This window comes from Vulpes lagopus, chromosome 2 (genome assembly GCF_018345385.1).
Source record: "Vulpes lagopus strain Blue_001 chromosome 2, ASM1834538v1, whole genome shotgun sequence".
NCBI classification, from domain to species: Eukaryota; Metazoa; Chordata; class Mammalia; order Carnivora; family Canidae; genus Vulpes; species Vulpes lagopus.
In genome coordinates this window covers 168908996-168970375 of record NC_054825.1, presented here as the reverse complement: position 1 = coordinate 168970375, position 61380 = coordinate 168908996, and the positions used below count along the sequence as shown (strand labels likewise).

At 57.5% G+C, this 61380-nt stretch overlaps 2 protein-coding genes across 2 annotated transcripts; both read right to left on the bottom strand.

Moving 5' to 3' along the window:
- Positions 1 to 33009: 33009 nt before the first annotated feature.
- Positions 33010 to 35735, bottom strand: RABAC1 (Rab acceptor 1). The gene is made up of 5 exons (XM_041732610.1): positions 35575 to 35735; positions 35052 to 35264; positions 34614 to 34711; positions 33331 to 33432; positions 33010 to 33246 (listed from the first exon to the last, which is right to left on the bottom strand). Exons 1-5 carry the CDS (start codon positions 35628 to 35630, stop codon positions 33158 to 33160), a joined length of 558 nt encoding a protein of 185 aa, XP_041588544.1. The 5' UTR covers positions 35631 to 35735; the 3' UTR covers positions 33010 to 33157.
- Positions 35736 to 40941: 5206 nt separating this feature from the next.
- On the bottom strand, positions 40942 to 61174 carry ATP1A3 (ATPase Na+/K+ transporting subunit alpha 3). The gene is made up of 23 exons (XM_041746557.1): positions 61021 to 61174; positions 56824 to 56913; positions 56625 to 56684; positions 56134 to 56337; positions 54563 to 54676; positions 54316 to 54450; positions 53838 to 53955; positions 53429 to 53697; positions 51755 to 51953; positions 51554 to 51663; positions 51337 to 51471; positions 48127 to 48319; positions 47628 to 47803; positions 47405 to 47541; positions 46945 to 47095; positions 46660 to 46828; positions 44006 to 44160; positions 43805 to 43928; positions 42839 to 42984; positions 42465 to 42595; positions 42089 to 42190; positions 41549 to 41640; positions 40942 to 41328 (listed from the first exon to the last, which is right to left on the bottom strand). The coding sequence occupies exons 1-23, from the start codon at positions 61024 to 61026 to the stop codon at positions 41300 to 41302; spliced, it is 3045 nt and encodes a 1014-aa protein (XP_041602491.1). The 5' UTR covers positions 61027 to 61174; the 3' UTR covers positions 40942 to 41299.
- Between the last annotated feature and the right edge of the window lie 206 nt (positions 61175 to 61380).

Sequence of the window (61380 nt, the reverse complement as noted above, 5' to 3'; positions counted from 1 at the left end):
ACACAGGTCAACAAAGCAATACACAAATGTGTCATGCACAACACATCACACAGGCACAGGTCAAGTCCCACATACCACACTGTCACAGACATCACACACACTGTCAGCCGAGCGACACATACACCACTGTCATACACAACACATATCACACAACTGTGTGATGCACGCGTCAACAAAATCCTATGCAACAAGGCTATAACCAACATACGTCACACAGACTCATGCAGCGAGCAACCCCGCACACATACCACCAAGTCTACACAACACATGGGCATGCAGGTCAAAATAATCACACGCTCCATGACTGTCACACACACATCACAATGGTCACAGATACAGAGAAACAGATATGCAGTTATATAGATACGCATCTAAGACTCACCAATTCAATCCCACACAGAAACAAAGACACACAATCACAAATCACACACAGAAACACGCTAACACAGATACATAATGACATAATGACACACTGAGTCTCACCATCAAATGCAGACATACAGACATACAAGCATGCACTCACTCAATGCCACCCAGAAACGGAAACACTCCCAGGCACCCAGACACACACACCAGCACAGCCAAGCCAGTTACACACAAGTGACACCAAAACAGTGTCACACAGACAAGCACCAGAGACCCCGGGGGCACATGTGCTCCGACACACATGGAGGCGGAGATGCACACGTGGCAACAATACAGACAGATCACCAGGAGACCACAAACACACGTGCCCCCCACACACACACACACTCACACACGGACCAGTCCGCACAGGCTCACTCAGACCCAAAGGCCAACTGGGTGAGGGGCTATGGTGGGGTGCGGTGGGCACCCCAAAGCCCCCACTGCCCCTGCCACCATCTGTCCAGCTGTCTGATTGTCCCCCTCCCCACTCGCCATCTGTGTGCTTCTCGAGCATGTGTTGCACGCGTGAAATGGGCAGGGTCCCGGGCCTACTTCTGCTGCTGGCTCTCCGAGGACAGGGCTCCGGCCTCCTTCAGGCCCTCTGGGAGGCAGGGTCTCTCTCACTGAGGTCTTTGTTGTTGAGGCTCTGTCTGCCTCTAGCTCCAAATACCTCGGTTTCTGAGCGTCTGTGTTTCTTGTCTCTGTCTTAGGGCATCTCTGTCTCTCTCAGTCTCTGGGTATCTCTGGCTCTCTGTGTCTCTCCTGGCCTCTGTCTCCTCACCCCCCATCACCCCGGCCCCCCTGGACTGGGGTTTAACCAGTTGCTTTCATTTCTCTAAGCTGCTCGGGCCGCCTCGGGAGCTGCCTCGGGCCTCACCCCCCCCACCAGCCCCTTCATCCCTCACCCAGTACCCCCTCCCCTTAACACAATCTGCACAAGTGGAATGAAAATTGATTTTTTTTTTAAATTTCATATCTTCTCCGGGGCTCTGTCTAAAGAGGAGAGAGACGCGGCCCAAGACCCTTCTCCTGCCGCCACCCCCCGCACACAGGCGCACACCAACAGGCACACACATCACGCCTGGACACACACATGCACTCTGACACTCCGTCTGCACCCACCCTGGGGACACACCCCTCCCTATGTCACACACCCACATAGGACACATCTGTGCATACAGCACACAACAGACCCCTGCACACGCTCTCTAGACACCCCCCAGTAGGCACAATTCACACACCCTGTCCCATCTGGGTGCATGGAGCCCGGCTGCCTGCTGGCACACACTATAGTGCGCATGCTCACACACACACCTGTCCATACAGATTATGGCCACGGCCATGTGTACACGGGCTCAAGGGTGGCCCCACTAGAGGTACCAAGAGACCCCAGTGGCTGTCCTGGGGAGGACTGGGTTCAGGGAGGTGACACAGGCTTTCCTGCCTGGACTTGCCCCTCCAAACCCCCAAGGTCACCTCTACTCCCACCCCTGCCCGCATCAACCAGATGCTTCCACATGACCCTGGGTGGAAGTGTCTCTGTGCCAGGGGTGTATGAGTGCATGTGTATGTATGTATGTGTACACACACGTACACACACACGTCTTCTCTCGAGGGCACACGCTGTCATCCCAACAGGCTCGTTCATTTGAGAGCTAGCTTGTCCCCACACGGGCACCCATAACACACAGGCCCACAGAATACACACCACACACACAGCAGCACCGAACACATGTCCGTACTCACACATCACAGACACACAACCTCATGCGTCATTGGGCAACAGTTCACACAAGGAGGGCACACACGTACCACCCAACAGTCACCCATAAATACACAACCACAGGCACACAAAGCCTTCACCATTTTAGGGCACACAGAGCACCTTCCATGTCTGATCCCAGACACAGACACAAGCCCACAGGCTCTGAGACACCACAGCAACCCCTTAACACAGAATGCACTGCCTCACAGGCTCACACCGCCAGTTGTGATGCCCAGATTTGGGGGGATTTTTGTGACCATAGCCCACAGCTGCTCCCTCACTGTGTTTCTCACACCTGGACCCCCAGCCCAGCCCTTGGTGTCTAGCACCCACTTGCTCCTTCCACCATGCCCCCCTTGGCCTAAGCTTTGTCGTCTCCTTGCCTTCAGAGGTGTGCGCTGTCCTGGTCACTCAGACACGCCAGCCGCCTTGGAGAGTCCAGACACAGCACAACTCCAGAGTTTTGGGCAGTCACACAGGACGATCACGGCTGAGCATCACGCTCCAGTCACGCACATGCTCACAGACACGGCTTGGATGGATTTCCCAGCCCCGTGGGCTCATGCTCCTGCAGGTCGTCACCTGTGCTCAGGAATGCACGCACCGCCACAGGTCACACCTACACATCCTGCCACACAAACCCATCACATGAAAAGACAGCCGAGCCCCCCACCCCACCCCACATAGTGTCACACACACACACAGTTGCAGTAGCTTGCACACGTGCGCACACATGCACACATGCGGGCACACATCCTGGAACCTCTGCTGAGGCTGCGCTGTGCAAGAGAGACAGAAGGACAGACTGGCAGACAGACAAGGTACCAGCTTCCCTGCTTGGAGAAGGTGTGTCTGTGACCCCGGTTTGGGGTGCTGGGGAGGCTTCCAGCCAGGGCAGGGATGGAGACCTCACACCCACCCTCTCCCTGTCTCTCCCTCTGGCTGCTGTCTCTGTCTGTCATGTGTCTCTGGGTTGGTCTCTCCCTCCTGTGCTCTCTCGCTCTAGCTCTCTCTCTCTTTCTCTCTCTCTCCGCCCCCCTCCCTGAGTCCCAGTCTCTGCACGAACGTCCCTGGGGCTGTGGCCAGCACGCGGAACCGTGTCAGTTGGGGGGTGGGGGGGAGCATCCCCAGGGAGGTGGGAGCCGCAGTGCCACGCACCCCGCCTACCAAACAGCACTGGGGGAGGGGAGGGGAGGGGAGAGGGAGGCGCCACCGAGGACGTGGACCCAGAGCTCAGGCTGCCTCCCTATCCCGTGCCTGCATCCCCTTGCCCATCTCCCCTCAGAGACCCCTCAGAGATGGAGGAAGAGCAGGGGGTGGGAGGGGAACAGGGAGACGAAGACACGGAGAGATGGGGGGGCAGAGAGAGAAGCAGGAGGCAACACCTACCAGGACATAGATGGGGACAGAGACCGGAGGAGAGACACCGAGAAAAGATGGGAGATCAGAGAGTCCTGCCAAGATGAGAAAGAACTAGACCCTGAGGAAGGTGGGGGGAGGAGGAGCTGAGCTGGGGAGACCCGGAAAAGGGGAGCGAGTCAAAGCAGCTTGGACAAAGTGAATTAGGGAGCCGGAGGTCAGAAGACAGCTGCTCCAAGGAGAGACCCCAGTCTGGGAGGAAGGAGAGGAGGGGCAGAGATGCGGAAAATTGAGGGATTAGGGCAGAGGCGAAGGAGTGGACCGGAGGGCAGGGGCTGTGGGGCCGGGGCAGGCGAGAGAGGGAAGCGCAGGTGTGGGTTCAGGGCCAGCGCGATGCCCAGCTGCCCTCCTGGGGGTGGGGTCCGTGGTCGGGGCTGATCCAGCTCCTGGCTGCCACCCCAACTCCAAAACCTACCCCACCCCTCCTCCTCACCTCTACCTGCCTCATCCTGAGCCCCAACCTCTTCCCAAGGGTCCTCAGTCCCAGCTCCCTTCCCTGTCACATCCCTGCACCTGGACCCCACCCCACTGCTGGGTGGGACCTCTTGGCCCCAAAATCCTCGTCTCAGAGACTTCTGTGATTGGGGGTGGGGGGAGGGGCAGGAAGCTGAAGGGCTGCTGGCCAGCTTGTCCCAGGAGCCCAACAGACCCTCTCTGGACCGCAATGGCCAAGAGACAGGGGCATGTGTGTCCTGTTCTTGGGACCTGGCAGCAAGTATGTGCTCAGGAAATATTGTTTAAATGAAATTCAGATGAAAAGGAGCAAGGCAGAGAGATAGTGAGTCAGGGAACAGAGATGAAGGTAGAAGGGAAGGGCCTAGAGCTGGGGGAGGAAGGACCCAGGGATGGAGATGGGAAGAAGCCAAGGGACACAGAGATGAGAGGACTGAGACACAGGAATACAGGGGGGCAGAGACAGATGGGGAAATGGGGACCAACCTGAGGGAGAAGGGAGTGACTGACTGGTCAGAGAAAATGAGCAGATGAATGGGGTCAAGGACCCAGGAAGGCAAACAGGAGACACTGAGCATGGGGGGATGGGGGGGTTGGGGGCACAGGGAAACAGGAGACACAGGGCAGGGCCTGAGAGCCTGGGGCCAGGCGCGGGGCCAGGCAGGCCGCTGGAGCCGGGTGCCTTGGCTGCAGGGGATCGCACAAGGGCCAGAGAAGGGCCGGGGTCCGGCTGGGGTCCGGCGGGGCTGGGGGAGGCTCAGGGCTCCAGGGGCATCGCACGGTGCTAATTCAGCTCCATCGATCAGACGGGATGAGAGCAATAAATTATTGTGACAAGATGCAATCCTGGCCCGCGCACTGCCGCCGAGGCGGATCGATCCCTGTCCCCAGCCCCACACCGGGGCCCATGCCCAAGCCCTGGCCCGGACGCCTCTGCCATCTCTTTCTCCATTCCCTCACCACGCACACTCCCGCTGACAGCCAGGTGGGGCAGCAGCCCTAGGGAAGAGACAACAGGAATAGGAAGAGAGCCAGGGCAGGAAGACCAGCCCCTGCCTGTCCCGAGGCCTCTTGCTTCCCTCAGCACCCCATCCTCACCACTACCTGGGAGGAAGCAACTGCCAGGATGCCCATTTCACAGATGTGGAAACTGAGGCTCAGACAGGGAAAGTAACTTGGCCAAAGTGCCACAGGGGTAGGTGTGAGACCTGGACTCAGATGTGGGTCAGCATGACTTCAAGCCCCCCCAAAAAACTTGTCCTGTCAGAGGAGAGAACAAGGGACAGGGAAAGAGGAGGGAGGAGACCGAGAGAGCCTGAGAGGAAAGACAGAGACAGAACAGAGAGAGTCAGACGCTAGAAAGAAATAAAGACACAGAGACACTGAGAGAGACAGAGGTGGAGAAACAGCACAGAGACAGGGAGGGAGGGAAAGAGAGACAGAGAGACAGAGACTCAGGTTCAAGACAGGCAGGGGAGGTGGGCAGCCAGGGGCAGAAATGGAATAGAGGAAGCAAACAGGCAGGGTGGGCAGAGAGAGATGGAGCCGGGAAGCACCACCATAGGGCTGGCTAGTTCTGGAGAGCAAGGGGTGCCTGGGGGACAGGCGTGCCGTGGCAGGAGCTGGGCTGGCTCCAGGCAGCTGGGAGGGCAGGTGGGAGTGAGGACACGGATGGCCAGCTTGGTTAGGGGAGTTGGTGTCAGAGAGGCCAGGTGTACAGGGCCCTGGGGAGAGTCGAGGGCAGGAGTGGGGTGGGGGTTGGGGGGTGAACGTGAGGCTGGGGCGCAAGAGAGCTGGGGGGACGCAGAGAAAAGTGTTGCCAAAGCAACAAGGTAGACAGAGGTGTCCATGGAGGAAGGAGGTCACCTGATAGGCAGGTGTGGGAGCTAAGGACACTTGGACACCTGAGGACAGATGGCCTCCAAGATCTACCAGTTTCTGAGAACTCCAAGAAATTACTCCATTTCTCCGGGCTCAGTTTCTGTCTCTGCACAGTGGGGATGAGAGTAAGGACCTGCCTCATAAGGGCCTGGCGGGGGTGAAGTGAGAACCCAGAACACAGCCTGCCACAGAGACAGGCTTAATAGGCAGTGCCCGGATGGGGCGCCTGGCTGCTCAGCCGGTAGAGAGGGTGACTCTTGATCTCGAGGTTGTGAGTTCGAGCCCATGTTGGGTGTAGAGATTACTTAAAAATAAAATCTAGATTAAAAAAAATAACAATAGCTGGGAACATGTCATGAGTAGGCGGGTGCTACCAAGGAGCGATCCGGGACCAGCAGCCACTAGAGCTTGTGAGAAGTTCAGTCTCAGGCTCCACCCCAGACCTGCTGCCCCAGAATCCCTGGGGTGTTCCCATCCAGTGCGTGTCCAACATCCCCAGCTCCGTGTTCCAGTAAGGCCCTCCAGCTGTTTCTGATGCCCGCTGAAGTCTGAGAACCTCTGGCTTAAGGGAGTAAGATGCAGTGGCAGGTGTGGGGAAGGCTGGGAACAGGTGTTTTGTGTGTTTAACAAATGCTACAGGTGGCACTTATGCTCATCAAGAAAGGTGTTCCCTTGGGGATCCCTGGGTGGCTCAGCAGTTTAGCGCCTGCCTTCGGCCCAGGATGTGATCCTGGAGACCCAGGATGGAGTCCCGAGTCCCGTGCTGGGCTCCCTGCATGGAGCCTACTTCTCCCTCTGCCTGTGTCTCTGCCTCTCTCTCTCACTGTGTTCCTATCATAAATAAATAAAAATTAAAAAAAAAGAAGGTTGTTCCCTTAGATGGGTGGTGACATGCTCTATGAAAGGGGGACAGGTATTTCCAGAGGGCAGCAGGCTGGAGACGCATGTGAGGGATCTGAAGGGTCGGTTCTAAAGGTGTGGGGGTGGACAGGTAGCACAGGTGAGCACAGGGGAGACAAGGTGGCTGAGAGGTGTGGGGTACGGATACAACATCTGAGCAAGCTATGGAGGGGGGCGCCTGGAGGGCTCAGTTAGCAAAGCCTGTGACTCTTGGCCTCAGGGTCCTGAGTTCAAGCCTCACACTGGGAGTGGAGCTTACTTTAAAAAAATTCTTTTTTAAAGAAGAAGCTATAGGGGCAGTTGGGTGGCTCAGCCAGTTAAGCCTCTGCTCAGGGTCTTGGGATCAAGCCCTGAATAGGGCTCTCTGCTCAGTGGGGAGCCTGCTTCTGCCTCTGCCCCTCCCCCTGCTCATGCACACACACACACACACACACACACACACACACACACTCTCTCTCTCTCTCTCTCTCTGTCTCTCTGTCTCTCTAAGAAAGAAAAATTAAAAAGCTATGAAAGGACAAAAGTTACATGGATGCCGGTGGGTGTGGGAAGAGAAGGGGTCCCGATGTTGGTGCATGTCTGTGGGGAAGGAGGGTGGCCAGGAGGCAGCGTTCCCCTTGGGGATAGGCTGGGGACACCAGGCGTATGGCAGAGACCCACTTGAAGAGATGTAAAGCAGAGAGAGATTAAGGCAGGTGTGGAAGCCTCAGGACCTGTTTGCCAAAGAAATGAGTGGACCTGGTACTGGAGCAGGTGACGCCTGCGGGAGACAGGTGAGGAAGGGGAGAGGTGTAGAGATGTGTCACTTTGCATAGCAAGGGAGGAGGAAGGAAGAAACCTGGGGAATTAGTGATGTGGGTAAGGGAGAGAAGTAGATAGTGCCCGAGGGACAGGTGGGGGGAAACAGGGATGCACGTAAAGCAGGTACCTGTGGCCAAGGACAGGTGTGAAGTGTGTGAAGTACTGTTGTGTTGTGTGAGACAGAGAGAAGCAGAGACAGAGATAGCGAGGAGAGACAGGTGGCTTTCAGAGGACAAGGGCTTGGAGGACCCTCATGGCAGGGAGGGACATGAGAGGAGGAGGAGGAGACCCATGATGCCCAGGGACCACTGCATGTGTGAGCAATCAAGCCGTGTTGAGGTCAGGAGACAGGTGCGGTAGGTGCATGTGTCATCTGGGATGTTACCTGAGATGACAAGTGGGAAAGGCAGATGTGGGAAAGACAGGTGGGAGTAGATATCTGTGTAAAAGGATATACGTGGGCACGTGCATGGGAAGCTCCTCTGGAAGGACAGGCATGAGGGTGGACGAGGTGAGCACCGTATGGGGGAAGTACCGGACAGGAGAGGCGGGAGGGAGCAGGCTTCACCTGAGGACAGATTAAGAGAAGGCACGTGACAGGTGTTAGGGCTTCTGTGCAAAGAAAGGTGTGCAGTGTATGTGAAGATACGATGAACAGGTACTGCTGGAGGGGAGACAGAGGTGAAGAAGTATGAATGTGTGAGAAATAAATGTGTTTAGAGCCTTAGGGGACAGGTGGGGTGATGCAGGTGCAGGTAGGAAAGGGACAACAGGGCAGGAAATGAGACAGATGCAAGGATTCAAGTGGGAAGGGCAGATTTCAGAGAACAGGTGTTACCTGGGGGTGCAGGTAAAAGGGGACATGTGTTACCTGAGAGATCGCGGGCATCTCTGGGGCAGGTTTCAAGGGACAAGTGTTACCTGGAAAAGCAGGTGAGAGGAAACACTCGGTACCTACAGGGACAGACGAAGAGGACAGGTTACCTGCAGGGGACAGGTACAAGGAGACTAATGTCGCCTGGAGGTCCAGATGTGGGAACCTGAAGGGGAAACACTAATGTGACAGGTGTGCTGATAGGCAGGTGTGAGTGAAAGGTATTACCTGAGGCCACAGGTGTGTGCAGCGTGGCTCTTCAGGGTGAGGTGCTGCCTCGGTTTCCTTCACTTCCCTCCCCCCCTCCCCTCCCCTCCCCTCCCCAGGGGCCAGTTCTGGTGCTGGGATCCGTCCCCGGGCTCCTGCCCAGGGCAGGGCTCGCAGTTAGCTCGGCCGTCAGCTCTGGGCGCAGCGAGGCCGGCCAGGCCTGCCGGGCAGCCGGGCTCCTGAGGCTGCTTGGCGATGCGGAGCGCGTCTGGGCCTCGGCGGGCCGGCCGGGCAGGGGGAGCGGGCGGGGGGGCCGTTTAGCCGTGATAGATCCGCGCGCCGCTTGTCTCTTAATCTCCGGAGCGACCGATCGATTCGCTATTTCCCTTTGTTGCCAGAAAATTCGATCCTGGGCCTGGAATTAGGTCCCCGGCTTAATCTGAGCGGAAACCAGCGAGGGGGAGACAGAGACAGAGATGCTGGGAGACACAGAGACACCGAGACAGTAAGAGACAGAGAAAGGCAGAGACAGAGAGACAGAGAGAGATGCTGAGAAAGACGCGGAGAGAAGGAGGCACAGAGATTCTGAGACAGTCCAAGAGTTGGACCCGAAGGGGAAGGGAGAGATGCTGCGAGAGACAGAGTTGGAGAGAGACAGAGATTCTGGGAGTTGGACACAGCATCTCTGGACACAGAGATGCCCAGAGACAGAGACACAGTAAGGAGAGACCCAGCCAGGGAAGAGACAGCAGAGGTGGCCCAGCACGGCCCTGGGACGGTTGTGGAATGACAGAGAAGGTGTGCAGCAGACTGGGCCACCTGTCCCCAGAAGGACACAGCCCCTGGAAGGTCAGGGCTAGACCTGCGCTCCCAGCCCCGAAGTGTGTGCAGACCCATTTATTGGCCCAGTGTCCTTCCCACAGGCCCTGTGGACCCCCTTACCCCAATATCCAGACCCCAAATATGCAGACCCTCAGCCTTGAACTCCGGCTCCAAATCCAGACCTCCCAGCGCCCCCCAACCCGTCCAAACCTCCATACTGACCACAGCTCCAAATGTTCACACCCCTAGTCTGACCCCAGCCCCAGTCGGCTCTCAACCCCAAATATGCAGTCTCTTGGCTCTGAACCCTTAGGTCCCAAATTTCAAGCCCTCGGGTCCCGGCCCTCAAGTCCCCTCCTTCCCCACCCCCCACCCCAGGATTCTAGCCCCAGAGGTCCAGACTCACCCTCAGGTGTGCCGCCAGCCTCGGTTCCCAAACAGCCCGGGTCCCTCCCAGCCCCCGACCCCTGGCGCTCCCGGACACTCCTCGGCCCGAGTCCGAGTCCTGCCCCCCCACCCCCCACCCCCCACCCCGCCCCGAGCGCCACCCCCCCCTCCCTCCCAGCGCCTCCGCGGGGGGGTGACCCCGGCCGCCCTCCCCAGCCCCCGGCTCCGCGGCCCGGCTCCGCGGGTCCCTGGGGAGCACCTCCCGCCCCCGCCCCGCCCCCCTCCCTGCACCGGCCCGCGCGCTCACTCACTTTCCGGGGTTTGCGCCTCCGCTCGGGGCCGGCGAGAAGTGTTTAAAGTTGGGATCCCGCGGCCATGGCCCCCGCGGCTTCCTGGGGAGCGGGCACCGGGCGGGGGGGCGCGGCCGGGGCCCGGGGGACGGAGCGCGGGCGAGAGTCTCGGAGAGCGCTGGAGACGGAGGGACGGCCGGGACCGGGGGGGCGCGGGGCGGCGGGAGAGCGGGCGGCCGGCTGCGGGGCCTCGGCGCTTCCTCCCCCTCCCCCTCCCCCTCCCCCTCCGCCGCCGCCGCCGCCGCCTCCCTCCGCTCCTCCGCCGCGCGCGGCGCGCCTCCGCCCTCGCGGCCGCCCGGCCGGCTCGGCGCGCAGATATATGGAGGCGGCGGCGGGCGCTGCGGGGGAGGGGGCGGGCGCGCGATCGATGGAATATAATTTTCCTCAAACTCGGAAAATAAAGTTCAGAGCTGATCAAATTTGAAAACAGATGTCGAATCGCGACTCTAAATAAGGTTCGATCCCGGGACTGAGGGAGTGGGGTGGGGGCGGGGCGCGCGGGGAGGAGGGACCCCCCACCTCCCGGCGCCCGCACTCGCCGCCCCGGAGGACGCGCGGACACACCGACCTACCGGCGGGAGGCGGACGGAGCAGCTGCGCGCCGGGCCCCGGCTGGACCCGCGAACCTGGACCCGACACCCGGCCCGTAGAGCAGACACACGGACACACCGACGTCGGGACGCCCGGATACAGTGACACAGACAGTGCAAACACACACGCAGAGCACATAGCCCAGGGGGCCTGGGACACACAGCCACAGGCAGAGGCAGACACAGAGCAGCACAAACAGAAGGACCCTGATCCACTGACCCCCAAACTGGACACACACACACAACCCTGGTGACCTACAGCTACACTCCACCTCCTAACACACAAACCTTCAGTGACACACAAGCCCAGGGCATACGGACAGACACACTGACAATCACAGAACCCAGGGCAGGCACACGGACACTCCCCTTCACACGCACACGAGTGGCAGGAGCTCACCCACACCTGCGGCCACAGGGAGGGCCAGGTGGGCTCCGACTGAAATAAGAAGTGGCCACTGGCCTCAGGGCTCTGGGAGCAGCCCCAGGTTCAGTCCCCTCCTAGCCCGACCCTCGCCCTCACTCTCCACTCTCTTCTTTCCCTTGTACCTTCCCCTCACCTCTTCCCCCTCCCTGCTTCTGTCCCCCACTTTTCTCTCCCATTCTCAGATCAGGCTTTGCCCCCCCAAGCACCAGTGCCACTTTCTGGGGGGGAGGAGTGTGTGTGGGGGGAACAGCAGCCCCTGCAGCCACCTGCCTCCAGAGGGAAAGTGTCTGGGGTTGAAAAGACAGTCCCCAAAGGAGCTTGCCAGGCCAGGGCAGCTCTGCGAGATCGCACCAACCCCCCTGACCTCCGGCTGGGCCCCAGGTCCGCCAGCCACTGCCCACGATGCACTTGGGCAAGTTACTAAGCATCTAAGCATGAGTTGGTAAGCAGGAGCCTCAGTTTGCTCAGCTGCGAAACAGGGCAATAGTGACAGCTGCCTCCTAGGGAAGTGACCCCCAGGACACTCGGAGAGCGCTCTGCATTGGGTCAAGCACCAAATAAAGCACTTGCCACGAGCAACACTACTTCGGAATAATCACATTAAAAACACTGGATTCTGCTAGAAAATGAGAATCCCCTCACTGGTTTCTACGTGGAACAGCACTCTTCCAGGGAGCCACCAGGAAGCTCCTGCACTGGGTGTCTCGGTCCCTTCATTAGGCCACACTGAGACCCCCTCAGGACAGCCACCATCCTCTGCGTGTCTAGAACAACCCTAGACCGTATATAGCATCCTTGAAGATAGCTCACCAGCTAGACTTGTACCTCTTGGGTGTCTGTGACACCCACCCAGCACCTTCATGGTGTGCGGCTCTGGATGCCAAGTTGGAGGTTTTGGAACACCCGCTGGGAGGCAGGACTCCTCGTCAGCACGTGGTGCCATTCGGGAGAGAGACCCTCCGGGTGTTTCAAGAAGGCTAGAACCCGGTTAGGACACCAGGAAGATCAGCTGGAATGTATTTAATGACCGTTAAGTGCAGGAAAGAACACCTGGGAAGAGAGAAGCTGCACAGAGCAGAGGACTCGCTTGTATGCTACGCCCTCCAGTAAGAGTCCACCCTCTGGGAAGGCACCACTTATTACACTGCGTGCAACCCTCTTCTGGAAAATACAACATCCCTGGGATGCCAGTGACACCCCTAAGGCAGCAAAGAGCATCATCTTTATCTCTAAGCCCTGCGTCTAGGAGAGAAGAAGGCACCCCAGGGTGTCAGACCTTAGGTAACACCTGTCGGGGGCTTACATTGCCCATCAGAGGTCACAGAGGACCCCCAAAGGGAAGTCTGATGGCCTTGGTGGCCAGGGCCGGATGGGCTGAGCAACCATGCCCACGGGCATGTGAACACACCCCATCTAATGGCTCAGAATCCACGCCCCACCCAGGAGACACCTTCCTGATCCCTGTAACACCTTTTGGGCTGTGCATCTTTGGACCATCTGTTCCCTCTCTGAGCCCCAGGCGGTTGGGAGGCTTCGTGAGGAGGATGCCAGAGCGTGGCGGGTCCTGTAAGCGCGTAGGAACTCCATAGCAGGGAGAGTTCTTCCGTGGAGCGTCCCGGGGAGGGGGCTGCCCACCAAGCCCGCGTCTTCACTCGTTAGCAGTATTGCCAACACCTACCCGACTGAAGGAAGCATCTCACAGGAGGGGGACCATTAAGCTGTAGTTAACAACCCAGGGAGGCTGCACTAGCAGCCACTGTAGTTAACACCCTACTGAGACAGAACACCCTTAGGGCGTTAAATGCCCCCTGGAAAAGAGAGAGAGAGAGAGGGCACCCTCACCAGCCTGTGACACCCAGTGGGCTGAATTTATTACCCATGGAGGAGAGAACACCTCTGGGGACAGTAACATCCATTAAGACTCTTTTTAACCCCCCCCCCCCCAAGGAGTAAGGACCCCTCTGTTGGGGCGAAAGCCTCCCTTTAGATTGCTTATAACACCCTTGTAAGAGGTGTCCGGGTGCAGCAAATACCACTAATGGTGACAGAGGGTGAAGCCCGGCTGGGTATAAGGGGGCCACCTCCCCCATCAAGAAGCCACCCCCTAACCCTCGCCCTGCACGGCTCTCCTGGAGCTGCAGGAGCTCAGGAGTGGGGTGGACTGAACAGGGCCTGTCACCATTATAAGAGCCGTGACAATGAACTGGACTTTGCTTGGGGCCAGGCACTGGCCCAAACCCTTCATGGAGATGAACTCATTTAATTCTGTCAAGGACAACCCTACGAGGTAGGTGCTGCTTAGCATTATCTCCATGTCACCAATGAGGAAACCGAGGCACAGAAGTCACTTGCTCACTGTGGTGCAGCTAGTCAGTGTTGGAAGTGGAACCGGACCCTGGCCGGAGGGGGCGGGATCTGTTTTCCTAACTACCTGGTGGGGCTGACCAGACCACCTGCTGTGTACACTGGACATATTAGACTCTGGTCTCCAGCTTTGGCCCACACCGCCCCACCCCGGCTCCCAGCACTTCCCCTGCACCGTCTGACATCCCCTGGCTGGAGGCTCCCTGAGGGCAGGGCCTGCACTGGAGTTTTCCCCCGTTCCCCAATGAGGGCAGAGCCTGTCACTCAGGGACCTGGGGAGACTGAGGGACAGAGGGAGGGGGAGGAAAGGCAGTGGAGAGGGGTGCGGGGAGGAGGGCCCGGGAGGATGCTGAAACTGGGCCAGGCCTTAGGGAAGGTGTTGGGGAGTGGGAGGGAATCCAGAGCCTAGGGGAGGCAGGTCTGCTTGGGGTGGGGGGGCGGGGAGCAGCGGGATAGCATCTCCACCCCTCCCCCACTCCTCCCCACCCCCACCCCCTGGAAGGTGCTAGAGGGATGCAGGCAGGGAATGGAGCAGGACAGACAGACCACCACACAAGGCCGACAGGAGAGCAGAGGAGGCGGCCAGCCAGGGCGGGCCTGGGGGGGGGGTGGTCAGACAGACGGACAGAGCTGGGTGTTGAGAAGACTGATGGACAGATGGGGGAGGGGGGTCCCAGGGGAAGGGCTGGCCGACTTAGGGCGAGGGAGGAGAGGACAGCGGGACACACAGACAGCAGGAGGGAGCGGCCACGGGGGGGGGGGGGGGGCCCGGCGGACAAACGCAGGACGGCAGGGGAGCGGCCGGCGGCTGCGGGGCGGCAGGCGGGGCAGCCCGCGAGGCCAGGGCCAGGCCGAGGGCGCGCGGTGGCGGCCGGCGCGGGGAGGCGGAGGCCGGCGAGCGGCGGTGTTTGTGGAGCTGTCGGCTGCGGTGGAATTATGAAAAATAGCAGGCATCGGAGCCGGCCTTCAGCTTCGATTAGGGGAGATGGGACATGACAGGTGCGATCAATACGCAGCCGTTCTATAAAGTGTCAAGTAATGAATCAATTTCGACTAAATTTTCCATTTTTCAGAGGCCGTTCTCCGAGAGAAGAATATCCTCTTTTGTAAAGATATTATTATCGATTTCGGCGGCAATTTGACATCAGGGGTAGTTAATTCCACTCAGAATAAAATTGAAAACACTTGAGAGAGAAAAGAGAGAGGCGAAGAGTGAGACAGAGGGAGAGGGGGGAGGGCGGGAGGGGCCGGGAGGAGAGAGACGGATGGACAGAGAGACAGAGACAGAGACCTGGGGAGAGGACAGACCGCGCCCGCCCCGGAGCGGGGCACAGACGCGGAGACCCACTGACAGGCTGTGAAGCCCAGAGTTGGGGGGCGGCAGAGACGGTCGGGGAGAGCCTGGGGTGGGGGCAGCCCAAGACTACACGACAGAGAGACAGTGTCTCCCAGACAAGCCCAGATGCTAGGACTTGCCACAGAGGTGCAGAGACGTGGACAAAGACAAATTCAGAGCAAGGGAAAGATGGCAAAAAAAGGCAGGGGAAGCAGGGGAGAGACCCAGAAAGTGAGAGGCGGAGAAGGGGAAGTTAGGGAGCTGGGGGGAGGGCCGCTGAGTGAGCGGGGCGACAGTGACAGGGGTCGGGACCAGATGAGCAGGGGTGGGCAGAGGCCTGTGAGAGGTCCAGAGGCTGAGGGCACATGCAGGGGTGGGGGCCTGCCCTGTGTGTGCAAGTCACTCTGAATGAGGTGTGTGTGTGTGTGTGTGTGTGTGTGTGTCAGTCACAGTCCCGAACTGCGGGGATTGGTTGAGGCAGAGTGTGTGTGTCTGTGAGTGTGTGTCGTGTGTCCATGAGCTCCCCGGGGCGAGGGGTCTGATCCAGGCTCCTGGGGTCTGACTGGGGTTGTGGTTCTGGTGGGGGGGGGTGTGCTCTTGCGTGCTAGGACTGAATCTGATTACCCGCGTGTTTCCTGGAATCCTGTGTGTGTCCCTGTGCCTGCACACGTTGTCAGACCCTGGCCTCGCAGCCCCGTGGGTCTCCGCAGCAGGCAGTGGTGACACTTCTGGTTACTGCCTGCCAGACCCCCAGCTAAAATCTCCAGCACACCCCCACCCCCACCCCTCACCCCAGCTCACAGGCTGCCTGAAGAGAGGGAAGGGAGCTGGATGGTGGGACCCCTGCTACTGAGAGAGAAGATGGCTGGGGACCCCGACTTCTGAGTCTGAGGAGGAGGGGCTGGTTGGCATGGGTGCTCCTGAAGGGGCAGGTCCGCACCCAGGCACGGGGCTGGGCTGGGAAGCCCCTCAGCCATCCTGCCAGCCTCCCCACCTGAAAAGCCTGTGCCTGCTGCCCCCTAGTGGACGTGGAGATTGGGCAGCCGGGGACAGGTTGCTGACAAGGTCAAGGGAAGGCAGAGGGACAGACCCACAGGGGAGCGAGACAGACAGGTGAACACTGACTGGGACAGAGATGAACAGGGGACAGAGACGTAGGCGGACAGAGGGGCAAGGGTCGGGCAGGCAGAGGACTGAGCTCTGGTTGAGAGAGGAGCCTGGGCATTGGGACGGCCAGGTTAGGGATCAGGCGGAGTGGGGACAGACTGGTGTCAGACAGAGGGACGCTGTGCTGATGTAAAGGCTCGGGGACAGCCAGTTTGAGAGACAGACAGGGGCCGTGTGGACAGAAGGACAGTGTGACGGGGGGCGGGGGATGGCCGAAAGATCTAGAGAGGGGAGATGTAAGGAAGAGGGAGCCCTGAGGAGCAGGCAGTGGGAAGACAGGGAGACGGAGAGATAAGGAGGTGCAGGCACAGAGCAAAGGGCAGAGATAGAGATGGGCAGACACTCATGGGGAGACAGAGGGACACTAGACGTGGATGGAGAAAGACAGGCTGACACAACCCGGAGAGAGAGCCTGGCAGGTGGACAGAGGGGTACAGAAGAGCCAGGGCCCCAAAAGCCAAGTGGACACCCTGAGATGGAGCAGAAAGCGGTACGTGGGGGTGAGGCTGAGCCCAGGATTCGGGGAGACTGTGGCCTGGCGGGGTTCCAGGCTGAGGGGCCTCCCAAGGCACAGCTTAGGAGTGAAGCTGGGGACCCGGCTCCCCTGGTCAGGGTCTTTGCCCGCCACCCCCTCCTAATCCCCCCCCACCCGGCGGGCTGCCCGGCGGAGGCGACAGATTGAGCGATGAGACGCATTACGCACTTAATCCGCCTGATTGAATGTTTTGCTTTCGCCCAAATTGAAACATTAAACAACACGGGACGAGAAGAGGCGGCCGCAAATCACTCATGAAAGATTCATCTTCTCCCCGGCAGCCGCCACCGCCCGCCTCCACCGCAGCCCGCCCCAGCCGGGAAGCCTGGGGTGGGGGTGGGGGCGGGGGCGGGGCAGTGCCCCCGCCCACCTCTGGGGCCCCAGCCCTCGTGGCCCAGCCAAGTTCTTCCCACTGTCCAGCCTCCATCCCACAGGTGGTCTGAGCCGTGGCCTCAGATCCCTGGACCAGCTCCAGCAGGCAGCATGACCTTGGCCCTGTCCCTGTCCCTCTCTGGTGGGGAGCCCTTTCAGTCCTCTCCGGAGTCCACCTCTCTAGCTCCCTTCGGGGAGCAGCCCTGGACCCTGAGGCATGGAGGGGGCCGCCCAGTGTTGGTTTGGGGCAGGGGGAGTGAGGTCGGAGAGCCTCCTCTCTGTGCAGGTTCTAGAGCCAGAACTGGGGTGGCATCTGGGGTGGGTGAGTCAGAGGGAGGTGGCTGTTGTGTCAGGATGAATGGGAACAGGAGGATGGGGAGTGTGTGTGTGTGTTTTCTGCCACTTGGAGCTGTGTGTCTCTCTACCTTGTATGAACGGCTGTGCTTTCTGTTCTGCTCTGTGTTGTTGTAACTTGCTTTGTGACTGTGCCTGTCTCTCCATCTGTGTCACACCTTTGTGATCCTGGGTGTGTGGCTGTAACTCCATGGGCCTATGGAGGTCTGTGTGCCCGTCTGTGTCTGAGTGTAACTTTCTCTGTGTGCATCATGCGTGTAGTATTTGTGTGTGAGTGTCTGTTTGTGTGACTTCAAGGGTGTGACTGTGTGTGACTTCCTCTGTGCTTATCTGTGGGTGCCTGCGTGCTTGGGTCTGTCTGTCTGTCTGTCTGCTTGGATTTGTGTCTATGTGCTGCTTGCTCTGGGTCTGACTTGGGGCTCGTGTTTAACTGTTTCACATCCGGGTCTGTTTTGTGCATCCCTGTGTCTCTGACTATCTCTCTCTGTCTCTCGGTATTTCTCTCTCTGTCTCTGGCACCTGCTAGGGACAGAGACAAGTCACCAGAAGAAGTAGGGCTGGGGTGAGCAGCAGGGGAGAGAGGAGGCAAAAGAGAGGGAGAGAAAGACAGGACAGTGGTGCCGCTTGAGAGCAGGGGAGCAGGGAGCAAGCGCGGGGGAGTTGGGGGGGAGCCGTAGTGGGCGCCACGGCCGGAGCGGGTGATCAATATTCGATTTAGGTTTTAATTCCGGGGCTTTCGGAGCCTGTCAGCCCTGATGTATGAGCTCACACCGGGGCCGCCCAGCCAGCCACCCCACGGATGCCCATGGCCTGGTGGCCTGTCCTGGCCCCAGCTCCCTTGCCCTGCTGGCAGCTGGCTATGGAAGAGGGGGAAGGGGGGATGGGCCCAGAGGCAGAGGGAGGGGCTGCGCTTGCGAGTGAGCAGGAGTTCACAGCTGAGTTCACACCTGGCCACTCACTCACCTAGCATACCTGCTGACCTGCTCCTTCGTGCCTGTGTTGGAGGGAAACAGGAAGGAGACCCAGGCCCTGTCCCAAGGGACCTGCAGAGCTCCTCGCTGCCTCGGGGACTCCCTGTAGTGTCCCACAGCCTGCTTATGGGCATTAGTCACACACACGTCCAGGTACCACACAGCCCTGGGCTCCTGCATCCCCGTGCATGCACAAACATTACCATTCACATGTCCACACACACGTCTGCGGACTCAAACACACATGTGCACACACACACTCAGACATGCATATCCATACATGCATCCTCTGACATATGCAAGTTCACACGCATAACCCCAAGGCACACACGGACACGAAGATAAAGGTTACACATTAATGGGAAGTCCGATCAACGTGGGGGACAGTCGCCTGGCAAGAGAGCAAGAGACAGGGACAGAGAGACACAAAAGCTCAGAGACAGAGACTGACACAGGGACAGAGATGGAAGAGACACCCGCAGGTCGAGAGAGCAACAGAGCAAAACTCAGGGAGCAGAGGCAGAGCCGTTGGGGAGAAGCGGGGGAGGCCCCAGGACAGGTGGTGAGGACAGTGGGCGGCAGTCAGTGCCGGAGGGGGATGGGGAGCTCTCCCTGCCTCCCCAGATGCCCCCCCAAACCCTGTCTCTCTCTCAGGAAGATGGATCCACCGCCCTCCCCGATGACAATGCTGTCTGCGCAAACTTTAATTAACACTTTGAGTTAATTAGTTCGAGATCATTTAGGAGTAAAATGTTTTTATTAGGGAGGCTGCGAGCCTGTTGATGGATGGGGCGCGATTCGCTCTTCCGCCCGCGGGGACAGCCGGTAAACAGAAATCAATCAGGGGCCTCCCAACCCAGCCCCCCCCAGTGCCAAGCTCCCAGCCTGGGGCCCCCGGAGTCCGGGCTCGCAGCCCCCTCTCCTCCCGGGCGGGAGTCCTGGTCCCCAACCTTCCCCCGCTCAGGATCCAGAAGTTCCTGTGAGGAGCCCACTTGCCTCCGGGACCCAGGCTTCCGACCCCCAGCTCCATCCTCCCCCTCGGACCCCCTGAAGGCCTAGAGCTGGGGGCCGAGCCACTGCTGGGGGCGCTCCCTGGGCTGCTGTGGTCGGACCCTCCCGGCCCCGGTCGGCGCCTCTGGAACTTTCTCTCGGTGGCCTCGGGTCTCGCTGCCGCGGCCGGTGGGGCCCTGCCGTGGCCCCGGGGTGCGCTCCCGCAGCCCCTCCCGCAGCCCCCCCCGCAGCCCCTCCCGCAGCCCCCCCCGCAGCCCCTCCCGCAGCCCCCCCCGCAGCCCCCCCCGCAGCCCCTCCCGCAGCCCCTCCCGCAGCCCCCCCCGCAGCCCCTCCCGCAGCCCCTCCCGCAGCCCCCCCCGCAGCCCCTCCCGCAGCCCCTCCCGCAGCCCCCCCCGCAGCCCCTCCCGCAGCCCCTCCCGCAGCCCCCCCCGCAGCCCCCCCCGCAGCCCCTCCCGCAGCCCCCCCCGCAGCCCCCCCCGCAGCCCCTCCCGCAGCCCCTCCCGCAGCCCCTCCCGCAGCCCCCCCGCAGCCCTCCCGCAGCCCCCCCGCAGCCCCTCCCGCAGCCCCCCCCGCAGCCCCCCCGCAGCCCCCCCGCAGCCCCCCCGCAGCCCCCCCCGCAGCCCCCCCCGCAGCCCCTCCCGCCCCGCCGACCGCTTCATCAGGTGTCCGGGCCGCGGGCGGGGCCGGGCGGGGGAGGCCGGGGGCGGGGGGCGGGGGGGGGCGGAGGGGCGGGGGGCGGGGGCTCCGGGGCCGATAAATCTTCATCAGGCGGCGGCGGGGGGGCCATTAGGCGCTAATGGGAAGATGGAGGGGCCTGTCGGCCGCGCGGGCCGGGCCTCATTTGTCCTGCTTCCCGCTCCATTGGCCGCCGCCCCCGCCCCGCCCCTCCCCCTCCCCCTCCCCCGCCGCCGCCGCGCGCCCCATTTCCGCTTCAAACCTTCGGAAGGGCTGGGGCGCTGGGGGAGCCCCGAAGGAAAGGGAGCTGTGGGGCGGGAGCCAGCCGCGGGGGGGCGCAGGGCGCTGAGGGGAGGGCTGGGTCGCGGGGGCAGGGCCTAGACCGTGGGCGGCTCAGCCCGAAAGCAGGCGGAGGGGGAGAGGAGCGCCCGGCGGTGCGCGGGGTCCGCGCGCGGGGAAGTCCTGAGAACTCCCCGGGGGGGGGTCGGCGCCCCGGCCTCGGGGCAGGGAGGCCCCGGCGGGGAGCGGGGGAGGCGCGGGCGTCCCCCGAGGCAGAGGCGCGGCCCCCGCCCGCCGGCGCCCCCGCCCGCTCCCGGGCTCGCGCCCCCCGCGCGTCCACTCTGATTTCTCGGCCCATTTTTCTTCCTCTCCTGTCACTCCGGCGCTCGCCCTCCCGCCGCCGGCTGCCCCGCCGCGCTCTGCTTCCCGCGGGAACCCCCGCCGCAGCCAGCCCGGGGCGCGCCCGGCCCTGCGCCGCAGCACCCCCACTCCCGCCCGCCGGCCCGGTATTCCGGGCGGGTCGCCCCAGATTGGTGACCCCCGAAAACGGGCTGCCCCCCTGAACACCCACAGGAGAGGCCCAGCCTCGGGGGTGGCACTGGGGGTGGGGACCCCAGAGCCAGTGACCGTGCCTCTAGCACTCCTGGGCCCCAATTTCAGATTCCCCAAGAGGAGGCATCTGGGTACCCACAAATCAGGCATGGGAATCCCCACCTTCCTTCAGAAATCTCCACGCAGAGGGAAGACCCCCCCTCCCCTCAGATCAGACCTGGATCACACCAGGCCTTATGAATAGTAACCCAGACTCAGGAACGCCAAGGACTGTACCCCCAATCCAGTCCCAAACACCCCAAAATAAGGATTCTGGATCCCAGCCCCATGCATCCGAAACCTCCAGCCCCCGAAAATGATAGGATAAAGGAGATAGGCCTTTAGCTCAGTCACCCCAAAATAAGCATCAGTAAGATACCCTTAAAATCGGCATATTCTCCCAGACTCAGGACCCCCAAATTAGGCATCAGGAGGCCCCAAAGTTGGCACACCTAAACTAGGCCTTCCTCATTGAACCCTAAGCAAACATGAGGACCCCAAGATAAATCACCATCTAGACACCCCACTCAGCAAGTGATCCCCCCATTCTCAAACTAGGAAGACGGACTGAAACTCAGTAACCCCTAAACTGACCAACCCCAATCTTGATCCCCAGACTCCATCAATGCCAACTTGGGATCTGGGCTGCCAGCTTAAGACTCCCCCACACAAGGGACGCTTGGGTGGCTCAGTGGTTGAGCTTCTGCCTTTGGCTCAGGTCCTGATCCCAAGGTCCCGGGGATCGAGTCCCGTATCAGACTCCCTGCGGGGCACCTGCTTCTCCCTCTGCCTGTGTCTCTGCTTCTCTCTCTGTGTTTCTCATGAATAAATAAAATCTTAAAAAAAAAAAAAAAAAGACTCCACCACAGGGATCCCTGGGTGGCGCAGCGGTTTGGCGCCTGCCTTTGGCCCAGGGCGCGATCCTGGAGACCCGGGATCGAATCCCACATCAGGCTCCCGGTGCATGGAGCCTGCTTCTCCCTCTGCCTGTGTCTCTGCCTCTCTCTCTTTCTCTCTGTATGACTATCATAAAAAAAAAAAATTTAAAAAGACTCCACCACACTACACATCGGGCTCCTCAGACTCATTTCCACTACACCAGGATGAGGAACCCCCAGCAAATCACCTTGACGTTAGCCATCCAGGGCTCTATCATCATCCCAAATGTTGCATTAAACCCAGTCACTGGTGACCCTGACCTTGACCTAGGCATTTGAACAGCCAGCCATTTGAACAACTATCTGAGGTACCAGATGCTTCCCGGCTTGGCATCTAGAACCCCAGCTTTAGGTGCCCCTGAGCTCCCCCGCTCAGGGCTCACCCCCATTCATGAGGGTCAGGAGCTTTTCAGTAAGTTAACCCACCAACTAGGCAGCTAGCTTCCCAACCTCAGACCCTCCAACCATGGAACTCTGAGACACTGAAGCTTAGTGATCCCCAAACTACATCTTCAGTTACCCCCAGACTAACCATTAGAATCTCATAGGCTCTTACCCTTCAAAGTAAGCAAATCAAGTCAAGAAGCCCCAGATCAGTTATCTGGAGCCAACTCTCAAAGTTGACCACCCTAAACCAAACTCTGGGAGCACCAGAATCAGTGGAACTCAAACTCAGAATTTAGGGTGTCTGCCTCAAACACCCCTGTAGTGGGTTGACGGTAGTCCCCCCCAAAAGATATCTCCATGTTCCTTTTTTTAAAAAAAGATTTTTAAAATGTATTTATTCATGAAAGACACAGAGATTGAGGCAGAGACGTAGGCAGAGGGAGAAGCAGGCTCCCTGCAAGGAGCCCCATGCGAGACTCGATCCTGGGCCCCGGGATCGCACTCTGAGCCGAAGGTAGACGCTCAACTGCTGAGCCACCCAGGTGTCCCGATATGTCCATATTCTGCCCCCAGAACCTGCTAATGTGACCTTATTCAGGAAAGGGTCTTTTTTTCAGATGTGATTAAGTGAAGGATCTTGAGATGAGATCATCCTGGATTACCTGGGTGGGCCCTAAATCCAGTGATGAATGTCCTTTTCTTTTTTTAAAGATTTTCTTTTTTCAGATTTTATTTATTTATTTGAGAGAAAGCATGAGCAAGGAGAGGGGTGCAGAGGGAGAGGGAAGCAGACTCGCTGCCGAGCAGGGGAGCCCAAGTGGGGCTCGATCCCAGGACCCCGAGATCTTGACCCAAGCTGAAGTCAGACGCTTAACCAATGGAGCCACCCAGGCGCCCCTAAGGTTTTTTATTTTTAAGCAGTCTCCACACCCAAGGTGGGGCTCGAACTCACAACTCCAAGATCAAGAGTCACACGTTCCACTGACTGAGCCAGCCAGGTGCCCCTGAATGTCCTTATTAAGAAACAGAAGACACGGAGAGATGAGAAGGCCACGTGGAACAGAGGCCAGAGCGCAGCAGTCACCAGTCCAGGAACGCCCCCAGCTGCCAGAAGCTGGACGTGGCCTCCCCTGGAGCCCTCGAGGGTGCGTGGCCCTGCCGACACCTTGATTCTGGACTTCTGGCCTCTGGAGCTCTGAGAGAATCTGCTTTAAGCCACAGGACACTAATATAGCCCCCACCCCCACCCCAAACCAACTCTCTGTATCTCTAGACTCACTGGTCACCCCCAAATTAGGGGTGTGGACCCCCATCGCCAAGTGCCCCAAACTAGCCTCTGTTCCCCAGATCAGGCTTCTGGCTCTCAGACCAGTTACTCACCACTGTGGTATCAGGGACCCACAGTCACCCCCAAATTTGTTAACTAGATCCCAACGCTCCTTCGGCCACCATCACCATTAAGTGAACCTCGGGATCCCCTGTAGACAGTAACCTCCAACCTCCTCATCATCACCGCCTCGACAGACACCTAACACGGAGCTCCTCCCGAAGGGGCAGCTGGGATCCCAGAGTCAGCACCTCCAAAATGAAATAAGCATTAGGACCCTTCTAGTTGGTTAACCCCAAACTCATCATCTGGGCCTGAGGGTTAGTCCACCCCTGACCAAGGCATAAAGATCCCCACTTTAAGCCACTTCTAATCCAGGCACTTAGGCTCCCCAAGTTCTGAGGCTCCATGTCGGTCACCCTTAACTAGGTACCTGGGTCGATCAGCCTCAGACCCCCTCATACTAGGCAACAGCACCCCAAACTCTATCACTCCTAAACCAGGTCCAAGGAATATTAGGGAATCTTCCTTAGTAACCTCCGAACTGGGCAACTAGTACCCCCGTCTCAACTGCCCCTCCAAAGCCAGGCTTCTGATACACAAGAATGACCACCCACCCCCCGGGAGGCATCAGAGGACATAGCCAATGGCAGGTGACCTAGGGAGTGGCCACTAAACTTGGCATCCGGGTCCCAGCTCTCACATACAACATGGTCATCTCAGCCTCCACATCGGGGCAGCTATGGTAGGCACCCCTAAACCAGACATCTGAATGGCTTGTCTTTGCAACCCCCAAACCAGCCACTCTCTATTGGACCACTGAGTCTCCAGACTCACTCACCCCAATCTTGATGGGCAAAGCCCCCTGAAGTCTCCACGTGAGCCCCCTCTATCACAGATCCAGAGACTGATTTGAGGCTCCCCAAATCGGGAACATGGGCTCACAAAAACCCAGAATTGGCAGGAGGGACTCTGGTCACCCCAAATTCAGTATTGGAAACCCAGCATCCCACGTCCCCAAAGGAGGAATCTGAGTCCCCTGTTTTCTTTACCTGTAACAATTAATGCCAAGAGACTTGGCATCCGGGTCCCAGCTCTCACATACGACTTGGTCATCCCCTTGACCCTGGGGACCTTGTGGTATCCCATTAAGACAGCCAAGTCTCTCCCATCCCCCCAGCCAGAGACCCCTCTGGACAGCTCCTTGTGCCCCACCCTTAGAGACTCCTCAGCCTAGTGTTCGGGCCCCATCCTCAACGGTCCCCATGTTGGCGACTTCTACGCTGCTCATGCGCAGGTGCCCCCAGCCTTGAGAGCCACTGGCTCTTTGTGCCACAGACATCCCCAAACCCAACCGAGGACCCCTCCAGTGGATCCTGGGTCCTGTGGTCCTGGCTTCCTGGCTCCCCGCTTCCACATGCCCAGCCTCTCACCTCCAGTAACCCCCAAACACACCTCCAGGCTGGTGGCCACGCCCACTCTGAGGTCCACATTTATCCGGGGACCGCATGCCTGGGGTGCAGGGAAGCCCTGAGTCGGTCACCACGGGAGCACCCACGCATCAAGGGTTCTCAGACTCAGCTGCATTTGGAAGGTCCTGAGGCTCTGGGCTCTGCACCCCAAGCCAGGAGACCAGAACAACAGTTCCTGCCACCACAAGCCAAGAAGGGCAACCCCGAGTCTGCGCACCTCCCCGCCCTGGGCTAGTCAGCTGCCTCCCGTGCGGCCCACGTGCCACACTGCTGGGTTCCTGGCCCAATGCTCCACGCCAGGTCCTGGATCCTAATCTCTGTCATATGAAACGGCTCCCACACCCCAGTTACACCGCCCCAAACAGCACCAGACCCTTGTTGTGAAAACAGTGTCCATAACGTCGAGCATCATCTCAAATCGGGCCCTCGGACCCCCACTTCGTGCTTCCCCAGACTAGACAACTGGGCTCCTGGTCTGTCACCCCAAAGTAGATAGCACCCCCACAAGGCACCCCTCCTCTGTCCATGGGAGACAAGCTGACCCTGTTTGAATTCCTTAAACTATTCGGTGTGTCTTACCCATCCCATCATCCCCAGATAGACCATGGGAACTCCCAACTCTTCACCCCAAGATAGATGCATGGCTCAGTTTCTGAACCTAAACTGAACTGTTGTTCACACAAATTGGCCCCAGACCGAGGGACAGGCAGTCTCTGTCACCTGGAACCAAGAGACTGAATTCTCCATTGATGTCACCCCAAAGCAGGGCCCTTGTCACTTGATCCCATAACCCCAACCTAGATGGTGGACCCCAGTTCATCTCCCCCAACTGGAAAATTGCATCCCCATCACTGTCAATCTAAACTGGACAAAAGGACCCCAGTTGCTGTCACCCTAAACTAGGAAACAGGATCCACAGTTTGTCACCCTATCTGGACAACTAGACCTACAGTCTCTGTTACCTTGAATAGTGACAATGGGTAAATAAAGTCTGTCACTCTGTCTTCACAAGTTAGCAAGCTGAGCACCAGTCCCCCACCCAGACAATACAACCAAACCTCCAGTCTGGACCGGTTTGTTACCCCCAAAACATCCTGAGGACTTCAGCTTCTGTCTCCTAAAACTAGACAATCAGATCTCAATCTCTGCCATCCCAAACATACTCTGAGATCTCAGTCACTATCCTAGCAACCAGATCCCCATTCTCTGTCACCCCCAAAACACCTGGGACCCCAGTCTCTGTCCTATAAAACTAAACCCCAGTCTCTTTGCCCCAAATGCTCCTTAGTACCTCCAGTTTGTCACTCAACTCTAGATAAGCAGACCCCAGTCTGTCATCCCAAATATCCTCAGGGACCCTAATCTCTGTCCCACAAAACTAGGTGACCAGATTTCTAGAGTCTGTTAACCCAAATAGTCCCTGGGACTCCGGTTTCTTCCCCACAACAACCACGTCTTCCATCTCTGTCAAATATTCCTGGACCCTATTCTCTGCCCCACGGCACCAGGCAACTGACCCCCAGACCCTGCCACCCCGAACAAGGCAACAGCACCTCTGGGCTCTGTCCTTCCGCACTGAGCAACTATGGGCCTGAAGTATCACCTCAAACCAGAGACAGGCCCCACAGCCCCCTATCTTTCCTCTTGTCAGTCGGCCTCATCTATTGCCCGAAACTGGACAAACAGACCCCTCATCCCACTCCTGTCAAACAGGATGAGCAAAGTCCCATTCTACATCACCCTAAACTAGACCCTAGAACCCTTTCATCCCTAATCTCCGATCCCTAGTCTCTGTCATCCCAAACTAGACACTAGTCTCTGCCACTTCAAGTCCGGTCCTGAATCCCAGAACCCCAGTCTCTGGCACCCCAATCTAGACAATGAACCCCCACTTCTTTCTTACAAAGAATTATTTATTTATTTATTTATTTATTTATTATCTATAGCGTGTGAGCAAGGGGGAGGGGCTGAGGGAGAGGGAGAGAGAGAATCTCCCTCTCTCTCTCTTTTTTTTTTTTTACTCTTTTTGGAGAGAGAGAATCTCAAGCAGACTCCTCGCTGAGCGCAGAGCCGGATGAGGGCCTTGATCCTATGACCCTGAGATCATGGCCTGAGCTGAAATCAAGAGTCAGACAATTAACCTACTGAGCCACCCAGGTGCCCCTGAGTGTCCCCCACTTCTTATGTCTAAAACTAGACATCTGGATCTCCACTATCTGGCCTCCCCAGTAGACAAAGAAACCCCAGAGTCCTCTGAAATCCCAATCATGACAACCATGTCCCTAATCTCTTCCTTCCAAGCCAAACAATAGACCCTAGTCAGTCTGTCACCCCAACTAGGCAGCCAGACCTGTAGCGTCTGCTGCCTCAAACCAGTCAAGTGGCCCCCCACTGTCTCTTACCCAAAACCAAAGCTCCAAACCCACTGTCATCACCCCAAAACAGATGAGCAGTCCTTTGGTCTCTATAACCCCAAACTGGACAATTGGCCTGTGCATCTGATACCCCCCAATGGGATGACCACAGTCTCAGACACCTCTCAGACACCAGTAGAATCCACCAGATTCCCGATTTCTGTTGCTCCAAACTAGTCACCGAGCGCTCAACCTGGCATCCCAAACCTTAAAATGTTGGAGTCTCAGCCTAGCAACTAGATGCCATCTGTCTCCCCAAACTAGACCTTAGAGTCCCAGCTCCCATCACCCCAACCTTGACAAGGACCCCCATCTCTGACAGCTAGAACAATTCCAGCCCCGGTCACTCAACCAGACAAAAGAGTCCCTCATCTGTCACTTACAGTTTGAGAACTAGACCCATTGTGTTCCTAACCCCAAGCAGACATTCCCTAAACCAAAAAATGCAACTCCCCAGTCGTCCCTTCACACTAGGCAGTGAGACCCCTCACTCTCTGTTGTCCCGAGTTACACAGCAGGACCCCCAGGCTCTGCTGCTCCAGACTGGATGGTGTGGTCTGTCGCTCTTGCTTCAAGGAGACGACAGACTCCAATCAGGTCACCTCCAAAGGGACACCCTACCTTGTCATCCCAAACCAGAGTCCTAGACTCCCAGGGTCATGCCCCCAAAGTTGCCACCTAGCTACCCGCACCCGTTTTCTATCACCCGAAGCTGGATAAATGACCACCAGTCTCTTGTCACCTCAAAGCTGATAACAGATCCTCAATTTCTATTACCCCAAACTAGAAACCATCACCCCAATAAGACAAACATGCCACAGCTGACACCTAAAATGAGGCAGAGGCAACTCCCTGGCTTTGTCACTCTGTACTAGACAATCTTTTTTTTTTTAAATTTTTATTTATTTATGATAGTCACAGAGAGAGAGAAAGAGAGAAAGAGAGAGAGAGAGAGAGAGAGAGGCAGAGACACAGGCAGAGGGAGAAGCAGGCTCCATGCACTGGGAGCCCGATGTGGGACTCGATCCCGGGTCTCCAGGATCGTGCCCTGGGCTGAAGACAGGTGCTAAACCGCTGCACCACCCAGGGATCCCCAATCTTTTTTTTAAAGATTTGTTTATTTGAGGGGCGCCTGGGTGCCTCAGTTGGTTGGGTGTCTGCCTTCGGCTCAGATTATAATCCCAGGGTCCCGGAATCGAACCCAACGCGGGGCTCCCTGCTCAGCGGAGAGCCTGCTTCTCCCTCTTCCTCTGCTCCTCCCCCCTGCTCGTGCTTGCTTTCTCTCTCTCAAATAAATAAAATATTTTTTTAAAAAAAGATTTATTTATTTTGGGGGGGACAGCTGAGCGAGTGTGAGTGGGGGGAGAGGCAGAGGGAGAGAGAATCATAAGCAGAGCCCTCCCCACTGAGTGTGAGCCCAACAGGGGCCAATTTCATGACCCTGAGATCATGACCTGAGCTAAAACAAAGGGTTGGATATTTAACTGAGCCACTCAGGCGCCCCTGCACCAAACAGCTAGGTCCCTTGTCCCTGTCACACCAAACCTGGACCCACAGGCTCTTTAATAATGAAGTCGACAACTGGACCCCCAATTTGTCACTCCCAACAAGCCAGCTGGACTCCCAGGATCTGTCACCAAAAGAGATGACCAGACCTTTGTCCCCTTGATGACACACCAAGTCCTCATTTTTGTTGTCCCAATCCAAACCTCTCAACCTGAGGTCATTCAGGAGGGATGCACGGGGAGTGGGCCTCCAATCCTCACCACCCTCATGGAAACTTCTGGCCTGAGGCATCTCAATAACCCAACATCAGAATTAGGGACCTGTAGCCAGTCACTCCGAGATTAGGCCTCTGGATTGAGTCATCCTCCCATGTCCCCCAACCCCAGGCTGCTGACCACTTGCCTCAGTGACCCCAGTCCTGGTCCTTGGGCCCCTGGTCTCCTCACCTCCAGACAAGGAGCCTGACCACCTTCCCTCCAGGCTCGGCAGTGTCAACAGGCCATAGTGACCACCCACCCTGTGTGCATGAAGACGTGCCCCACCCCCAGCACCGGCATCTCGATCGGCGGACAGAACGCCCCCTACCACCCCACAGGTGGGCTTGGGAACCTGGCCTTGCTGCAGCCGGGCTGGCCTGGGCCTGGGCCTGGGCCTGGGGCGGGCAGGTTTCAGTTCCCAGAGGTCCATCTCTGGCGCCCTCCCTGGAGAAAGCACTTTCCCGCCCCCTGGTGGCAGCCACTGGAAGCGCGCCCCTGGTGACGAGACCCAACGTGGGCAGAGCCGCCCTGGCCCCTGGTCTCCCTGTGGGGCTGGAAACCCACGCCCGGGGCTCCTCTCAGATCCTACGCACATCCGTCCCTAAGCCCCTGGTTCCGAATTTGTCTTCCCTGTCCCTCCTCTCCACTCCATGTCCCTGCCTCCTCCTCCTTGGCCCAATTGTCCCTCTAGCCCATGCCCCTACACAAACCCGAAGGGATATTCCAAAAATTCACACCTGGCCCTGTCGCCACACAGTTCAAAATCCTCCCATAGTCCACATGACCTTAAGCTAAAATCCCAAGACCTTCTTAGTGGCTTGCAGGTCCTGTGTGATCTGGCTCTCACATCCTCCCCACCAATCATCTGTAGCTGTTCCCTTCACCCTTCACCCAGCCACAAGCGCTGTCTTGTCATTGAGCAGTTCCCACCCCAGGGCCTTTGCACTTGCTGTTCCCACTGGCTGGAATACTCTCCCCTCAGACCTCCAAGGAGCAATCTCTGCCTCATGCCCAGCAAGGCCCTGCCCCGCCACTCTAAGTGAGCCCTCTCCTTCCACAACTCTCCAGCCTTGCCCAGTCCATGTTATTGGCTTCACCAGCTTATCACTTTCTGAGTTTCGTGTTTGCTGGGGGTTTGGTTCATGTATCACGTGCCTCTCCCACTGAATGTGAGCCGGGAGAGGGCAGCGGCTCATCTGTTTGTGGTGCTGCTATTTCTCCAGCGTGCCAGCCAGTGTGTGCAGGAGACTCAGGATACAAGCCACAGAGGTAACTATATTTTCTACTTAATCACATTTTATTTTTTATTTTTTTAATATTTTTTTCTTTATTTATTTATGATAGTCACACAGAGAGAGAGAGAGAGGCAGAGACACAGGCGGAGGGAGAAGCAGGCTCCATGTACCGGGAGCCCAATGTGGGACTCAATCCCGGGTCTCCAAGATCGCGCCCTGGGCCAAAGGCAGGCGCCAAACCACTGCGCCACCCAGGGATCCCCTTTAATCACATTTTAAAAAGTAAAGAAAAAAGTGAAAATAATAAATTTACCTACAGGGCGCCTGGGTGGCTCCGTCGGTTAAGCCTCCAACTCTTGATTTCGGCTCAGGTCCTGATCTCAGGGTCCTGGGACTGAGCCCCACGTCAGGCTCTGTGCTCAGCAGGGAGTCTGCTGGAGATCCTCTCCCCCTCTCCCTCCTCTGCTCTCTCTCACTCTCCTCTCTCTAAAATAAACAAGTAGGGGATCCCTGGGTGGTGCAGCGGTTTGGCGCCTGCCTTTGGCCCAGGGCGTGATCCTGGAGACCCGGGATCGAATCCCACGTCGGGCTCCCGGTGCACGGAGCCTGCTTCTCCCTCTGCCTGTGTCTCTGCCTGTCTCTCTCTGTGTGACTATCATGAATAAATAAATAAAATCTTTTTAAAAAAAAGGTAAAATAAACAAGTAAATCTTTAAAAAAATAATAACAAACTCACCTAGTATTTTCCAACATATTACACTTCTAACATATAACCAGTATAGAAAATTATTTTTTTTAATTTTTTAAAATTTATTTATAATAAAAAATATACCATGTTTCAAGGGCTCAGTAGCCACATGTGGCCACCAACAATTCCAGAACAGCGCCGAGTCCTCAGCGGGCACTCAACAGGACACATGAATGGTGAGTTAATGGGTTTTGGTGACGCCACAGCAGGTTGGGGAGGCCAGGGGCCTGCACTGCCAGGCCTTGGTGCTGCGGCTCTGCTTAGGCCACCCATCCCTCTGCCTGTGGCTGCCTCCGTGTCCCTCTGGGCTCACTGAAATGTCACCTCCTCAGACAGCACCTCCAGGCGGGCCGCATCTGAAGAGGCTTCTCAGGGCCTGGCGCTCTGCTTTGTTATCACTTCGGCCTAGTGTTTTCCCTCAGGCCTGTTCCTCACCGCACACTCTTCACGTTATTAATGACGAGTGGGTTGTGTCCCTCCCGCCTCAGAGTAAAGCCAAAGTCTTCCACTTTGCCAGGGCTCACCTGCTCCAGCCACCTGGGCCTCCCTGCTGCTCCCTCCCGCCTCCAGGGCGCTGCCTGCCACCCCGCCTCCGGCCCTTTCACTGGCTACTACCTCTGCCCAGAATATTTTCCTCTTAGGGATCTACAGCTACTCCTTCACTCAGCTGCAGGGCCTCAGGGAGGCCTTTAATCTGTAACTCAGCTCCAGAACTTTCTTTATGCAGGAGAGCTAACATGGTAGGTTGTCCTTAGAGAGGGCTGCTCGCATCATGGGCCCTTGGCTGGTGTCTGGGAACTTGGGATCCAGAAGGCTTCTCCCTGGCCCCCGTAAGAATGACTCAGTGTGTCCACGCTGTCTGTGCAAGTGATACTCTAGGCTGAACCCCTGCTTTCCTTCTGGGAGTCTGGAATTTCAGTCCATGCTAGACAGAGGGTGCTCCTGTGGCCACCACCACCCCCCCCAGCAGAAAGCCTGGGCCCTGGGTCTCTAATGAGCCTCCCTGGCAGACATCCATACCTGCTGTCACACCCTGCTGCTGGAGGAAATGAGCACAGCAGCACAGGGAGTGGGAGTCCCCTGGGAGGAGTCTGCGAAGCTTGAGCGGGGCTTTCTCTTGACTCTGCCCCATGTGCCTTTTCCCTTCCCTGACTTTGCTTTGTAGCCTTTCATGATAATGAATTACAGCTGTGGGTCCGACCATGTACCGAACCCTCCTAGCAAATCACTGAACGTGGGGGGAGGTCTGGGGTACCCCTGGCTCCCTCTCCCCCCACCCCCCAGCACTTACCATCATTTGCCATCCTATTATATATTCTTTAATTAATTAATTAATTTAAAGTAGGCTCCACACCAGTATGGAGCCCGGCACGAGGCTTGAGCTCATGACCCTGAGAGCAAGACTAGAGCTGAGACCAAGAGTCAGATGCTTAACCCCCTGAGCTGCCCAGGCGCCCCTCCCATACTACTTTATTTATTTTTTTAAAAGATTTTATTTATTGGTTCATGAGAGACAGACAGAGACAGAGGCAGAGACACAGGCAGAGGGAGAAGCAGGCTCCATGCAGGGAGCCTGACGTGGGACTCGATCCCGGATCTCCAGGATCAGGCCCTGGGCCGAAGGCAGCGCTAAACCGCCGAGCCACCCTGGCTGCCCCCATCCTACTTCAGTGATTTATCTTGCTGATCGAACCCCCACCCACCCAGGGGACCCCTCTATCTTGGTCTCTGCAGTCGCCCCGGACCACCCGCACAGGCCCACAGAAGACCCCGGGAAAGCATCTGCTGAATGACAACTGTAACAGCTTTATTTCCACAGCTGGAATCCTGCCCTGGGCTCGCGATGGGAAGGAGGCCTTTGGCCAGGGCCTCGGGGCCAAGCGGGGCAGCGGGGAACAGGGATGAGGCAGCCGATTCCAGAGGCCCGCAGGTCCTCACACAGGCTCCATCTGCAGCTCTTCCCCATCCACAGCTTCCATCTGGTGGAAGGCGGCATGGGAGCCAATGACCACGAGGGTGGCTCCTGTAAGAAAATGGGCAGTTCAGGGCCTTGCTCCCTCACCTGCTCCCCCACCACCCACCCCAGCTTCCCAGACCCTGTACTCACCCAGGACCCAGAAGACAGCAGACCCTGCACCAGCCAGCCAGAAGAAGGGAAAGGAGACGGCCCCGGCCAGAGCATACTGATGGGCTGGGCTCACCTCTCGGCCTGGGGGTGGGGGGGCAGATGGCAATGGGGGCAGCTGTTCCAACACTCAAGTCCTCCCCCTGAGTCACCCCTGATGCCCCGCCCAGTCTGGTGACACAAGCTCCAGGAGCCCCAGGATCATCCCGACTCCTCATGCCAAGGCCCTCCAAGCCCTGGCCTCAGCCACTTCTCTGATGTTCCCACCGCGCACCGGAACAGGGCGCACCTTCCTTACCACAACAATCCCCACTCCCGCTCTAGCCCTGCTCAGGGCCCTTCAGCCCAACTTCTGTTAGGAAGCTCCCAGCCTCCTACTCCCCCAGACTACGGCTCTCCTGCCCCAGTCCGCACTCACATAGACCAGGAGTCTCAAAATGGTCGCCCAATGGCCAAGCCTGATCTGTGGATGTAGTTTTTGAATCTGCACAATGTTCCCCCCAAATTTTGATTTATAGTTGATGGGGAAACTGAGTGCTTTCACATAATCATGCAGACTTCTGGCTTCTCGGGCCGATTGGAAGATCGTGTCTACAGGCCCTGGCGGCAACAGGGGCCGAAGCCAAGTCGTGGCTGTGCTCCAGCCGCTGCCTCCATGCCACTCAGGTGCCTGCCTGGGCCCTGTCATGGGCAGAACGTGGAAGCCCCTGGACTCTGACTTGGGTCTTCCTGTTTGATCCCAGCTCTTCCATACCGCTACTCTGAATCTAGAGCTCCCCTTGGGTGAAGACTCAGTCCTCTTTTTTCCCAGTGGTGCTAAGGGCCAGTCTGGGACCAGAGGAGCCACAAACCTCAGCTTCTCTCTTGGAACAGTCCCAAGATCTTTCCGGCCCCACCCCAAGGAAGCGGGAAGGCCAGGGGCACAGATCTAGGCCAGTGTAAGGTCGCCACCTGGTGTCCAATGTGCGTACCTGCAGCTGATGCTTTCTGCAGGGAGATGACAGGATGGGGGCGGCAGGGAGTAGCTTTAAAGGACAGGAGCCAGGTGAAGAGTAGGTTCTGGGGTATCTCTAGCTTTGAGAAATACGAACTGAGGGGATCTGATACTTGGGTGTGCGTATTTGGTGTGTCTAGAGTTCAACGGCTCCAGTTAGAGGGATCTAGTGTAAATTTATGCTTGGGCAGACGCGTTTGGGGTTTTAGGCTTGTGTTCCAAGACCAGGATTTGAAGGATCAGAGAACCATCTGGACAGGGAATTTCTCACCAAACAGCACAAACTTGGACTGCAATGTGCGCAGATAGAGGATGTAACAGGCGCCAAAGAAGACAGCCAGAGCCACCAGCAGCATAGGGGACGTCACCCTGGAGAAGGGTAGGGAGGCATGGGTCAGGCGGCTGGGAATGAGCCAGCCAGGGGTGGACCGTGACCACCTACGCCCTTGAGGCCAGGCAAGGCCAGGTCACGTCTGGTCACGCTGGGTCCCGGCCAGATGGACGGGGCCGTGGTGGTGGCCCGGCCCTCGGGTGAAAAGGTCTGGCGCAGAGGTCCCTGTGGGGGCGGGGCCGAGCGGCGGGGGCGCGGCCGGGTCGGTGGGGGCGGGGCCGAGCGGCGGGGCGGGGCCGAGCGGCGGGGGCGGGGCTCTGCGGCGGGGGCGCGGCCGGGTCGGTGGGCTGGAGCGTGCGCGGCGGGCGAGGCACTCACACGCAGTACAGGATGAGGCCCAGGAACACGAACACATAGTTGCTCTGGTAGTACTCCACGTTGCGTACGAGGCGCTGGCACAGCTCGCCCAGGTTGCGGGGCCGCGAGAAGCGCCGCTGGTCCACGAAGGAGCTCCAGGGCCGGATGGTCGCGCGGCGCCGCTCCAGCCACTCACGGCCCGCGCCAGATGGGATCAGTTTCGGCAGCAGGGTCCTGGTGGGCGGCGCCGGGTCAGCGGGAGCCCGGGGTGGAGCCCGGAGCCCCCAGTCCCCACCCCCGAGCAAAAAGGGTGCCGAGGGGGGCTGGACTCCGGCGCCCTAGGGTGGGAGGAGGCCCAAGACCCCTGGATCCCAGAGGAGGAGGGGGCGGAGGGCCCAGACTCCAGAGTCCTTGAACTGGAGACCACGGGCCCAGACTCTAGTGTCTAGAGCCCGGATTCCTGGGACCCGAAGGAGAAGGGGGCGCGGGGCCAGGGCTCCCGGGTTTGGGTCGGGGAGGGGGTGGCTAGAGCCGGCTCGCTCACGTGGCGCTCAGCCCTTCCGGCTCAGCATCCTTCTGCTGGTCCTTCTCGGCCGCCATGTCTGCGTCGTGAGGGGTAGAACCGCTGTAACGAGCCCGGGGCCCTGCAGACCCCGGCGGCCCCGCCCGAGCCCGGCCCCACCCAGCGGAGCCGACGTGGCGCCGTTCCGGAGCCGCCGGGGGCGGTGGTTCTGCCGCCGAGCATTGTGGGAGTTGTAGTCCTCATGGTGTCAGGGAGGCTCTGGCTCGCGAAAGACCTTGGGAGTTGCCGCCGCGTGAAGCCGCGCTGAGCGCCTCTAGGCATTGTGGGAATTGTAGTTTCAAAAGCGAGGCGTGTGGTGTCCCGGGAGGTGGGTGGTCAGGAGTCGGGTGTTATCACGGGATATCTAAAGGCAGAAGCGGGCGTCATGACTCGCCCCCCCCCCCCCAGAGAGTACAACGGGGCTCGTGAGAACTGTCGTTCTGACTCTAGAGTGCATGAAAAACACCTTAAGGGCCTGCTAAAAGACTCAAGTGTCCTGACTTTGAAGATCCGGGGTGGGACCCATTAATCTGCATTCCTAACAAGTTCCTAGGTAATGTGGATGCTTCTGGTCCATGGGCCACATTTTGAATGGCTGTAGATAATTCCTGGGAATCTATTTGTTCCTGGAGGCAAAGGCAAATGGCGGAGGGAGTTTCTGAGGTGGAGAGCAAAGCTCCCCCCACAACCCTTGAGCTCCCAGGGATGCATGGGTTAGGACTAAGGACTTTGGGATACCCTCCTCCCCTCAGATAGCAAGACGAGAGACTTGGGAAAGGGTTGACTATTTATTTTTTGGGGAAGAGGGGCAGAGGGAGAGAATCTCTTCTTCTTTTTAAGATCTTTTTTTTAAATTTTTTTTTAAATTTACTTATGATAGTCACAGAGAGAGATAGAGAGGCAGAGACACAGGCAGAGGGAGAAGCAGGCTCCATGCACCGGGAGCCCGACGTGGGATTCGATCCCGGGTCTCCAGGATTGCGCCCTGGGCCAAAGGCAGGCGCTCAACCGCTGAGCCACCAAGGCATCCCGGAGAGAGAGAATCTCAAGCAGGCTCCATGCCTAGTGAGGAGCCCAATGTGGGGCTCCATCTCAGGACCCTGAGATCACGACCTGAGCCAAAATCAAGAGTCAGATGCTTAACCAGCTGGGCCACCCAAGCACCCCCAGGATTGAGAAGTTTTAGAAGAGGGAGTTGTTATAATTGAAAGAGCTGGGATTTTGGAGTCAGAGATGAAAATATAGGCTGTGGGGCACCTGGGTGGCTCAGTGGTTGAGTGTCTGCCTTTGGCTTAGGTCGTGATCCTAAGGGTCCTGGTATCAAGTCCCACATCAGGCTCTCCACAGGAAGCTTGCCTCTCCCTCTGCCTATGTCTCTGCCTCTCTCTGTGTGTCTCTCATGAATAAATAAATAAAATCTTGGAAAGGAAAGGGAAGGGAAGGGAAGGGAGGGAAAAAGGAAAGGAAAGGAAAGGAAAATCTAGGCTCTGATGACTTTCCTGATGTCATAATCGAGACAGTGGAGATCCTGATAGTACCACACTCACTTCTGGGGTTATAATGACTCAGTTAAATGGTCTGTGTACAGTGCTTGGAAGAGTCTTGATATTTTATACTCTTCAATAACATCAACTAAATGGTAGTCGATGTTATTGCCATTACATTATCATGAATGTTTTCATTATTTCTAGAGTTACACTTTCTGAAAATAAATTATTTGAAGTAATCTGCACACCCAATATGGGGCTCAAACTCATGACTCCAAGATCAAGAGTCCCATCTTCTGCCAGCTGAGCCAGTCAGGTGCCCCTTGCCTTCCTAAATTTAACAGTAATGTTAGGAGTTGTTGGTCCCTTTCTGTCAAGGTGTGGCTGGTGTCTGAGGCATGGGCCTTTCTTTTTCCTAGCTCCCACAGCCATGGTTCCCCCTCAGTCTTAGGCCCTGCCCCTGAATGAGTTGTGGGTAAATGGCCAGAGTGCTAAGGGGTGGGTACACCAGAAGAGCCTCAAAAAATGTGTGTGGAATGTTCAGCAAGCCCGGCTCCCTTACATGGAATGAAATTTCAGGGCTGGTGGGACTGAGAACACCCAGGTGGAATAGCCTGGTGACTCCTAACCCCAGCTGTCTCCTGAGACCCACATCCCTTTTGGTTTGGGCTTTGAGGCCTGCTGGAGGGCATTCTCATGAGGTGGGGGAGACAGCCCCTGCCAAAGGGGCTGGTAGAGAGGCCCCCTGTGTAGGGAAGCTCCCAAGCTGAAGCTCAATGAGCTGTACTTTGAAGATCAAGTCTGGCTAGTGACTGTTTATTTCCCTGTTGTCAGCCCCAGGCCTTTGTAGAATCTTTGTTCAGGCTTTTTAAAAAATATTTTATTTATTTATTCATGAGAGACACACACACACACACACACACACAGAGAGAGAGAGAGAGAGAGAGAGAGAGAGAGGCAGAGACACAGGCAAAGGGAGAAGCAGGCTCCATGCAAGGAGCCCAACGTGGGGCTCAATCCCGGGTCTCCAGGATCACGCCCTGGGCTGAAGGCAGCGCTAAATCGCTGAGCCACCCGGGCTGCCCTTGTTCAGGCTTCTTCCACTTGTGCCTAGCTAGTTTCAGGAAATCAAAGGGGATCTGGGAGTGCACAATGAGCCCAGAGTGGGACTGGGGAGGTTTCTTTATAGGAGGTGTCCAAGAGCATGGGCTGTGGACAGTGGTGTCCAGAGGATGTTGTGGGGGTGACAGCCCTCTGGGTGGGGTGTGGGAACTTTGAATCAGGAGATTTCAGGCAATAGGGCTTTGGCACAGGGCAATGTGGGAGAGGACCCCCTTGACACAGAGATTGTGGGCAAGGTCAGAGGGTCCTTGAGGGAAGGGGATGGTGGGAGATGGTGGGGAGAGGGGGCCCAAGGTAGGTGGGCCCTGAATTAGGGGGATGGTGGGAGATAAGGGGGCTCCTGAAAAGACCATGGGAGATGAGCCCTGACCCCATGCTCCCTCCAGTCTGAGGCCTCCTTCCTGCCTCTTGGGTCCCTGGAGGAAGTGGAGCTGGAGTGTAGGAGGACCTTAGCACAGACAATCAGAAACCTGGCTTATGTCCCTGCTGTGTGACTTCAAAGAAGTCCTTGCCCTCTCTGGGCCTCAGATTGCTCAGCTGTCTATGGGAGTACAGGTGCCCCTACTACCCAAAATGAGCATTCCTTTTTATTTTTTTCAAAATGAGCATTCCTATGAAACCTTTCGAAAGCCAAAATGATGTAAATCGAAGAGTATCCCTCACTTTCCAAAAGCTCATGTGATGCCACTTTTACAAAAGACCTACATTAGTACCTGTCTTCCCTAAGTGAAAGAAATCTAAAAAGGATTTTCACTTTTACAAAAAATACTATTATGGGGCACCTGGGGTCGAGTCCCACATCAGGTTCCCTGCTCAGGAGGTTGCCTGCTTCTTCCTTTCCCTCTGCTGCTCCCCCTGCTTCTGTGCACTCTCTCTCTCTCTCTCAAATAAATAAGTAAAAATCTTAAAAAAAAAAAAAGACCATTATGCATGAATGTAGTAGTAGGTAAATGTAATTGTCTGGGGCGGTGGGCATGTGCACACACCCACGCTCACATCTCTGGGCTGTATTAGAAAGTCTGTGGGCAGCCTGGGTGGCTCCGCTGTGGTGGTGGTTTAGCGCCGCCTTCAGCCCAGGGCATGATCCTGGAGACCTGGGATCGAGTCACAGGTCGGGCTCCCTGCCTGGAGCCTGCTTCTCCCTCTGCTTGTGTCTCTATCTCTCTCATGAATAAATAAATAAAATCTTAAAAAAAAAAGAGTTTGCCTCAAGTGAAGGGGGACTGTGGCCCAATCAGAACGGCTGAAATTCAAACTATTAACAATATGATTAAGGCTGGACGGGAATGCAGAATGACCTCAGAGCTTTGGAAAGAATGTGGCCATTTCTTTTAAAGCTAAACACAGTCTGTGCCGTGATTAGCAATGGGCCCAACAGAGATGGGAGCCCATGTGTCATCGGGAGACAGAAGGTTCCCACTTCAAGGAAGTGCCAAAACTACTGGTACATGGGACAATGTAGGTGACTCTCATAGGTGTGGTGAGGATAAGAAGCCAGACACACAAGACATCATGCTTGTAAGATCTCATTTATACGAAGTCCAAGAAAAGGTGCAACTATTGGATGACAGAAATCAGAGCAGCCTCTGATGGGGTGGCGGGGAGTGCTGACTGGAAAGGGGCATGAAGGAACTTTCTGAGTGAGTTGAAATGTTCCACACCTTGATCTGGGTGGTGGTGATGCAATGCAATTTTTTATTTTTTTAAAGTAGGCTCCACGCCCAGCAGGGGCTTGAACTCATGACCCCAAGATCAAGATCTGAGCTGAGATCAAGAGCTTGATGTTTAACTGCCTGAGCCACCCAGGTATCCCGCAATGTCAATTTTAAAAATCACTGAGCTATGCCCTTAAGATTTTTGCACGTCACTGAAAGTTTATCTCAATAAAAGAGTGAGAGAGGGCAGCCGCGCCACCTGCAGCTCAGGGCGTGGTCCTGGAGACCCTGGATCGAGTCCCACATCAGGCTCCCTGCATGGAGCCTGCTTCTCCCTCTGCCTGTGTCTCTGCCCCTCTCTCTGTGTCTCTATGAATAAATAAATAAAATCTTTAAAAAAAAAAAAAAGAGTGAGAGAAAAGCACAGTACTTAGAGGTTGGACAGCTGAGGTTCAGATCTCAGATTTGTCCCCTCTCAGCTGTGTGGCCTCAGCAGGTCACTCCCCTTCTCTGTGCCTCACACCCTGTGAGGACTGAATGAGCTGATGCACCAGAGGGCAGAGCACAGAGTGGCCAATCAGTGAATCACCATCATCATCACCATTGTCACCATCATTGTCCCCCCCTTCCCCATCCTCCTCCAATGTGAGAGGATTCTGAGTCTGACTCTCTTCCTCCGCTCTCCTGTTCTTCTTTTTTTTTTTTTTTTAAGATTTTATTTATTTATTCACGAGAGACACAGAGAGAGGCAAAGACACAGGCAGAGGGAGAAGCTGGCTCCCTGCAGGGAGCCCCATGCGGGACTCCATCCTAGGACCCTGGGATCACGACCTGAGCAGAAGGCAGATGCTCAACGGCTGAGCCATGCAAGTGCCCCATCTCCCCAGTTCTGATCCCATAATCCCACTGCCTGGTAAATTCAAGCTGAGTTCACTTAACCTTGGTCAGGTCTAAAACCCCAGGACTTGGTGACTTCGTGATTCCTGTGGCTCCTGGGGTTGTGTGGATCACCCGGCAGTGGGTGCCAGGCCCGGGGATAGCCCCCCACCCCCGGGGCCAGAAAGCAAGCACAACACACACGCTTCTCTCTCCCCACTGATATATTTGATAATTGTCCAGAACCAGAGATGGCATCAGCCAGGGGTGAGGGGGAGTAAAAAAGAGCCCAGGGAGGGGGTGGAGAGGGGGCAGGGAGGGAGGGGTGAAGAGAGGGAGAGGAACAGAGACACAGAAAAGAGAGGGGGAGAGGGGGGTCGGGATGGTGGGGAGAGAAGCCAGCCAGAGGGGGATGGTGGGGTGGAGAGAAGTTGAGGGGGTAGGGGCCAAGGTGGGGCCATGGGGAGAGAGGGCCCCTCCCCCAGAATACAAAATGGGGGAACCGGTGGGGTCTGTCCTGGGCTTGAGGGGGCAGGGAAGAGATGGGCGATGTGAGGGGGGGTGAGGTCAGTAGTAGGTTTCCTTCTCCACCCAACCTGGAGACAAAGAAAGGAAGAAACAGGAAGAGACACGGGGAGGGGTACAGGAGGGAGACAGAGGCAGAGACAGACAGAAAGGGAACAACAGGAGAGAGCCGGGGAACAGAGGAGGAGGGACGTGGGGGAGACAGAGAGGTCAGCACGGTGCTCCGCCTGCTTGCCCTCCCCCCTCCCCCCCTCCCCCCAGCCCCGCCCTGCACCCAGAGAACCCCCTCACCCCCGGGGTTCCTGCGCAGGATGAGTTTGCGGATCTCGTCATAGACGAAGATGAGGAAACTGTAGGGGAAGGCACAGAACCACCAGCTGGGCCTGGAGAGAGAGCAGGGCGGTACTGGTGAGCAGGCGACCCTGCGGACCGGACCGGAGGCAGAGTCTGGGGAACAGGGGGGGCCACTGGGGCAATTCTCCCTTGCGCTCTGCGCCCACAGGCGAGGGCTGCCCTGGCCAGGGCTGCCCTGGCCAGGGCTGCGGGCTGGGGGCTCCCAAGAGGGGCCACCCCTCTGCCCCGTGAGGACGTCCACGGGGGAAGGCTCAATGGCATCAGAACGGGGCATTGATCTCGGGGTTGTGAGCTGGAGCCCCACTTTGAAGGCAGAGATACCTCAAGATAATACAATCTTTGAGAAAAAAAAAACAGGGACCGTGAGGGGGGGGCGGGGGGGGAGTGGGGGGCAGGGTCCAAAGAGACACCAGGAGAGGCAGGGCCTGCGAGGAGGATCCTGGAGCCAGGGCCCCCGGGTGGTGGGGGGGCACTCACTTGAGAGGGTACATGCGGAGGGCCACGTCCATGCCAGGGCAGTAGGACAGGAAGGCAGCCAGGGCCGTCTCCTCAAACAACCCGAAGATTAGGATCTTGTTCCTGGAGGCAGAGGCAAGAGCTGGACTCCGAGGACCTGAGCCTGACCCCGCCCCGCGGAGACGGAGGGACAGACACAGATGGGGACCACAGAGAGACAGACAGCGACACACAGACGGGCCTGCAAAGGGACCCCAAGTGATCCCCTCCCCACACACGTAGAGACAGACATGACCCCTCGGGAGGTGACCACCCAGGGGACGGAAACGGCGCCTGCGGGGAGGGACGGACAGACACTCGGACGGGATGGAACAGAGCGTCGCGCGGCGGCCCTCACTTCATGCCCTGCTGGAAGACCGAGTTCCTCCGGGTCTTGCAGATGATCAAGTCGGCCCACTGGACGACCACTATGCTCACGAAGAAGGCCGTGTGGCACGTGAACTCCACCACCTTCCTCTGCTCGTACGTCTGCAGGGGCGATGACCAGCGTGCTGGGCCCCGACCCAACTCTGCCGGGGCCCCAGGGTGGGGGGGGCGGGGTGCTGCGGGGTAGGGCCTCCCCTCCGTGGCTGCAGGGCCGGCCTGGGCCGTGGGCTGGCAGGGAGGCAGCCCCCCGTGGTTGGGATCGCCGGCTGGGGGGGGGGGGGGGCTGGGCCGTGGGCAGTGGCGCTGACTGCGAGGCCCCCCCAAGCTGCAGGCCCGCCCACTCACCCACTGCTGCCCATAACTGTCCTCCAGGTCATTGACGGTGCGGTCGTCCCAGTTCAGCCGGATGCCCACCAGGTTGCTGGGCAAGAAGCCATTTTCTGCCAGGATCACGAAGTAGGAAAAGAAGCCCCCGAGGGCCTGGATCATTCCTGGGGGCGGGGTGAGGAGATGAGGAGAGGCTCAGGTCGGGGCCAGCAGCCAGCCCAGAGCACCGGGGAAGCCCTGAGAGACTCCCCTTGGGAGGTGGGGGGCACCCTCAGAACTCCGGCCCCACCATCACCTGAGGGGCCCCACCATCACCTGAGGGGCCCCACCATCACCTGAGGCGAGGCTCCCCCGGACCACCTGAGAGCGCCACCTGGTGGTGAGCACCTGACATGGGCCAGGGACGCGAGCCTCAGGGAAGGGCCCACCTGGAGGCTCTCCCACCTGACCTAGGCCACCTGAACATCGGGGAGTCCCTGGGAACCCCTGGGTTTCAATCTGACAGGCTCCCCGATGCAGGAATGATCTCCCCGGGCCTCTGACCACCACCACGAAGCCTCTGCTTTCTGGGACGCTCCCAGCAACGGGGAGGTCAGCACCTCCAAGGCTCTGTGCCTGGGACCTCCGGCAGCAGGTTGAGGAGGAGGTGGGGAGGGATAGGGCTCACTCCTGCCCTCAGAGTGCTCACAGGCTGACCCTGTCTTCCCCACTGTGGAGGCAGGTGGAGCCGTGGGCTCTGCAGTGGCCAGCCTGAGGCCAACCCCATCTGCCACTTGGTGTCCCATGTGCTCCCTACATGCACCCCCAGGCCTATACTCCACCTGTACTGGCCCTGCCGTGCTGACCACCACCTATCTGCAAGTCACTCCTTCCAAATCTCCAGCACCAAGTCCTGCTTCTAGCCCCCTCATCCAACACAAGGTTTCAGAGTGCCAACTATGGGCCAGGCACTGTATAAACCAGGTAAGGGCCCCACATCCTCACCAATCTGCCCATAGGCCATGCTGATGAGCCTCTCATTGACCAGCTTGTCAGTGCGTGGGTTCCTGGGCTGTCTCTTCATGATGTCACTCTCTGCAGCCTCGTATGCCAAGGAGATGGCAGGAACCTGGGCAGGAGAGTCCATGTGAGCTGGAAGTGGGGAACCCTCCCCTTCCTGGGGCCCAGAGGGTGGCTGGGACTCACCATGTCAGTGCCCAGGTCGATACAGAGGATGGTGATGGTGCCCAGAGGCAGTGGGATGTTGGCCATGATGAACAGCAAGAAGGGTGTGATCTCAGGGATGTTGCTGGTCAGGGTGTAGGCAATGGATTTCTTCAGGTTGTCGAAGATCAGGCGACCTGAGGCAGGGGCAGGCTCAGATCTGGGGCACCCTGGCCCTCTGCCCCTTCCCTGCCCAGTCCCCGAGTCTTTTCCAATCCACCCTCCCATCTGCCCACCTTCCTACGCAAACATCCAACCATGGCACTCTGGTCAAACGTTCTGGAAATATAGCCACGTTGGAAGACTGGCAATTTGTATTAAACACCCCCCTCCTCTATCGACCCGGTGATCCTACTCCTGGGTTTGAATGAGGATTTATATCCACCAAACAGCAAGTACGAGGAGGTTCACCATCGCCAAAACCCAGAACTGACCCCAGTGCCCATCGGCATGGAAGTGGATAAATTAACTACGGTCCCCCCACACAACAGAATACCACTCGGGAAGAAAAAAGAACGAACAAGCTATGACACACTCAACTCCATGGATGAATTTTACAGATGTTAGGTCAAGTGAAAAAGGCCAGACACAAAAGCATTCATATCATGTGACTCCAGTTAGATGAAGTTCAAAACTAATGTATGGTGCTAACAGTCAGGATAGTGTTTCCTTCTGGGAGGGGTGCTATGGGCCGGAAGGAACCTGACGAAACCCTAATGGGGCTGGAAATGTTCTTTATCTTGATCGAGGTCTGGCGGTTGCAAGGGTGTGTACATCTATAAAAATTCCTCAAGCCGCCCAGCTTCCTGTGTGCCTGTCACATCTCAGTACTCCATCAGTCCAGTGTGTGTAACGTAAAAAGAGGCCCCGGATGAACCCAGCCGGCACCTCCTCCCACCCTCCCGGGTGCGCTGAGAGGTGTGAGCGAAGAGATGGGTCATTCACATGGCACAGAAAAGGCAGGGCTGCACAGTGGGTACGGATGGCCTGATCACCTTTGTGTACACGGAAGACCCACTATTTCCTATTCCTGCCGTGCCTGCTCTGCTCCCCACAAACTGCTGCTGTCTCTTCCCAAAGTATTGATGGAGGAAATGAAGACTGAAATGTGCTTCGACAGGGACGCCTGAGTGACTCAGTGGTTGAGCGTCTGCCTTTGGCTCAGGTAGTGATCCCTGGGGGTCCTGGGATCAAGTCCCGCATCGGGCTCCCCATAGGGAGCCTGCTTCTCCCTCTATGTCCCTGCCACTCTCTCATGAATAAATGAATAAAATCTTAAAAAACAAAAAGAGAATACTTTATGAAATGTGCTTCAACATAATCCAGTGTGTGTGCTGAGACAAAAGAGGATTGGCCATGAGGGATAATGGAGCGGGGTGGGGGATGGGGACGTGGGGTTCACTATGCTCTTTGCTCTGCTCTGTGGTTTGTTTGGTTTTTTTCCACCTCTGAGAGGCCTTCCTTGCCCACCCTATCCGGGTAGGACCAGGGTTATCACCTATCATGGCATCCCACTTGTTTGCTTCTTAGCACCTGCCACAATTTACAACTACGTTTATGTTACGATTTGTTTGTTAACTTGTCTAAAGCTGCCTCTCCCAGCTCCTCGAGGGCAGGGACCTTGTCTGCTCTGCTCACAACTGTTTCTCCAGCACCAGGCAAGATGCTCATGGCAGGAGCCCAATAAGCGTCTGGAAGGTGTGAACAGTGTATCCCGGAGTGTACGCTGCATACGCAGAAATGTCTTGGGAAGAAGAAAGGGTTAACCATGGTGTCTTCTGGGACACAGGAAACAAGGGGTAAGACCATTTAATTTGTCACTTTAGGGCTCAGCTTTACTGTCGGAATTCTCTTTTATCATGCATTATTTTTTACCCTGGGGACACTTCAAATGAGAGAGAGAGAGAGAAATTGGAAGAAAATGCACCACAGCATGAATAGTGATTATTTCTGGATGGTGAGGTCATGGGTGATTCCAATTTTCTTCTTAATGCTTGTCTACATTTCCTATAATTATCAGCAATTGCTTTGATGATCAGAATAAAATTAAATGTGAACAAGCCCCATCTGTGGCCACATCAAGGCCCGTCAGGAGGCGGTGCCCGTTGGCTCTGCAGCCTGGGCTCAGTGACGCCCCCCCCGCCCCCCGCCGCAGATACCCAAAGCACAGACTCCCCCATGGCTGTGCAAACTCCCCATGTTCCTCTGCCTGCAGCTCCCTTCCTTGGCCCTTGGGATTCTGTATAGTAATTCCTATCCACTCTAGAAGCTTCCTTGCCCCCTGACCCCAGGCTGAGTGAAGGGTGTCCACAGGGCTCACAAAGGACCCTTGGCTTCCCCAAGGTTGCACTTAGAGGGTTTTATTTTTTTTTTTAGAGGTATTTTAAAAGTTCTTCTACATCTGCCTCATCCACCAGACTGGGCCTGTGCTGGGTAATGCTGGGACCCAGCTCAGCCCTGCCTCCAGGGAGCCCCCAACCCCAGAGTAGGGAGGAAGACAGGTTCTGCCAGGGGCTCCGTAGGATTCTGGTGTCTCCCTACTGTGCATTCCGCCCCACAGCCCTGGCCAGTTCCTCTTGCCCTTCTTGGGCCTCATGTAGGAACCCCCGTCTCCAGAACCACCCCGGGCAACTCACCCTCTTCCACACCCGTGACGATGGAGGCAAAGTTGTCATCGAGCAGAATCATGTCCGCTGCCTGCTTAGACACATCAGAGCCAGCAATGCCCATGGCCACCCCGATATCGGCCTTCTTCAGGGCAGGGGAGTCATTCACACCATCCCCAGTCACAGCCACGATTGCTCCCTGGAGGGAGAGAGGGTAAGGATGACGCCCAGGGGCTTGGCCCCAGCCCCTCCTCATCAGGGACCAGGAGTCCAGGCCCTAGCTCCCTCCTCCGAGGGACCTCAGCCCAAGCCCACCTGTCTCTGACAGCCTTCCACAATAATGAGCTTCTGTTGGGGGGATGTGCGGGCGAAGACAATCTCAGTGTGGTTCTGCAGGATTTCATCGATTTGCTCAGAGGTGAAGTCCTTGAGATCCGTGCCATGGATCACACAGGCCTTGGCATCCCTGGGAAGAGCAGAGAGCTGGTCAGGACTCGTGGGGATTAATAGACAGGCAGCCAGGCAGGCTGAACCCACAGATAGGAGAGGACTGGCTTCTGAAAGTGAGACTCACGAAGTGTAAGTGACTTGCCCAGGGTCACACAGCTTGTGAGCAGGGAAGCTGAGATGCACCCCTGGACAATGCTGCCCATCCCCCCATGTGCAGGGGGAGGGGGACCCAAGGGCTGAGCCCTGAGGGAAGGGGGACAGGCCGCCCCAGAGGGAGGCCAGGTGGGGGCAGCAGCCTGGGCCGGGTGGGGGTGAGGGGGCTCACCGGGGGTTGACCTGGCTGACGGGAATGTTTAGCCGGGCAGCAATGTCCTCCACAGTCTCGTTGCCCTCAGAGATGATGCCCACACCCTTGGCGATGGCCTTTGCCGTGATGGGATGATCTCCCGTGACCATGATGACCTGTGGGCATTGTTTGGGGATGGTCTAGCCTCACTGCAGACCCTGGGGGGCACTGGCCCCACCTCCCCGGCTGCCCTAGGCCATACCTTGATGCCAGCGCTGCGGCACTTGCCCACTGCATCAGGGACAGCCGCCCGGGGTGGGTCGATCATGGACATGAGGCCGACGAAGCAGAGGTTGTCGGTGGTAAAGTTCACATCATCACAGTCGAAGGCAAAGCCCTTGGGGAACTGTTCTTCGGGAAGGTAGTAATGGCAGAAACCTGATGGCAGGACGGGGTGGGACATGAGGGCTCCAGCCTCGGCCCTCCATGCTTCCCACCATCGGGTCCCTGCAGTCAGGACAGTCCCAGTAGGCGGGATGCTCTGTCAACATTCATCCCCTAAAATGCCTTCCCCTCTCGTTCATACACACACTCGCTCATTCATTCATTCATTCATTCATTCATTCATTCATTATGGTGCACTCTGGGATGTCCTATTCTGAGCCAGCCTCCGGGCAGCCTCACATCCTTCCACAACCTCAAGGGGCCCCCAGAGCTGACTCTGCCACCCACCCCAAGTCAGCCCCACCCACTGTGCGCACCAAGCACACGCTCGCCCAGGCCTCCGAGCTCCAGGTAGGCGTTCTGGAAGGCCTCCTTCATCTCCTCATCCAGCGGCTGCTCCTTGCCCTGCAGCAGGATGGTGGAGCAACGGTCCAGGATGCGCTCGGGGGCCCCCTTCATCACTAGCAGGTATCGGTTGTCATTGGGGTCTTCAGTCTCATGGATGGAGAGCTGTGGAGAGGGCAGAGGGTGGAGGGCAGGCATGCCTGAGCCTCTAACGGACTAAGTGGGGGGAGGGGATGCCCCACTCCCACGCTTCCCCCTGCCCAGCGTCATAGGAGCCAGGACAGACCACAGCTGGGGTTCCCCCAGAATGCACTGCCCCTAACTCTCTACCCAAGAGACCTCCATCTGGTTCTTGAAGTCTCTCACAGACCTTGGCTCACTCCTGCCCATTTCTGCCTCTATCTCACAGATGTTTCTGCCTACGGGCTCTCTTACAGAAACCCCAGCCGTCTTTAGATATGTGCGTTTCTCCCTGGCTCACCCTCATCTCTTATCCCACATCTGAGCTGTCACCAAATCTGCTCAGCTCACCTCTCAGATACACTCAGATTCTGACCTCTTCTCACCTGTCCCCTGCCCTCCCCTCCCGGTTACCATCATCTCTCATATGGAATATCACACTGAGTCTCCGTGTCTGCCCTCCCCAGTCCATAATATTCCCTCCCTGCAGCAAGCAGGAGGATCCTTTAAAAAAAAATGCGAGTCAGTGGAAAATGGTGAGGTCACTTGGGCAAATAGTCTGACAGTCCCCCAAAAGGCTAAAAGTAGAGTGACTACACGAGCCAGCCATTCCCAGGTACACTCAAGAGACATGCAAAGTACGTCCACACAGAAACGTGTGTGAATGTTCCCAGCAGCATGATACACAGGAGTGCAAAGGGACGAACAACTCAAATGTTCACCCACAGATGGATGGATAAACAAAACGTGGACTCTCCCAGGTCCGATGGCCAGTGGGAGAGGCAGGAAAGGGTAGCCTGAGAACCCCAGAGGGAGGTTCCCCAAGGCTGGGTGGACTAGGTAAGGGGAGCGGACTAAGTATGAGCCTCAGCCACTTGCCACCTCTGGCCAGGCTGCTTCCTTCTCTCCCCCCCTTCCCCTCAAAGCTCGGTCCCTAAGCCCTTTTGCTTTGTCACCGCCTAAGAGTGTGACCAAAAGCAAGTTATCTAACTTCTCTAAAGCTTGGCCTCCTGGTCTGTGACATTGTGAACAGGTGAGGGGTCATCACCAGCCCAGCCCCAACAAAGGCTTGTTCGGAGACCAAATGAGACAAAAGCAATTTGTCTTGGCAGCTAATTTCAGTCCCCCTGGCAGTGTTTCTAGAAGGCTAGGGTCATGGTTTGTTCACCCTGTGCTCCCAACACCCTCTATAGTACCTGACACTTAGTAAGTGCTCAACAAATGTTTATTGAATGAATAAATAAACAGTGTGAAGACTGTAAAAAAAACAAAAACAAAAACAAAAAAACAAAACAAAAAAACAAACCATGGACTCTCCAGATGATGCAACGTTATTCAGGCATAAAGAGGTACGTAGCACTGACACATGCTACAACAGGAGGGAAGCCTGAGACCATCACACTACATGAAAGATGCCAGTCACCAAAGGCCAGTCACCAAAGGATTGTGTGATTCCATTTATATGAAATGTCCAGCATCGGCCAACGCATAGACACAGAAAGTAGGTTAGTGGTTGCTCAGGGATCAGGATGCTGGGGGAGGTGGGGGCCAAGAGCTAAGGAGTGGGGCTTCTTTTTGATGAGATGGAATGTTCCATAATCGTGTAGATGAGGGACACCTGGGTGGCTCAGTGGTTGAGCATCTGCCTTTGGCTCAGGTCGTGATCTCCGAGTCTTAGGATTGAATCCTGCATCAGGTTCCCCTTGGAGAGCCTGCTTCACCCTCTGCCTCTCTCTGTGTGTCTCTCGTGAATAAATAAATAAAATCTTTAAAAAAAATTGTGTGGCTGATTGCACATATCTGTGAACATACCAAAATGCTGAATTATGCACTTTATGTGGGTGATCTACGGTATCTGAATTATCTCAGGGAAACTCTTTTGAAAAACTTGAGTCAGGTCTCATCTCTTTTCTGCTCAGAGCCCTCCCGTGGCTCATGTCCATCTTAGAGATACACCTGAGTCCTCTCCATGGCCCACAAGCCCAAAGGGACCTGGCCAGGCACCTACTGTCTTCACCTCCAGTACACTCCCTGGCTCACTGCTTCACCATGCTGGCTGCCTGGCTGTTGTTCAGACACATCAGTACCCTCCTGCCTCGGGGCTTTTGCACGTGTTATGCTCACTGCCTGGAACACTCATGCCCCAGACACTTGCAGGCAGCATATTCTGTATTTCCTCATGCCTTTGTCATTGTCTTCCTCTTTTTTTTTTTTTAATTTTTTTTTTTTTTTAGGATTTTATTTATTTATGAGAGACACAGAGAGAGAGAGGCAGAGACACAGGCAGAGGGAGAAGCAGGCTCCATGCAGGGAGCCTGATGTGGGACTCGATCCCAGGTCTCCAGGATCAGGCCCTGGACTGAAGGCGGCACTAAACCACTGAGCCACCCCGGCTGCCCTGTCATTGTCTGTCTTCTAGCATTAGAGTGTAAGTTCCACGAGAGGAGGGACTCCACTGTGGCACTCACTGCCACAGGTGCCCCAGTACCTAAAACATGTGCCTGACATGTGGTGGCTGCTTGAAAAAAATATTTGTTGTGGGGCATCTGGGTGCCTCAGTCCATTAAGTGTCCAGCTCTTGATTTCGGCTCAGGTCATGATCTCAGGGTCATGAGATTGAGCCCCAGGTTGGGCTCCATGCTGAGTGTGGAACCTGCTTGAGATTCTTGCTCGCCCTCTCCCTCTGTGCTTACCCCATTCCTGTGCAGGCTCTTTCTCCCCCCCCCCAAAAAAACCCCACTCTTGAATGAATGAGAGATCTCTGGCTGGTCCCCAGTCTCTGCCTCCCACTGTGACAGAGGCCTTGCTCTCACTCCTGGGTCTGCTTGCCCTTTACCTGACCGGATGGATACCATCATTCCCATTTTACAGATGGAGAAACCAAGGCTCTGGAAGGTTAGCAACTTGCCCAAAACAAGGGGGCACCAGGGCGGAGGTGACTGCTTACAGGCATTAGAGAGAAACTGAGGTCCAGACTGGCTCTCGTAGACAGCCCAGAGTACCTGGTATTTGTTGGTGGAATTGAAGGGAATCTCGGCCACTTTTTTGTTACGTTCACGCATCAGTTTCACGGAGCCAGAGGACAGCTCGATACACTTGAGCAGGGCAGACTCAGAGGCATCCCCGGCCACATCCCTCTAGGGAAAAAGAGGCCTGTCAGAGCAGAGCAGCAGGCTGTGGGCAGGGGCAGGGCCAAGGTGAAGGGGCGGCTGGACCCACCTTGAGCACCGGGATGTTGTCCTGACCTCCCTTGAAGACGGCACGGTTGCAGAGTCCGGCAATGTGGGACAGGGCCACCCAGGTGTGCGAGCTCTTGTCAAACGAGGTTCCTGAAAGGAGGTGTGTGTCCCATATTACTGTGCCTTGGGGCCAGACCACCCCCCCTCAACACCCCAGCTCCTGCCCGGGCCCCACCCTCACCTGACTGGTCCTCGGTAGTGTCAGCCTCATGGATCTGGTTATCAAACCACATGTGGGCAACCGTCATGCGGTTCTGGGTGAGGGTCCCTGTCTTGTCTGAGCAAATAGTGGAGGTGGAGCCCAGGGTCTCCACAGCCTCCAGGTTTTTCACCAGGCAGTTCTTCCGAGCCATGCGCTTGGCCGTCAGCGTCAGACACACCTAGGGGGGATCCCAGGGCAGGTAGGTCATGGGCAGAGCGGGCGGCGGGGCTGGACCAGCCACAGGAGTGCCGAGGACCCAGCTGCCCAGTCCAGGGACAACCCTGGGTGGCCCGTAAAAGACAAGGGTGCTGCCCCCACGCAACAAACAACAAAACAGACATGCACATACACAGGAGAGTGTTGTTGCCTGGCAATTCCACCCCAAGGCACAGACCAATGAAAACGGGCTCGGATGTGCCCCCAAAGACAGGTACCGCTATATGCAAGGCAGCAACCTTTTACCATCATCCCCTCAAAAAACAACCCAAACGTCTGCTAACAGCAGAAGGGATAAATAAATAGCAGGGGGGAAAAGATGTAATAATATATGCCAAAGAAAAAGGACAAGCTCTTGCTGCCTACACCTGCACAGATGAAGTTCAAAAACATAATGTCTGGCACATTCCATCTGTATGAAGTACAATGATGTAGAAGCCAGGGCAGGGGTTATCTTTGGGTTGGGGGAAGCAGTTGCACAAGGTCTGGAGGGGGTTTCTGGGGAACTCAAGTCTGGGTGCTGCACACATGCACGTGCCCAGACTCACAGCCTGTGCGTGAATATGTGCAACTCCAGATCTATACAAAGCCTCTGACCTGCCCTGGCTTTGAAAATGCTAATATGGAAAACGCTGCAGGATGTATTAAGTAAAAGAATCAAGCAGCAGAAGAGAATTCCTGGGACTATGTACCCTGAAGACAGCATTTACCCACAGGCTGGAATCTGCCCATATCTGCCTGGGAGCAGTGTGGACGGTGTGCTTCTATGGTGGGGCTGACTGTAGGGCAGCAGAGCAGGGATGGGGGGGGGCACTTATTTTTTAACTATTTTAATGTATTCTTTAGACTTTTTGCCATGAGGGTGTACTTCTTCTTTAAAAGAAAAAAGATTTTGTTTTTAAGTAATCTCTACACCCAACGAGGTGCTCGAACTCACAACCCCGAGATGAAGAGTCATACACTCTCCTGGCTGAGACAGCTGGGAGCCCTATGAGGGTGTACTTCTTAATTTTGTAAGTTAACTTAGAAGTGGTAAGACTGAAGGGGCGCCTGGATGGTTCAGTTGGTTGAGCCTCTGACTCTTGATTTTTGGCTCAGGTCATAATCTCAGGGTTGTGGGATCAAGCCCTGTGTCAGGCTCATGCTAGATGGGTAGTCTGCTTGAGATTCCCTCTCTCCCTCTCCCTCTCCCCCTGCCCCTCCCCCTGCTCATACACTCTCTCTTTAAAAAAAAAAAAAAGGTGATAGGCTGTTAGCCCTTTATGCCTTGCAGTGTGCCTCAAGATTTTTGTTTTGTTAAGAAGGCCTTCCAGTCCCCAGGTCCAGTCATTTAAGATCCAGGAAGCTCAGCCCTCAGTGTACAAGTTGTCCTCATCAAGAACATTGTACTTAGGGCCCCAAACCCCTCCCCCTCAGACTTGGGGATCTGGGCCTTACAGTGACAGTGGCCAGCAGACCCTCTGGGACATTGGCCACGATGATGCCGATGAGGAAGATGACAGCCTCAAGCCAGGTGTATCCGAGAATGAGGGACAGGATGAAGAAGGAGACGCCCAGGAAGACAGCCACGCCAGTGATGAGCTGGATGAAGTGCTCTATCTCGATGGCAATGGGTGTCTTGCCCACCTCCAGGCCCGAAGCCAGGGTGGCAATGCGGCCCATGACAGTACGGTCACCCGTGGCCACCACCACACCTCGAGCCGTGCCTGTGGGGCCAGAGGGGATCGGGCTGAGGTGGGAATGGGATCTCAGCGAGGTTCAGAGGGACCCCGAATCCCAGAGACACAGCCCTCTGTCTGGACCAGCCCTGCCCCAACCTGGGTGCCCCCATTGCGCCCTGCCGCACCTTCCACGCAGTTGGTAGAAAAGAAGGTGATGTTCCGAGTCTCCAAAGGGTTGTCGTGTGTGCAGTCAGGAGAGCGAGTCTGTGGCTCTGATTCACCAGTCAGGGAGGAGTTGTCCACCTGAGTGGGTGAAGGGAGAGAGAGAGAGGGCTCAGCCCTGGGATCAGGGAGCATTTGGCCAGAGGACACTGGGGCTAAAGCTGTCTCCCTGGAGGTCAGATCCAGAGGCCTGGACATCTGGGTGAGCGAGTGGTGTCTGGGCAGCTAGAGGTTAGGCTCTTGAAGTGGGAAGCAGAGGTTTCTTGCCAAGGTCTAAAGTATTGATGGGTCTAGGGGGTGGGGACCAGGGGCCTGGGTTCCTGGGTCTGAGGGAGGAGGGGATGGGGGCCTGGGCTCCTGGGTCTGAGGGAGGAATCACTGGGGGCCTAGACCGCAGAATCACTCCAGGAAAGACAGCTGGGCCCCAGGTCCCAGTCTCACCTTGCAACCATGAGCTGAGATGATCCGCAGGTCGGCAGGGACTCGGTCTCCGCCCTTAATCTCTACCAGGTCCCCGACCACCACCTCCTCAGCGTTCACCTGCATCTTCTCACCCTCTCGGATCACCAGGGCTTGCTGGGGGTCGAACGGAGAAGAGTCAGCGCCCCTGCTGTCTGCCTGGGCTTGTCCGGCAGATCTCACCCCCATCTTTCCACTCCCACCTGGCCCCTTTCTGGGCCTTCCTCACCTGGGGAACCATGTTCTTGAAGGACTCCATGATCTTGGAGCTCTTGGCCTCCTGGTAGTAGGAGAAGCAGCCAGTGATGATGACCACAGCTGCCAGCACGATGCCCAGGTAGAGCTGCGGGGAGACACAGGGTCACAGCTCACTCCCGCTCCCTACCAGGCTCGCCCTGAGATTTTTGCAATCTGGGAAGGGAACTCTGAGTCAACGGCAGGGAGCGGGGTCTGTATTTGTATATCTGATGCCAGGTTGTGTCTACCTGGTTGAGGGTCCATGTGTCCATCTGCCTATTCAGGTTTGGGTCCCTCTTTCCGCATATGGGTGTGTTTGAGTCTCTAGGTCAGTCCATCTCTCCATTTTGTGCATCCATCTGTCTGTCCTTCTGCCTGTATTCGAGGATCTGAGCATATGCTATTATCCCTCCATGTGTCTGTGTGTCTTTAGGTCAGCACGTCTGTCTGTCTGACTGTCGGCTTGCCTGGCTTTCAATTTAGGGGGCCGTTTGTGTTTGCATCTTTTTTTTAATATTTTATTTATTTATTCATGAGAGAACGAGAGAGGCAGAGACATAGGCAGAGGGAGAAGCAGGCTCCCTTCCGGGGGTCTGATGCAGGACTTGATTCCCCAGATCGGGATCATGACTCCAGCCGAAGGCAGATGCTCAACCTCTGAGCCACTCAGGTGCCTCATGTTTGCGTCTCTGTACGTGGTTCCCTGTCTCTCTCTGTTGGTCAGCCTAGGTCTGAGACTCCATGTCTGTCTATCTGCCTATTTACGTTTTAACTGCCTTTTTTTTTTTTTAAGGTTTTATTGATCGATTGATTGATTGTAATCTTTCCATCCAATGTGGGGCTTGAACTCAGGACTCCGAGATCAAGAGTCGAATGTTCTTCCTACTGAGCCCGCTGGGTGCCCCAGGTTTTAATTTCTGGGAACACTGTCTGTCTGTGCTTGGTTCTCATGTCATTCTGTCTGTCACCAGGCTAGGCCTGCAACTCTGTGCGTGTTTGAGTTTCTGTGTGTGTCTAGGTGTGTGTCTCCACTTGGGTGTCTGAATGAGGCACCTCTGTTTGAATCTGCGTACAGGTGTGACAGTGCTGACTCTGAGTGTGTTTGCGTGCACTTGTGCATGGATCTCTATGTAGTCAGCATGTAGGTCTGCATTTACAGGCATGGGGTCCGTTGAGATTGTGTCCCCCTGCGTGTCCCTGGCATTGGATCCTGACGGATCAGCAGGTGGGTGTGCCTGCCTCTCTACGTGAGTGCACTTATTTTCTTGGGGCACCTTTTACACCACGGCCACCTGATGATGCCTGTCCCCAAGACCACCAAGATCACAGAGCCTTGGGACACAGACTCAGCTCACACACCCCACATAGTGCACATGTTACTTGGCTTTTCTGAGCCTCGGTTTCCTTATACCTTCTCTGGTTCTCTCACTGAGTGGTTATGAAAGTCCCATGAGACAAAGCTGGAGTGGGCTCTGAGAAGTCTGAAGAGGCAGGAGAAGTGAGGCAGGATGTGTGCCCCTAAACGTTCAAGCCCTTGTTCAGGGTAGCGTGGAGGGTACTCACATTGTCACCCGAGGGATCATCCTCTGTGCCCGCCTGGATGCCATAGGCCAGGAAGCAGAGGATGGCTCCAATCCACAGCAGGATTGAGAAGCCCCCGAAGAGCTGGCGGCAGAACTTGACCCATTCTGGGGTAGTAGGCGGTGGTGTGAGCGCATTGGGCCCGTCCCGGGCCAGGATCTCTTGGGCTTTGCTGTGGGTCAGACCCTGGGGGACACAGGACTCACACAGAACCCTCCCTGAGCCTCCCTGGCACCCAAACTCTTCACGAGCACCCCAGGCCCCCAGGAGTCCTGTCCCCAGCCCCTCCTCCCTCAGACCCAGGAGTCCTGCCCCCAGCCTCCTCCTCCCTCAGACCCAGGGGGTCCAGGCCCTCAGCCCCTCCTCCCTCAGACCCTGGGGCCCAGGCGCCCAGCCCCTCCTCCCTCAACCCAGGGGTCCAGGCGCCCAGCCCCCACCTCCCGGAAGCCCTCCTCCCTCAGACCCAGCCACACCTGTACACAGTCCGTGTTGTATTTCCGGCAGACCTCTTCCACTGACATCTTGTGCTCTGTCTGAGGAACAAGAGTTTGGAGGGAGGAAGTGAGAACCCAGGCCTTTCGGGGGCCGGGGCAGGACCTGAGAGCATTAGGCCCATCCTTAGCCAGGATCTCCGCTCTGGAAGCGTGTGTGGGCACAAAGGGCGAGGCTTACCATAGCCACCTCCTTCTTGAGGTCATCCAGGTCCCTGCGCTCTTTGGTGCCCTTGCTCTTCTTGGGCGAGCCCTTGTCATCTTTCTTGTCCTGCGAGGTGGCGACACGATAGCTGTCAGAGCCACCAGACTGCGGGCGAGAAGGGGTTACAAGGGGGACACCGGCCCTCTGGGCCCCCACCCGGCCTGCTTTCTGTGCACATCTGTGCCCTGGGCAGGGGCTGGCTCTGGGAGTCTCTGTGTGTCTGTTGGGGCTCCCCGACACCTCCCTGTCTCTGCCCTGCATCTCTGGGTGGCTGTCTCTCAGGACCCTGGGTCTCATCTCTTCTCATTGTGTTCGTCATCTCTGGCTCTCTGTCCTCCAGGGTCTCTGTCTGGGTCTCTCTGTGCTTCTCTCTCTCTCTCTCTGTCTCTGATTCTGGGTCTATCTCTGTGTCTCTCTCTCTTTCAGTCCCTTTGTGTCATCTCTCTCTCTGCCTCTAAGTCTCCTGGCACGTGTCTCTACATAATTCTGTCTATCTGTCCCATACAATGTCTGTCTCCATCTCCAGAATGATCTCTCCCTGTGTCAGAGTCTCTCTGGGTTCCCATCTCCAGGTCGATGTGTTACGGGATCTCAGACTGTCTCTGAGTGTCTGTATTTTTTGCCTCGGGGTCTTTCTCCATCCCTTCCAGCTGGGTCCCTGTCTGGAACACTTGGTGTGTCTCTCCCTCTCCGTCTCTCCCATTTCAACCGCCTTGTGTGTCCATCTCTCGATGTCTCGCTCCGTGACCTTTCTGCCTCTCTGTCTGGACATCTCTGTCCTTCCAGCTCTGAGTCTCCCGGCCTATGTGACTCTCCCCATCTTCTCTACCTGTCTCAGTCTCTGTCTCTCAAAGGACTCCGCTAATCTTGGGAGCCCCCCAAGGGATTCCTGGCAGGAACAGAGGGGAAAGAGTACTGCACATGTTGGTCACAGCTAGGACACAAGCCCAGGAGGCAGCCCTCGACGCACAGGGATGATGGCCTGGCTGCATATTCAGCCCATCCTGAGGGCCTTGACTGACAATTTGAGAGCCCTGGCCTCTCTCTCTTGGGGGCTGGTGGCAGCTTCAGACAGCTCTGAACAGAGGACGGGCAAGGTCAGGTCTCTGGAGGACAGACTAAGAGCGGGCTGGGGTGTGGGGTACAGAAGGGCGAGAGGCAAGAGCCCCAGTGTAGCTTGAACTGGATGCGGCGTGAGGGGTTGAGTGGGGTTGCAGTTGGGGGTTTGGGCAAAGGGGGAAGGCGGTGTCCCCTGAGGCTGGCAGGAGGGGTGGGGCCAGGCCAGGTGCTGGCAGAGGGCTGCTGACAGGTCCTCGGGCCCAGAGCCAAGCCGGGATCCCAGGCTCAGGCAGCTCAGTGCTAATCCTCTCATGACCTTGTAGAGGCCTGAGCTGCCTGCTGTCTGCCCCCAGACCCAGGGGCTGAGCCTGGGGGTTACTGCAGCCCAGCGCCCCGGAGCCTCTGAGAGGGTTTCAGAGGGTGGGAGGGAGGCTTGGCCCCGGGCCAGCCCTGCAGCAGCACTGCGGCTCACTCAAAGGCACTCAAAGGCCCGGAGGCCTGGGGGACAGGGAGGACATGACTTCACTGCCTGTGCCAGGAGGGGTCTTACCTGCCCACAGGGGTGGACCCAAGGATGGAGAGATGTGGAAATAGAAGGTCATGGGGTCGAGGTAGAGAAATGAGGGGGAAGGCAGGAGAGAGAGGGGGGGGGCCTGGCAAGAGCAGGGGAGAAAAACAGCAGCCCATCCTTGAAACTTTAGGGAAAGCTGGGAGCTGATGCTTGGGGGGGAGGAAGGGCTGGGGGCCTGGACCCCTAGTCTGAGGGGGGAGGGATTGGGGACCTTGGATTCCTGAGTCTGAAGCAGGGGGCTGAGGGCCTGGACTCCTGGGTCTGAAGGAGGAGAGGGCTGGGGGCCTGGACCCCTGGGTCTGAGGGAGGAGGGGCTGGGGGTCTGGACTCCTGGGTCTGAGGGAGCAGGGGGCTGAGGGCCTGGAACCCTGGGTCTGAGGGATGAGGAGCTGGGGTTCTGGACTCCTGGATCTGAGGGAGGAGGGGCTGGGGGTCTGGACCCCTGGGTCTGAGGGAGCAGGGGGCTGAGGGCCTGGAACCCTGGGTCTGAGGGATGAGGAGCTGGGGTTCTGGACTCCTGGATCTGAGGGAGGAGGGGCTGGGGGTCTGGACCCCTGGGTCTGAGGGAGGAGGGGGATGAGGGCCTGGAACCCTGGGTCTGAGGGAAGAGGGGCTGGGGTTCTGGACTCCTGGATCTGAGGGAGGAGGGGCTGGGGACTCTAAACCCCTGGGTTTGAGGGAGGAGGGGACCAGGACACCCCAGTGGCTGGCAGACAAGCCTTGGCTCCTGCTTGCCCTTGCTTTGACCAGACTCCCTTGGGGGCGGGCTTCCATCTGTTGGAGGGGGAGCCGAGGCTTTCCCAGTCAAGGCAGGAGGCCCAGATGGGCGCACTGCGGGGTGGGAGGACCTCTGAGGGTGGGGGACACGCCTGCTCACTGCAGCCAGTCTCTGCATCTCCTCACCATTTTCCGCTGTCCGCCTCCCCCTGACACCCGCCAGCTCACGCAGCTTCTGCACCTTGGCCAGCCTCTCCCTCCCCCTCTCAGAGTGTCTGGGGCCTTCCTCTCTGAGCATCTCTCTCTCTCCACCTCCCCTTTGCTCTCTGCCTCCCCCTCCCATCCTTCAAGCTGACTTTGGTCGTCTCTGGATAGCAAATGTCTGTCCTTGGGTCTCCTAATCTCGGACTCAGTTTCTCTCGTTGTCTCTGTATGTCTCTCCACGTCTTTGTCTCACATGGCCATGTCTCTGTGTGGCTCTCTGACCATGTCTCTCTTTGTCTCTACGTCTACGTCCCTTTCTCAGCATCTCTGTCTCTGCCTGTTTCTTTCACTCCTTCTACTGGGTTCTGCTTCTCTGCCACCCATGTCTAAAGCGTCCCGCCTTCTTTAATTAATGCCCCGCTTCCTTTCCTGGGGCGTACAGTCTCAGTCCTCTCCTCCAATCGGCCCACGCCTCCCTCCTTCCATTCCACTTACCTGGAAGCCATCACTGACTCTCACCTCCCCCCTTCTCTCTCCCAGTCCCCTCCCCACCCAGTTCTTCTCCCCATCCCCCTTCGCCCACCCCAAACCACAGATCTGCAGCCCCACCCCCCACCTCCAACCCTGGGCCCATCAGCCTTCATCCGCCATCTTTCTCCCCATCCCTCATATTCCCTCTCCATTAGCCTTTCCCATCCGGACCCTCTGTCTTCATCCTACCCAGCCCAGCCCACCCGCCTCCTTCTCCAACTCTCCCCCCATGGCCCCGCCCCAGACACGCAGGGAGGAATCCAGGGCTGCAGAGGGGATCAGGTGGTCAGCCAGGGAAGGAGGCGGCATCTGCTGGAGAGACTCACAGACAGACAAGGACACACGGACACAGAGGCAAGGGCATAGCCAGACATGCACGATCCACTCCCCCCACCTCCCCAGCCCCCTCAGGTGCAGACAGGCGCCCTCAGCCAGGCCCTCAGTCTCCCTGCCCCGGCTGTCCTGCTCCCCCCGGCGCCCCCATATCAGCTTCCCCAGATTAGGGGCTGGACACACAGCACAGCCCCAGGCCACGCGCCGCACTGCGGAGCCCCCCCACCCAGGCCTGGAAGGAGAGGGAGAGGTCATCGGGCGTTCATCCCGCCGCCTGGACCTGTCCCCACCCGGCCGGGGACGCAGAGGGGTCTCAACACCCCCAGACACAAACACCGGCTCTCAGACACACCCAGGCACGAATGCAGACAGTCAGACACAACCTGGGCCACTCGGTCGCCGGCAGACGGTGCTGGCAGGACCTGACCGAGCCGCGAGCTCCCACACGCACACGCGCACGCACACACACACGGGGCGTGCGGCCGCACCAGGTCAGGCAGACAGGCCGAGGCCGGCCGGTGCCCCTCGGACCCGCACAAAGACGCCAGCGCACGCCGCAGACCCGCGGCCCCGGGCGGCCCCGCGCACACGCCCAAGGCGGCAGGGCAGACGCACCGGCCGCGACCCGCGGACCCGGCCCGGGAGCGCGGGGGTCCCGGAGCCCCCGCCCCGCCCCGCCCCCGCCCCCGCGGGCCCCCGGCGTCGCCGAGCCCCCCAGCGTCGCACACACGCACGGCCCCGCCGGCCCGAGCACCTACCCCCATCTTGGCGGCTCCGGGGGAGAGGGGCGGGCGGGCGGGGCGGGGGCCGGGGCCGGGGCCGGGGCCGCGGTCTCAGGGCGCAGGCTCAGGCGCGGGCTCGGCTGGGGCCTCTGCAGCGCCCGCGCCTCGGTCCGCGCGTCCGTGCAGCCGGCAGCCCTCCCGCACAGAGCCTGCGGCGGCCGCCGCCTCCGCCTCCTCATATGCCCGCGCCCGCGGGGGGGCCGGCGCCGGCCAATCAGGAGCGCCGCCGCCTGACGGACGGCCCGCGGCCCCGCCCCCGGTACTGCAGCTGTCCTCCCCGCCCCCCAGCCTCCGCAAAGTGGCGGCTCGGCCGAGAAGGGGGAGCGCTGCAGCAGC

What these genes read in the sequence shown, in the direction of transcription:
- RABAC1 (XM_041732610.1), bottom strand. Translation starts at nt 35,630, where the DNA reads ATGGCGGCCGAGAAGGACCAGCAGAAGGATGCTGAGCCGGAAGGGCTG. An exon ending in CCGGAAGGGCTGAGCGCCAC is followed by an intron (nt 35,265 to 35,574) that starts GTGAGCGAGCCG and finishes GCCGCCCACCAG; the next exon opens with GACCCTGCTGCCGAAACTGA. An exon ending in TGCTGTCTTCTGGGTCCTGG is followed by an intron (nt 33,247 to 33,330) that starts GTGAGTACAGGG and finishes ATTTTCTTACAG; the next exon opens with GAGCCACCCTCGTGGTCATT.
- ATP1A3 (XM_041746557.1), bottom strand. An exon ending in GTCTGCTGGCCACTGTCACT is followed by an intron (nt 51,954 to 53,428) that starts GTAAGGCCCAGA and finishes GATCCCCCCTAG; the next exon opens with GTGTGTCTGACGCTGACGGC. An exon ending in GTCTTCCAGCAGGGCATGAA is followed by an intron (nt 42,191 to 42,464) that starts GTGAGGGCCGCC and finishes CTCTGCCTCCAG; the next exon opens with GAACAAGATCCTAATCTTCG.